Here is a 71735-nt window from a genome sequence, read left to right on the forward strand (position 1 = left end):
GTAAAGGAAAGAAACTTCAGGTTGGCAGCTAATTGAATGTAGAGGTAGCAAAACAAAGAGAGGAAAATTGGAAACCGATTCCGGGTTTAAAGTCCACACTGCCTCCAGGATCAAGGTCATATTTATAGAAACAGGGAAGTGAAAAGAAGGAAGTTCCTAGAAAAATGCAAAACCTTAATGAGTTAATTTTTAAGCCCGCAGAGTGGAGGATGTCAGCAAAGCTTATAGACAGAAACATGGACTGTATTGTTCTAGGATATAACCACGGTAGATTTGAGAGGGATTGTGTTTGTTGTATTTCGCTCCATCTTATCACATAAGGGCTTCAAGTCTTAGTGGCTTTTTACCACAGGAGACAAGTGTGTCTTACAGAGCACATCTCCTGTGACCTGGGTACTGTTCTGTGTCTCTCCTAGCCTGTTCCTGGCTGCAAGCATCTCAGATGCAGCATCATCCATGTGGAGGAGCAGCGTAAAAGAAGGCACAGAATCCATCATACAACCTCGTTCTTTTTTTTTTTTAATTTTGTAAGCCTTTGCACAGAAATGAAATCTCTAGAAGCACCTATTCACATCCCAAAAACTAGGGAAAGTCACACAGCCAAGATGATATCAGTGGATCAGGAATCCTGGTTAAAGAAGAGACAAAACAAGGTAACACACACACACACACACACACACACACACACACACACACACACACACACAGACAGACACACACACAGTATCCAGGACTGTCCCAGGATCCCTGGTGAACATGCAACATGAATGACACTATACATATCCCCCATACCTTTTTCTCCTCTCCAAAATCTCAAAGACCATTCTTCTGCGAGGTAAGTAACAACCTTAGGGTACTATATTTTGTTCTTTCTCTTCTAAATCAAGAATGTTCACTTTTCCCTGAAACGAATCCCTTTTTCCTTCTCTGTGGCACATCTGACTGCTCAGCATCATTACTCCTCCATTCTCCTCTGTTTTGTTTTGTTTGGTTGTTGTTGTTGTTGTTGTTGTTGTTGTTGTTGTTGTTGTTGTTGTTGTTTTTGAGACAAGAGCTGCTATGTAACCCAGGCCAGCCTTGAACTTGCAATCCCCTTGGCCAGCCTTCTGAGTTCTGGGGTCTATAACCCCAGAATGAGGCCCATGTCTGGCTGAAAGCTGTTTTAATGAGGATAGCGCCCTTCTCCCTAAGGCTGTCAGTCTCTAGCATGAGAGACCACTGAGTTCTATGTACATGAAGATGCTTAGTGTATTAATATCTATCAGACAGAAACATGTCCCCCACTGAGCAGCAGCAAAGAGCTCACATCATCCCTGCTTTTGAGGAAGTCTGTGTTGCTCTTGCTTGTCTTGTGAATCTTATTTGCATACACAGCATTCACAGTCAGTATATTGGGAAATTGATGCTTAGATGTTCTCGCCGCTTTAAAGATGGAGAGTTATAAAGATATTGCTTCTTTTGGCTAAATAAAGCATTGTGTCCTTTTTTTTTTTTTTTGAAAAAGAGTAAGAGTGAAAATTATTATTTGCATTTCCTTGGAAGTTCTTGGCACAGAATGAACTGAAGGTCACGATGCCAAGCAGCAGACTTTCCACTCAGAAGGCCTTCAGGAATGCTGATGGGTACTACTGAACGTACAGTTGTCAGCTCTGGTACAAACAGGGTGCAGACATCCGTATCGAGCGTCAGAGCTGTCTGAACTCACGGGGGATTATTAAGCACACGGTTTTGTTGAAAATGCGCTGTGTGTTTCTGGCCTAGGTCACTTGGCGATTACATGTGGTCTCTCTGAGCCTCTGAGTCCATAAAGATCCTCACATATTTGCTTTTGAGGCAGTGACATTCTGGACCGGCACTGCTGTTTTTCCAGTGTCACCAATGGAAATACTAGAAAAGCTCTGGGGCCATCTTCCGAGTGACTTACACTATGGTCAGTGCACACCGGACTTGCTCTTCACGCACACTCTCCCATCATCTTGCAGGTCGCTTCCCTGCACTCTTGGAGGGGACATCCTCCACTCTAACTCAGGCACGCTAGAGATGTTCTCCATAACAACTTTGTTTTAATTTTTAAACTGGGGGTTTTCCTTCACTTGGCAATGCTGCTAACAGTTATATGACCAGAAGGGAAATCTATCCTCATTCAATGATTACCGTAAAATCGTAATCGTCCCGGCGTCTCACCAGCTCCAAATTGCCCACATTCTGCTTTTATACTTCCTTAAGTAACATACCAAGATGTGCAAGCCTGTTGAGAGTTGAATGCTAATTACTGCTGAGTCATTAGATAGTTTCTTTCCTTTGTCCCAATGCCATTTAAAAGAGCCATGTGACTGCCGTGGCCTGGGCACCATGGAGATCCAACAACTGTTCTAGAATCAGTTCTTCTCAGTAGTCCAATATTAGTGCCCAAACCCAAACTCTCAGAGCTCCTTGGGAGGACATAGCAAAGGCAGGGGTTTCCTGCAAAAATAAAAGAGGCCAGCTAAGTAGCTAAAGATGTAATCCAACATAGTAAAAATAAAAGAGGCCAGCTAAGTAGCTAAAGATGTAATCCAACATAGTAAAAATAAAAGAGGCCAGCTAAGTAGATAAAGATGTAATTGAACATAGTAAAAAGGGGAAGCATGATGGGGTTGGATGCCCATTATAAGTCAAGGAGAACAGTGTTGCTATCCTACAGTACAATTCTCCACGTTTTCCAGAATTCAATATTGTTTTGGAAGTCTCAAAGTTACCCAGTTGTCATGCTTCCAAGCTGAGACAGAGGCAGGTGCCAGGCTGTGATGTCGATGCGGCTTTCCAGGCTCTATATTGCTGTTCTGGAAAGATCTTTTACTTACAGGTTAGTAGTGGAGCCTCGTATCTGCCAGGTGTCTCTGTTCTGCAGATGGAGAAGATCCTAAAATACGCAGTAGCACACTAGGCAATCACCAAGCAGAACCACATCTCGGGGCCTCAAACCCTCCCAACCAGACTACCTCTAGAGAGAACAAGGGAGGGGAGTCCTGGAAGCCCAGCACACAAGTGTCAGTGGCTAGGGTTCATCTTGTGACTTCAAACTATGAGCTGCTCTTTACAGCCTCCAGATTCCCTCCTGATGTTCTGTCATTCCAATGACTTCCCTGAATCTTACAGTGTGGATGCTGATGTCTAAACACTGGATCTGACATTAGAGAAGTGACCTTCAGAGCCATGAAGACCGAGGCCCTGTGACATAATTGAAGTCTAGATAACCACTTAGTTTTAATAAAGTGATAGGTGTGGTGCTTGACCTATAAAGAGGTATCACAGTCTACATCACAGACAGCATCTTTGAGTGGTTGCCTCATGCCATTCCAACCTACACTTCCCTAGTTCATCCTGATACAATGCTATCTAGTAAATGGTCAGTGTTTATCTAGTAAGAAGATGTTGAAATTGTTCTTTCGGGTATACAGTGAGGACACACCATCACCCTTTTGACGTGTGTGTGTGTGATCAATTTAATTATAAAAATAAGATAAAACTAAATGGACAGGCATCCTATAACTGGAGAGCATTCTGAAAAAGTGAGATATTCCATATTGTCTTCAACATAAAAAAACAAATGAGGACAAGTAGATTGTCACAGAGAAAAGCAAAGATATGTAACTCGGTACAACTGTTAAGTCTAGCATTAGGTCTTGGAATGTAGAGAACACATTAATGGGAAAAGCATAGCAGAATTCAACAATATCTGCAGTTGAGCGGCAAGATGTGGAACTAAACTTATCCTGTAGCTGCTTTTCCTTTGAGTCTTTCTGAACTGTAGTCCAACAGAACATAAACGGAAGGAGGGAGGCTTTGCCAGTTCTGCACTGGAGTGAACAGGTGGGTCTCAGCCAATCACAGTACCCATGCTTTAGCCAATTGAAAACCCCTATTCAAAGCAGGACCTGTTCCTGTACAGGTTCTCAGTGAAAACCAGCAAAGTGCTGCAGTGTGGAGTGGTGATCTGAGCGCTTCTGGATCTGAAGCTGCTGGTGCTGCAGTGTGGAGTGGTGGTCTGGAGCAGTTCTGGATCTGAAGCTGGCTTCCAAGCTGCTCTTTGCTCCGTTAAACTTGGTTGAGCTGACCATGCCAGAGGAGTTTAACAGTGCCGATGTTTTTGCCTCCATTTCAATCTCTGTTTTAGTGTCATTTAAGGCACACTATAAGGGAAGTTGGACAGACTGCACATAATAAAGTTTTGTATTATTTGTGCAACATTTCTGTAAGTCAAAATGATTTCAAAATGAAAATTTTTGATATTTTTTAACTCTATTTGGTAGGTAAAGTTGGGGCTCAAAATTAGACTGAAAAAAATCATAAAGCATTTTCAACAATTTCCCAAGTTAATTGATAGTTTGATTATGTTATCATCAGTGCTGAGAACTCTGCCTTTTCTAAATATGTACTACAAGAGAGCAGAAGTATTAAAAGTATAGTTAGGGCCATTCCATGGATGGTTAGAAATTCGGTTCTAATCCCAACCTAAAATTTACTTGATGATTTTTTAAAAACAAACCTTTAAATATGACTAACTTAAACAATAATTTATTTTTAGCTTTCTAAAGGTATGTTTTGTTGTTGTTATTTTATGTGTATGTATTTTTGCCTGCACGTATGTATACACACTGGATGTGTCCAGTGCCCATAGTGGTAGGAAAAGATGTCCCATTCTCTGAAAATGTGGTTATAGACAGCTGTGAGCTGCCACATTGGTTCTGGAAATCAAACCCTGGTTCCCTGGAGAGCAGGAAGTGCTCCTAAGTACTGACCCATCTCTCCAGCCCTAGACAGCCAATGCTAAAACAGAACATCTTAATACAATTTTATCCAAATATATACCAACTTGATATATACATGCTTAAATATGATTGTTGAGATATGGTAAAGCCTCTGTTTCCCACAATTCAACCATTATTTCTCAGTAAAAGGAAACCATTTACATGTGCAATAGAAGCCCAGAATTCACAACCTAGAGCTGTATCTGAACTCAGCTATACTAGGTGGCATTCACTGGTGCTGCCTAGCCTGATGTCACAGGCAGGGCAAAGTACATACCTGTGTAATTGGAATCAAAGCCACGGCAAAGGCTCGCAGTACAACATTGTGACCACCACCAGAAGCATCTTGAATTCACTAGATGCCTGATTTTTGTGAGGGTTTATTCTGGTTGTCAACTTGACAGGACCTGTCACCATGGAAAGGCACCCATGTCTGTGTATGTAAAAATTTTTCTAGATTTGGTTAACTGAGATCATAGTTTCAGATAAAAGGACTTACCAAGAACTGAGCTCCACGTGGCGTGCTGGCTAATGATCTGTGTTCTGCCTGGTTCCTGGGAACTTGAGTGAAGCAGAGTATAAAAGTAATGGGCTCACTTGTTTGGCTGAAGACATTTCAAAACAGGATTGTATTCAGGCTGTGGCATGAATACTGCTTACTCTTCTTATCTATGTCTACAGAGATAGTGCAAAGTATGGAGTCTATGATACAAAAACTGTGCAACTTAGTCAGGAAATGTGTGCCAGTCAACTTAACCTTACAGACAAGACAGGTTTAAAGGTAAGCTGTGAGTGTTAGTGAGATTGATGCCATTAATGAGAAACTATGGTCTCAGCACCCAAAGAACAAAGGTACCCTGGTAACAAGACCCAACTCATGGAAGACTCCCTTTCACAAAAGGAGAAAAACTAAATGGAAAAATTCCACTGCAAGTGTTCCCTGCTCACAAACAGGTACCTAGGACAGTATTTCCCAAGGACCAGCATACAAAGGCCAATGTATCCACTGGTCCCCAAAGTCTAAATGCATTGGGCTCCGCTCTCAGCTGGCGGCAGATCTTGGCAGTATTATCCACATGGTACTGCTTTTTCAGGCATGAATGATACTATTCTCTAGGAATCAGAGAGACTTGTGCTGTGGTTCCAGAGAGCCGCTGAAGCCAGACAGTGTGGGATCCTGGGTCCTTTCAAAGAGGCACTGATTGACAAATGCTTGAACCTATAAAGGTGAGGTTCAAGTTTCAGTGGAGTCTCCAAGATGTTGGAGATTCCAGAACGATGTGATATCCACCAAAGAAAGCTCTCAGCTGGGATAGAATTGACCCAAGAGTGGTGTGTTGTAGGCAGCAGAGATATGGAGTGGGATGGAGAACTACCTAGATGATTTCATTAGGATCCTTAGATGCCAGATATGGAACTGTGGGATTTTCTATTCTCTGCTGGGGTTTGTTCCTCCTATAATCCTGTCATGCCCAGCTATGTCCCAGGTTTCTGTTTTGTAATAAGACCTTAATCAATACCATTAAATATTGGAGTCATATAACTTGTTTGTTTTTTTTTTTTTTAATTTTATAGGAAATCACAATTCAGAGTATGCAGCAACTCTCAAATGAGACTTTGGAATTTAGACATTTAAAAAGTTTTTAAAAGGTTTACAAGTCAGAAAGCAATGTCATAGATTGGATTCTCTCTACTTTTACACAGATTCTGGAGACTGGACCAGGCTTCAGTGAAAAACACTTTTACCTACTGAGTTATCTCACCAGCTCAGACTTTGGACTTTTAAACAGGGCTGGGACTGTTAAAGACTACATGAAATTTTGAAATTGACTGAATGCCTTATATGTTATAAGAGGACCATGAACCTACGGGGGAAGGGCTGAAAGTTTGTGGTTTACAAGGGTTGCGTTAAAGCTAGAAAGTTGACAGGAAGTGGAATTTTGTTGGTTAGTCTTGATCATCAACTTGACAAGATTTAGTGCCAGCATGGAAATGAACCTATGGGGCTGTGAGGGGTTTTGTAGACTGGGTTAATAGAGGTGGGAAAAACTCCCCTAAGAGCATGGGCTGGAAAGCTATAAGTGGGAGAAAGAGACCTAAGTATCAGCATCCATGTCTCTCTGCTTGCCAGCTCCAGATGCAATACTGCCAGCCAGCATTAAGCTGCCACCACCACACCTTAATCACTGTGATGGACAGAATCCTCAAACTGTGAGCCAAGTTAGTCTGCCCTTAAGTTGTTCTTGTTTAGTATGTTGTTCTACCAACAAGAATGTAATTCAGTTTTGAATTAATATTTTTTTGTCATTGGGAATACAAAATCCTTTCATTGTTGCCTAGTCTGGGGTCCCCTGTATTCAGCTACAGAAATCCTTGTAGCATATGAGTAAGTGAAAAAAAAAATCAGGAACCGATGGGTGTGGAGTGTCATGATTCCTGTCCTATGCTGCCAAACAAGGATCAGAACCCTCATGGATTCACTGCAGAGATTCACATCATTTTTAAATGATGAATGACTATTTACCACTTGTGTTTGCATTCACAAGTAAATTTTCATGGCTTACTTAACATACCTTAACCCGTTACCACATTACTCTTGGCTTCTGACCATGATATGGAATGCTAGGTACCTGCTTCTTCCCTGACTCCATGCCCTAGTTAGCAGTAATTGGCAACTTGTATCAGCCTAGAGTCATGTGAGATGCAATTCTCAATTGAAGGATTGTCCATATCAAACTGGCCTACGGGCATGTCTATAGGAAATTGTCTTGATCATTAATCATTGGAGGAAGGCTCAGCCAACCATGGGTGTCACAATTCCTTGGGCAAGTGGTCCTGAGCCACGCAAGAAAGCAAGCTCTAGCTAAGCATGAGCCTGTGAGGAAGCCAGCAAGCAGTTATGGTTTCTGACCTCACATTCCTTCTTGAGTTTCTGCCCTGACTTTCCTTAATGATGGACTGCCACCTGGAATTACCAGCCAAAGAGACCCTTTCCTCACTTAAGTTGTTTCTGTTAGAGAGTTTTGCCATACCAACAGATAAAATATCCCACTTTATGGTCCAAAGTTAGCAGCACACCTAACAGTTTCTCAGTTCCTTCGGTGTGTGTGTGTGTGTGTGTGTGTGTGTGTGTGTGTGTGTGTGTGTGAATAGAGAATTGAAAATACCAAAGAAGCTTTTTTTGGTATTTTTGGTCATCCTTTATTAACTAATAATATACTAAAAGAAAAAAAAAAGAACAAATTGCTAAGGGCAGATGTTGAATCCCTGAAGCCTGCTTACCTATGCAGACAATGAAACAGAACTGTACCAGTGTTTCTATTATACTCAATTTCAATTGCCACATCAATGACAGGCAACCACTATCAAGTATGATAGGCAGCCACTATCAAGTGAATCATTCAACTGATAATTTTTATATCTAACTTCTTCTGTTCAACATGCCATTTATGCTGATAGATATGCCATGCAGCTGTATGGCATTTATTACCTTTGCCATACACTATGAAATTTATTACATTTTTTTAATCCATAATCTTGTTTATGCTTAGCATAGGCATTTTTAACTTTTTATTTTATTTTCATGCATAGTCCATAGCATGAATGTTTGGTCCCTCTGAAGGCCAGAAAAAGGAGATGGATCCCCTGAAACTGAAGTGACAAGCCATTGTGAGCCACTACGTGGGTGCTGGGAATCAAACCCATATCCTCTGGAAGAACAGCCAGTGCTCCTAACCACTGAGTCAGAGTCATGTTTCCAATTCTGTGGGAATAATTTGAACAATGCTTCTGTGAACAATCTATTGCACATCTCTTAAAGGTCACACATGTTCATGCACCTCATTCCCATTGCATGCAAATGTGAGTGTAGAATTGCTAGGTGGTGAGGTTTCTATGCATCCCATTTTCATACAGACTGTCGAATGGTTTTTGAGTATCAGTTTTGCATTCCTCACCTTCAGCATCAGCTCTTGTTAGGTCTCCATGCTTGTCAACAGTACGCATCATTAATGTTTCATCCCAGCCAGTCAGGAACTTATGGTGTGAGCTTGTTTCAGTTTTAATTTGTTTGATATTCGGGTTCTATATCAATCCAAGTCTGCTATACATTTATAACTTAATGTTCCTTCCCTTGGATCAATTCTGCCTTTTTTCCTCCTTGTAAGTTTATATCTTCTTTCAATTAAAAACCCAAATATCCTTTACAGGTAAAAGAGTGAGCCCATTCATAGATTTACTTGAGCAATCCCCAAGATGAAAGCCCATTGATATGCCATGGTAAAAACAAAGCTGAAACAAAGTATGCTAAACCAAGGAGATCTAATATGGAAGAGTCCAAAGCTCATGGTTCCATCTGTCTGGCTTTCTAGAATAGGAAATCCAACATTGAGGACAAATGTGAGTGAGTGGTTTCATGGGCAGGAGGACTATCCTAGTTTTAAAGAGACTACTTCGGGGTGATCAAAATATTCTGTATTGATTTCAGTAGTATTTGTCAGTATATACTTTGTCCCGATTCTGTGCGACTCACTTTAAGAAGGTGAAGTGTGTTAAATTACATCTTTATAAACCTACTTTTAAAGTTACTTTGCTGATCTTGTCTATAGAAATCTATAGGACATGGTCAAATTAAGGTATCTAATCTGCCACAGGGACCAGCCAAAATGTCAAAAGACTCCCAAGCACTCCAGCAGCGAGCCATATCTGCCTAGAAGGAAATAGTTGCCAATACCTTTAGAAGTAATTGTTTTGATGGAAGATATCACAAAAGCCTAGTTATGGCTACTTTGCCCACTTCATACTCCACAAATGACTTAGTTTCCGTTCCCTGAGGCTCCCTGCCAGTCACTCAACAAGCCAACCAGTACACTTAACAAGCTGGCCCATCACCATGTTGAAAATATACAACATGCCTTTTCTAAACGCTGGGCTGGGAAAAGAAAGATCCCTAGATGCTTTTCCCAACATTTTCCCTGGCAAATCCAATCTTCACTCGTTTTGTAATTTTAACTCCCAAGGGAAAACAGACAGCAGCCGTGTCTCAGAAAGAGCGTCTCCCGTAGAGCACCAGAGATGTGGTATTTTAATAGCTGCCTTCAGCCCCTCCCCTGGAAACATATTATGTGGTCATTAGTGATGGGCAAACCTCTGTGGGTTTCTAGGTTTGAATCTGTGCCAGAAGTTCCAAGTTCCTGCTTCTTTTGACCTCTCTCTCTCCCTCTCTCTCTCTCTCTCTCTCTCTCCCCTTCATTGCTTTTTGTTGTATTTAATTCCTTCTCACTTAACTATCTAGCCATATGCTTCAATCTCTTCTTCATATAAATAAGAAAAGGGAAGAGGTGATGGATAGGATATGTGAGTTCCCCGCTTCTATCTCTGTTGACAGCTCATGTGCCAAACAGGATTGTAATCAGGCCCCAATGAGGCACAGCCAAGAATAAGTGACTAGAAACTCACTGTGTGCCCACAGTCTAAAGATGCCCAGGGTACTTGTAGGTGAATAAGAAACTCTCCAAAAGATGCTGAGACCAGTGGGCCAGTAGGACAGCACAAACACAGACCCAGTAGGACCCTGAGCATGGAGAGGGGTCTAGGATCTGGAAAGCTGGAGAGAATGCTTGGAACAGTTGAGAAACCTATGTGTTTATTCCTCACTTCTCGACTTCTGGAGTATAAGACGATGCCATTTAACTCATTCTGTGCTATCTCAGGGATTCTCATCGAAGGATCCTGTCTTTACTGTCCTGTAGAAAATTAGAATACTAATATTTATCACATGGGCTGTTCAATCACTCATAGAGCTTAAGGACTGGATCTATAACTTTGGCATTCAGATTCACCAAACTATGACAACAGACTTGAAGTCAAAGCCTGTGTTTGTAAACTGGACCCATCAGACAGAGACTGCCTGATGGAGTCATGGGGACAATGTGGAACATGAAGTTTTAAGCCCTTCCCATCTTCCACAAGAGGAATCCCAGGATACAGCATGTCCCGTGACCTTGTAGAAGGCTGGGAATGTCCAGGTCAGAAGCAGCAGCTGGCCTAGGAGGGCTGCCAGAATTTCTGGGCCACTGATGCATTCAGAATAGGAGAAAAGGGAACATTGGAGGGGTGCATGGCCAGGGGCAGGGGTGGGGAGCTGAGAAAGTCTTGCACTGATTCTTTCTGATTGGTGTGTTTCATTTAATCTGAAAATTTCTGAGTCGCTTATGCTAAATGTATTTTCTCTTTAATGAATTCTTGGTTTGTCTAAGACTGTACTTTGTCTACCATAAATAATCTCATACAGTTACTACATAAAATTTATTTTTTTTACCAAAAGAACAGACATTTGCCTTTGGGCTTGTTTCCCTGATGTGTAATTAAATCAGGGAGACCATTTCTGCAGCAATTAAGTGCTTTCTATCACTTTCTCTGAGTCTTCAGTTTAAACATCCGATTCTTAAAGGAATCTCCTCCCCACCCCACCAGGTCATTGGGATGTTTTGTGTCCTGTCAATTTTCTTGGTTCTCTCAATTTTGGTTATCCTTAGGTCTACTTTCATCATGTTTGTCACTGTCTATAGAGGGTCACAACTGCAATAATAAAATCCAGGGACTGGAGAGATGGCTCAGCAGTTGAGAACACTGGCTGCACTTCCAGAGGACCCAGGCAGCTCACAACTGTCTGTAGCTCCTGTCCCAGGGGATCAGACACCCTCACACAAATATGCATGCTGTCAAAATCACCAATGTTCATAAAATAAGAATAAATTATTAATAAATAAATAAAATCCATTGAGTGCTAAAATTTATGAGTGATATTGTTTTAAGGATGTGGTGACTTTTATCTTAAAATAAAAGGACACCAGGGACCCACACACTGCATATAGATACATACAGGCAAAACATTCATATACTTAAAGTAAAATTAAATGTCTTAAAGCTCATCCAACAAACAAAAAGTGTTTTTATAAATTAGAAACTGACCCATGGTAGGATGTGCCCAGAATAGATGTGTATTAGAGTAGCTTGAAAAGCATGTGTATGTGTGTGTATATATATATAAATGCACATGTGTGTATATGTGTATGCATATGTGTGTATGTTCTTAGCTGTCTTATATAGTAAATATTCCTATTCATCAGCCTTTTCTACAATCAGATTATACAGCAAACCACCCCAAAATTTAGGAGTAAAGAACAAGAATTTATGTTTTGCAGTCCCTGGGCAGATGAGTTGGACACACTCCTGCAAGCTAAGACCTGAGTCTGGCTCTAAGATCTCAGCTTCTTTCAAACAGCTTCCATATGACATTCTGTGCTCAGCCCTGTGGAGTTGTTGCTACCTTCAGTTGACTTTCTGATTCTTATTGAAGTAAAAGCAAGTGTCAGGCATAGCCTTAGTTACAATTAGTCTCTGCCCTCAATGGCTAGAAAGAAACTTATTCTAGCTCTATTCTAACTGAAAATGGGTTAGACCATGGTTTAGTCTGTGTTTTCTAGAGGAACAGAACCAAACAAACAGATACATACCACAAAGACGATTTATTAGGTTGATTTAATGCATTGGGTAGTCCAACGGTGGCTATCAGCTGGGGAGACTGAGAAATCAACAGCCACTCCATTCACAAAGCTGGATGCCTTAGCAATCACAATCTGACTATAAGATTCCTAGGTAGCCACTGGTCTTCGTTCTATGTGAGAAGTCTGAAGAAGCTGAGTCCTGATGCCAGCAGTGGCAGCAGCAAAGTAGATGCATTCACCTGCAAAGAGTGAAGGCAGGTAGGCAAAGCATCACTGTGGCTCCTCCAGTCCACTTTCTATCTGGGCCACCATCAAAAGACACTGCCCAAAATGGAAGAGGGTCTTCCATATTCAGCTAGTTATTCTGGAAAAGTCCCACAACAGATTGGCCCACAGGTGTATCTTTTAGTCATTCCCAGATCCAAACAGGTTGACAACCAAGATTAACATCATGGACCACTTGGCTAAGTATCTCCAGTGGAATTGGGGCAGAGATGGTGTGTATCACTCCAAAACAGCAGATTCCAAAGCTCATACTTTTGCTACGATTTATCTCCATACTCATAGCTGAAGGATGGAGAAAGCCATAAGGTGGGAGGAGTCTGGGTCACTGCAGACCATGTGGATGGCTTCTTATAAACCATCAACAAACACTGAAAAGTTAACTTTTATGGCTGTTTTATATGGCAGTTACTAAAGGCTGACTATCCCATCATACCAGAGCAGGGCCAGACAGTATGGCAGTCACTAGGACTAGATGTTAATTAGGCAAAGTTGGAAAAGTCCTTTCAACCTCCCTCAGAGCATTCAGCTGAAGAGATTGGCCATGGTAGCTGCAGAAGGACTCCCTGCAGCACACTCAGCCCACAGCTGGTGATTGTCAAGGATTGGGCCTTCATGATATTTGAGCATCCTACATCCAAACTCTTTGTCTACGTTTCCTTCTCCATCCACCAGAGGCCTTTCTTTGAGCAGAGGAGTGTAGAGATTTTCCTTGGATGCCTGAGGCTCCTCTGATGCCCATTATCTGAGTATTTCTCTGATGGAGTGAGGCTTGCTTTCTTCCTGTTAGTGCCTCTGTTCCCCCTTTCACAAAACCTGAAGCATTATGGGAGCTCTTGACCTTCATTACAGACCAGCACAGGTATCAGCCACTCTTGCACACTTGTGCAAGTAGGTAGAATGCTCCCCACTGAGAAGCATGATCATTAACCATATCATTTTCAAACCAAGGCCTTATGGGGTGGGGACAATAATGGTGTAGACATCTCTACTAAAGAGCATCTTCCTGCATCTGTAGACTAGTCCAAGGCCAAAGTTGGGTGAGAAGGAAGAAATCTTTCTCTTGCACCCAATAGCTTTCACTCCTCTGCTCAGTCTCTTGTTCTTGTTTTTACTCCCTCCCTCTTCCTCTCCCCTCCATTCTTTTTTCTCCCCTCATTTCCCCTCCTTTTCCCTCCATTCCCCTCCCCTCCTTCTTCCCCTCCTCTCCTCTCTCCTCTTCTTTCAATGTAAGTCCACTTATCCAGTTGCTTCTGCCCTCTAGCTAGCACAGCATCTTTGGTAGTATAATGAATGACTCCATGCTCATGCACTCTCTGGAGGCCACAGCAAAACTGCTTCTGCTCCTCCAGTTAGAGCAGGCTCCTGCCTCTCCTTGGGTTTATGCCTCTTGCCTCTCATTAGCAGAGGTTCAATCCCAGCCTGCACATGGCCTCTATGCTGCCCACCTAGTATTTTCTCTTTTGTTCTCTCAAACACACCTTTATACTGCTGGGCCGTCTCTTTTCAGAGACCATGAATCTAGTTTGGTAGACCCAGGCATGAGAGGGAGAGCTGACCCTCTCTTGGAGTGACACAGATGTCACCACAAGCAAGAGTCTCCTTGACACTCACAGAGGGACAGGAGATACTCTGCTGTTGGAAAGGACAATTTAGTTTGATTCTTCCCTCCTGGTGACTGGCAGCCACTTGGCATCGAAAGCTGGAAGGATGGGGGTGGCAGGGCATGAAAGAGTGCGGAGGAGAGCACACAGCAGAAAGCTTATTAACCTTTCCAAGAGGCTTGTGATTCAAGCTTGCGGAGCTTAACATTTTTTTTTCTCTTCCAATTATTTTAATGATGCTGCAGAAAGTCTGAAGTTCTGTGCTGAGGCTCTGTTGCTGCCACCGTCCTAACTGATCACATGGTCACATTCCAACCCAGGCTGGGTCACCCCTGTAAGAAAAATCAGCTTGGGAAAACCACTCCTACTGCTCAAATGCCTCTTCCCCTTCCCCCCTCCCTCTTCACCTCTCCCTTGCCTCTCTGTCTCCCTCTCCTCTCCTTCTCCTCTTCCTCCCTCTGAAAAAAAGGCTCCTTTTTAAAGAGTTCTGCAGCTTAAGTCTTAGATGGGAAATTTGCTTCAGAGTTTATTAGTTATTTTTTTTTCATCCCCATTCACCAGTTCTCTCAAAAAAAAGTTCTGCTTACTCCAAATGGCAATTATTTGACTCTAATTCAAACCATTCTGTGTCATTTCCATCTGGTCACATCTTAATAATCTTAACCTCAATAATAGGGGAACATATCAAACATGTTTGTTGCTAAAGAAACGAGTCATTTATGTCAGCTCATCAATCATCATGTTTTTTTTCATCCTTAGTTTTAATGTATTCATCGTTTCATTTTCGAGCAGAAAAATGAAACTATGCACAAATTTTAAAGTCAACTACTATTGTTCGTTCTTAGAACCCAGACGCAAACATAGCCATATTCAGATAGAGACATGTTAGGCAGGTGCAGGGGTGGTTAGCTGATGTTTTAGCAGGAAGAGACAGGGCTGGAGAGGAAAAAGAGGCAGAGATCTTAGAAGTTATGCTGCACCCCCAGTGCATTTCCCTAGAGTCATTGCTAGATTTTCAGTAACACAAACATCAAGACACAGTACATCAGTGATATTGAAAAAGATAGCCAGTCCCTCTTTTCATGTGTGTGTGTGTGTGTGTGTGTGTGTGTGTGTGTGTGAGAGAGAGAGAGAGAGAGAGAGAGAGAGAGAGAGAAACACATCCATGTTCTCCCTTAGACAGAGTCTTGTTAGGTAGCCAAGATTGGTGCCAGCTTTGCCTTTACAGTGTAGATTGATCTTGATCTCAAAATTCTCCTATTTCAGCTTCCCCAGACCTTTGATTACAGGCATGTGCCACCATGCTTTACACGTCTCAAGTATGTAGGATCATGGATTTTTCCAAATTGAACATACCTGAGCAACAAACACCAACCTAATCTTCCAAGAAGATATCCAAACACCCCAGAAGTACCCGCAAGGTCCTCTTCCAGTAACTACTCAAACTCTAGTGTGACCTAAATTCTATATAGACTAACATGTTTTACACCTATCCTGTCTAGTTTGAATTCCATGAATTTAATTAGAGAACGCACTCTTGCACTAGGCTTCCTTACCTTGGTATTCGGTTTGGGATCTCCCTCTTCTGTACTGAGGGCTATTCTGTTTCTGCTTTCCACAGTGCATTCAGAGGTGTGCATACTTGTTCTCCTGATCGCATTCTGGAAACGTCCACAGCTGATCTCCACCCTTCAGGCAGTGTCCGAGAGACCCAGAGGACCCTTGTCCTAGCCATGCTCTTCTCCGTGCTTACTTAAGCTCTTCAGTGAACTTTCCTGTTCTACACACACATCCCACACCTCCTTGTTTGCATTTCCATGCAATCCCCACTCCTCCCTTAGCCTCACCAGAGCCAAGCCTGTCATCGAGTCTTCCATGTCGGAAGAAGACTTTCTTCTGTACTGCTGTTCCCCCAGTATTTTCCCCACCCTCCTTCATGTTCTGAGTTCTGTGTAACCCATGCATGTTGCTATCTCACTTGTACCTGGAAAGCCACCAGGTAGAGATTTATTCTATTGCAGCCATGTTGTTCTTCCATTTCAACCAGAGGCAGAGTTTCCCAGGATAGCACACAACTCTTCGGGTTCCTTTTGTACACACAAACATACGAATCCCACTTCAGAGGAGAGTGCACCAGGGTCCCATTGCTCTGTGCGTTGTAGTTTTTGTCAAGTCCCTCTGATGTTTTGTAGTTTTAGTGTAGATACTTAATACTGATTAAAACCACTCAAGAAATTAAATAGGATAGGATGTTGAGTGATGTGGCTACAATAAAGAACCAAGGTCTTAAGGTTAGGGTAGGACTGTTTTTCAGTTTCAGACCTGTGTTAATTATTTTGCTCATCACTCTGACCAAACACTTGAGGGCAATAGGCAAGTTAAGGAAAGAGGGGATTACTCTATCATAGGGAAGGTATAATACTGGATGACTCAAGGTGGTAGAAGTGTATTGGCTGCCATTTGGTCACCTCTTAGGAGACAAAACAAAAACAAAAACAAAACAAAAAGAAGAAGAAGAAGAAGAAGAAGAAGAAGAAGAAGAAGAAGAAGAAGAAGAAGAAGAAGAAGAAGAAGAAGAAGAAAAAGAAGAAGAAGAAGAAGAAGAAGAAGAAGAAGAAGAAGAAGAAGAAGAAGAAGAAGAAGAAGAAGAAGAAGAAGAAGAAGAAGTGGTGATAGGGTCTCTATGTAAAACTCCAGCCCCACTCCTCCCCAGTTTCCCAATTGCTTGATATAGGCTCGAGCTTACAAAGGTTTCATAACATCCACTAAAACAGTGGACCAGGCATTCAAAACCATGAGCCTGCTGGGAACAGTGTAGAATGAGGCATAATGGCACCTACAAGTTGGGTTCTTATGAGTGGTAAAAGTTTCTCTGTGGTTTTGAGTCTCCATTTTTACATTCATAAGAAGAGGGAAGGAGAGCTGGAGAGATGGCTCTGTGTTTAAGAGCACTTGACTGCTTTTCCAGAGGTCCCCAGTTCAATTCCCAGCAACCATGTGGTGGCTCACAACCATCTGTAAATGGAATCTGATACCTTCTTCTGGTGTGCATGAAGACATAGCACACAAATACATAAAATACATGAATAAGTAACACTTTATTTTTTAAAAGGAGGAAAGGGACACTATAGTGAGGATCCAACAGGATACCACAGAGAAAGGAAGGGGAGATGCATGAAACAAAGGACCGATGTCTTCCCATTGACCTGAGTGTGGAGGGTCACTGGGAGGGGGCAGTGAGAGGGATGTAAAATGAAAAAAACAAAACAAAACAAAACAAAACCAAAAAACATATTTTAAAAAAAAGGTCAACTTCTTTCTCCGTGGTGTTTTTTTTTTTTTTTTTTTTTTCAGATATCTTAGTGTCTCCGACTTGAAATTTAAAATGCTTTGTAGATCTTTATTTTGGTCTAGCCATGAATGACCTATCTTTCCTTGTCTGTTTCTCTGGAGTCTAGCAGTATCCTACACGGGGTTGTAACACTTGAAGTAATTTTTTTTTACACAAACAAACTTTAAAAAATATAATTGAGGAGAATGTGTCCTCTACATTTGAATTAGAGCTCTTCGTAGTAAAAACTTTGACCCAAGGCTGGTCAGTAGCTTTTTGTATGATTTCCATCATTCTCTCTGCTCATCATACCAAGTCCAGAAAGACACCTAAGGAAGCTGAGGCAGGCGACTCTCTGCCGCCATGGATGCGATTATGGCCCAGACAACTCTGCTTCAAGAAGGGTACTGGGAAAGGTGAACAAAGAGGCAATTTGTAGCAGGGCTTTCGAGTTCTTTCCTGGAAGATTTGGGCATGATTTTCAGAGGCTAACGGAAGCTGGCGAACCACACGCTGATTCTGACCCTTAAAATGACGCATGGTTGGAAAGGACGACTTGGATTTTGTTCTTCTTGAGTATCGCTGTATGATGCCAGCCTAGATTGGCTCGTCCAAAAGCAATTTGGCAAGTCACTGGTTTGTTTCCTCTTATAGCCCGGAACTTGAGGCAGGGTTACCAAACAATTCCAGCTGGCTTGGCTTCTAATATTAGTATCTCAGAATGGTTCCTTGGCCTTCAGGCTGGACTTAGTGGTCAAGAGTCTATTAGACTTCCTTTTCTCTTTGCTTTAATTCCCTGCCAATTGCAATGGAAGCACGTTGTAGTACAGCTCAAAGTATTATAGACATTTTTATACTATAGCTCAACCATAAAATAGAAAATTTAAATGTTAGTTTGATAAGAAGATAACATTTACAATATGATTCCCACTTAGACTCGTTGTCCTAGGTGTGATGGGTGTATAGGAAGAAGAGCTGTGGAAAACGCAGTTTGTGGCTTTCTGAGGCTTTACCGTTTAACCATGCGCCAAGAAATGGAGAGATTATTCCCTCCTCTTCAGCGGTGGGGAGACAAAGGCTCGGAGATTGCCATTAATAACTTGTTCAAGTCCACACCATGGGCACTGAGACCCAGATATTTAGTTTCCTTTAACTTTTTACCCACTTTTCTCCACTTCAATTCTCTTTGATTTAGAATCTCATAACAATTATCTTTTTCCCTCTCACATAGACTTCATGCATGTGACCCTGTCACAAATCATTTGGTGCCAGGTTTGCCCCTGTCAAGCCCTTTCTGTATAGCTCATGACAGCTTTCTGAATCTCAGGTGCTTACAGCCATGATTCACTCATTTGAACGGCTCGTCTTATTTAAACAAAATCTACATCTGCTTGGGCCAATGCGCTGTCTGATTGTGCACTGGTTTTCTCAATTCCATGCCTGGTGGTGCAGATTTCATAGCTTGGCCTGAGCCGTGGTGGGAGTGTTCTCCCAGCAGAAATTGCCAAAAGCTATAGATCAGAAGTTCCATGGCCGCTTGCCTCTTGCTGCACTCACAGACAACTGTGAGAACTTGGGGGCACAGTCCTGTGTTACCTTGTTGTGATGATTCTGCCCTGTGGGGCTCACAGAAGAAGCAAACTCTTCCTCCCTCTTAGCCCCTCAAAGATTTCAGAACAAAAAGTTTTCAACATGCTACCTTTCTAGCATAGCTGCAGAGAGACCTGAGTCAAAGTCTTAAGTTGGTACCTTGTAAATAGTGTAACTTCAGATAAACTATTTAATCTCTCTAAGCTTTAACTTCCATAATCAAAGTATGGATGATAAAAAGAAACTCCTTACTTTAAGTTGATGTGAGATTCACCAAAGACAGATGGAACATATAAATCCTGGTCTGTGGAGAGCAGTTAATTAAATTCAACGAGTACTGATTTTTATCGTAGTGCCAGGAGCTAAGTAGCCTAAGCAAAGGACTTGACTAAAGGGAGTTTAATGCTCAGACCATGTGCAACAAAGGGACACTAGCTAGACAGTTAGGAGAACTGATGAAAGATACTGAGATGCCAGCAGGATCTATGGTCAATCAGGAACTATGACCACCCAAGTTATGACCTGCCCAAGAATGGAAGGAAGTAGCAGTGCCCAGAGTGATAACTTCTCACTGTCTGAACCTGTCAGATTCCAAGAGATCGTTGATTATTTCTCCAATATCAGCATTTACACAGAATTTTGTAATCATTGACAAAGTTGGTAAGGAGAGTGCCATTCCTCCTTGAAAAGTTATTCCCAGAAAGTATTTCCTATAAAAATGCAATTGGACAGGTCATAGGAATCCCAATGGTTTGATCAAGGAGTTCTTGAGCTGGGTCAGTTGCCACATCTTTGAAGTCTGCATCAACATGGCCATTCACAGAATAAAGGTGATGATGGTCCTCAAGTTATTGTGGTTACATTGTGGATTGTCAGTGTCAAACTTCAGTGTCATTCACACTCTTCTATTATAAATAACTTTAACACAGACATAAAATGCAATGCTTGTAACATCCATGCATGTGATAGGTGCATGAATGGCTCAGATGTGAAACTTTTTTTTTTCAGAATGTGTGGATGTTACATAGTCATCTGTTTCCCAATACCACTGTTGGTACAATACATATTTATTTTTCATCTTATTCTCTATTAACGAAATACATTTTGCATGGGTTAAAAAGAACAGCGGATTCTGTTGACACAATTATCTCTTCCAGGAGGGACAACCCACTGCTTTGGGGCATAAGTATCACACTGATGAAGTGTTTGGGCTAGTCCTGATGCTGTTGGTATTCTGATGTTAATTCTGCTTCTTCAAGATGGATTGTGCCCTAAATGCAGTCTAACTGTAGTCAGATAATCTCATGTGAACTTTCTTACCATTTTAACCGATCAATAAGCTTGTGATTGGGTTGTGGAAGGGAAAGGTGGGACAGGAGGTCTTTGAGAGGAGGGCACGGGGAGAGAGGAGAATGAGAAGGGAAGAGAGATGATGGAAAACGAGAAGAAGGAAGCTATAATGGAGCAGAACCACGTGGCCAAGAGAAACTGCAAGTAGCAAAGGGTCTCATAGCTGGGGAATAAGTTAGCATAGTGTTAGATCTGCCCAACCTAGGCATATAGCTTATAATTATAATATCTGGATTGCGTGGTTTTTATGCAGGCTTATTGGGGTTGGAAATTCCAGCAACAATGAAGATCCAATGTTATCTCTGTCTCTGTCTGTTTCTGTCTCTGCCTCTGTCTCTCTCTCTTACTCTCTCTTTCTCTTTCTCTCTCTCTCTCTGAAAAGTCCTGAGGTTTTTATGATAACTTGTCCAAATTTGCAATAAGATTGCCTACTGGCCATCAGTTCCAGATGGTGAACTTGATGAGACCCTGCATTCAAGGACCCTGGCAGAACATTAAATTAAGTGAGAAGATGTATATTTTGGCAATGATAAGAGTACAGAACCTGCACTAGAATGTTCTAGAAGCTACAAAGAAGTTGGCTTTGGGGAGACAGTCCTAGCTCCTAATCACCTTAAACCTGTGCTTCACAGTCACTTCATTCTCAAGCATCAACAATACACACTGTCAAACTACTCATACATGCCCCTCCTGCTTGCTTACACCTTCATGTCCCCAGTCTGTGTGCCAATAGCCTAGCTCATTGCTTGTGCATTTAGCCATTGCTATATGAAAGTATCTTCATAATGATATTGCTATTTCACTAACCTGAAACTTATGGATTCAAAGTCAAAGTTAGGGAAGAACATTTTGAAAGCCTGTATCACACGTGATCTGCATCACACAATCTCTGTGTTCCAGAGGCCTCCTTACTACTGTGGAAGCCAGTCTGTAAGTATTCACATAGTTTTCAATGAGAGCAACACAATGTTTTCTAAATGCTAGGGAATGTTTTTGGTATTAGCAGCTCCTCGTTCCCTGGAGAAAACCCATCTGTTTTATTTGTTTGTCACTGTGTGGCTAAAGGCTCCTCCACCCATATGAAGAACTGAGGGCCAAAATATCCTGCTCCAGCTTATGGCGATTCAAAGCACCTCTGGGGCTACTGTTCCTGGAAGGGACTTTTCATGGCCTGTGATACCTAAGCCCTTTAAAGAAATAAAGTTAACTCTGAAATTAGGACCCATGCACACTAATGAGCAACTCCTTCAGGCCAGCCCTGGGGCTAGATCTCTCTGCTCAGTACACCTATAGCTTATAGCCCAAACCTCTCTCTACTTCCCCTCCCTCTTTCTCTACAGCGTTTAATGGGGAATTATGTGTCTGCAGTGGTCTTCGGGTTGGACACAGATCTGGTATCTGAGACGGGCTTCATCCTGTTTGCTGCATCTGTGTCTTTCAGCTTCTGATGTTAGTGTTTTTAAACCAAAGAATGATAAGTTTGAACTTTTGGCTCTTGGCCCCTCTGTTACTAAGAGGATACTGTCCTTGACTTTGCATGGAGCCAATTTCCTGCCCTCCGCAAGAGTATCTACCTCATGGAAAGATACACAAGTTCCTCCCTTGACAGCAAGCTCTATTGCCAGATGTTGTGCCCGGGAAACTGTCTCGTGTTAAGGCATACATTACCCTGACAGCTAGAGTTCAGCCTACTTGGTTCATGTGCTAAGGATATCCCAGAGTCAGGGGCTTAGAATTATTACTTTATGCCTTTTCTTCTGCTTGGAAGAAAAAAAAAAGAAAATTAAAAAAACCTGCTTTTATAATAAACAGAAAGCAGCATTACGTTATTGACCTGAAAATAAAAAGGCAAATGCTTATTAAGGCGTGTTGGTCACTGTGTGTTAGAGGACAGGAATTCCTGATGATGCAATGCGCTTTATCCAGAAACTGAGGACAGAAAACCTTTTCATATGCGCTAAGTCTGCAGCTGCAATAAAGCCACCTCGCAAACAAATCCTCTCTGACTGCTGGGTCCCATCTTCCCCTCCCCGCTGAGCAGCAGGACCCTGCGGGCAGCATGGCAAGACTTGACAGACCCAGATTCTAGATCCAGCATCCAAAGTGATTTTGTAAAAGCAAATAAATTGGGTGACAGGAGCTGATGGCTGGGAGGTGCTTGGTGGTCCTGAGCTCCAGTACAAAGCCTATCAGAGAAGAACTGTTAGTAGAAAGACGAGTAGTGTTTTTGTTAAATCCTAGAGTGAGAGCCACTTCTTCAACTGATCAGTGAGTTTTGGTTCCATGTACTTAGCAGACAGGAAAATGTATGCCTTAACACAAGGCAGAGTTTCCAAGGTACAATGTATAAAAAACAATATGGTTAAGAATCCTAGAATGTAGATGTAAAAGACCGTGGCTTCACCTAAGCAGTTGACTTGGCTCTTGTATGAAAATATTTAAATGAGCAAGTGGATGTACCCCTTCTTTATCAAAAGCAGGTTACCTGGTGGGAAAAATCAAAGCAGATGTGCCTGTCATAACACTCCTTCCTAATTCAGGTAAATGACACATTTTCAGTATGAGTGTGACATCAGTCGAAATAGGCTGTTCGTTTCTATTATGGGTCACGAATAAGAAAGTACTGCTCGGGGTGGGCAGTTATCTGTGAGGGTCCAGTTAGGAAAACAAGACATTCTAATACTTCAAACAGAGAGCATTGGTGAAAGAGACCTGAGTCGGGAGTGGGAGGTAAGGAGTCACAGAGGAGACAATGAGGCAACCCAAAGATTGGGAATAGCAAGAATCAGTTAACACCTCGAAGGTTAACAGAAAATGCTTTTTACCAGGGCCAGAGTTTGTATGTGAACTCTGGAAGGAGCCACCATTTGGAGGTATTCTCAAGAGAAAGTGAATCATGGGGAAGGTGCCATGGCCAGCGAGCTGGAGAACAGAGCTGAGACTGATAGCTCCGACCGACTGGCTCCCATCTCCAGTATTTCCTCAGAACCTCCCTCTGGGTGAAGCTGCCAGGCCAAGGTGAGCAGGTTCCAGGTCAGGACATCAGAAGTCCATTCAGTATCTCAGAGACTATGTACTTCTGTATTTACATTAGCTCACTGAGCTAGCTTTTCAGTAGACCTTGACGGGGAAGTTCTAGCACCATTTTTAAAAACAAAGTTTTATTTTAAAATCGACTAAAAGGCAGTAATAGCCAATAGGGCTGTTGTGTGTTAGCCACTCGCCCACCTGTCAGCTAGCTAGTTTGGTCTCTCTTCCAATCAATGTCTCTCCATTCTTCTCCCACATGTTCTCTGCTGACCCCTCTCTCATCTTCTTTTTCTGGATTTTTAGCATCAGGATGATCCAGTAAACAGGAATGATGACTTCATGCGTTTTTATAACCTAATCCCTCAGAGGGTGAGGCAAGAAGGGGAGTGGGGGGGGGTGTGAGTACACGCTGGTAACTATTTTAGACTTGTAAATTTTATAAGTTCAAATATGTGAGTGTTAGGACATGAGTAGGGATGCAAGCACAGCCAACGTCTAGGATGTAGGAAGGGGAAATAGTAGCAAAAGAAGTATTTTGGAAACGTCCCTGCTCTTCCCTTCAGTCTGAGCCACTCAAGTTCATCAGAGCTTTACGAACCCTTTCGATGACTGCCAAGGGGACTCTGCTCTTCACAATGCAAAACCGGAAGTGGTTTGATCCGCACCATCTTCAGTGGGCTCTACTCCTGAGCCTGTGGGACAGACCCGTCTGCAAGGGTAAGAGTGATTTAATTAGCCAGCTGGTGCCCAGTGCTTTCTTAGTCGGGGTATTTAACAAGAATTATCATATTGACTCCTTAGGCAGCTGTGAAAGGGAGCTGACGCAAGAACACACTGATCGAGCTCATAGGCATCACTTCTCTCAGCTGAACAGGTGAGGACACAGAAGTTGAAGTTACAGTCCTGAGGGTGAGCTATGAAGCATCGGACCAGGCAGGCTAGTCCTGGTGCCTGCATTATTGAGTAGGAAGCTGTTCTGCATCTCCAATATGGCAGCCGAGAGGCAGGGAGAGCTGTGGCGTGGCACGCAGAACTCCACAAGCAAGCGTCCCAGCGAACAAGGCAGGACCTGCCTGGCCTTTGATGATGTGGCCTTAGAAGTCACCGAGTGTAACTTCTGCTTTAATCTCTCAGTCACAGCAGTGACAGGACTACTCACATGTGGGAGGGGTGGTAAAGTGTCAAAGAATTTGTATTCAGGCTTTGATTCCCTCACCGTGAACAAAATACTAGCACCAATAACTACAATATATGATACTCAGTAGGGTGGGTTGGTTTTTATTTGCTGAAATGACCTTATGACTTCCTGTACTTGGTCTTCATTTATATACGGTAGGAAATAGTCTTAGGCAGTGCTCTGCTACAACTGGTATTTTGACACCTTCCTTAAATCTGACAGCCTTCTAAATGGCATCTAACAAGACTTGCCTGGACTCAAGTTAACCAACAGAGGACATGATCTGTTACCTGTATTCAAAACACATTGCTAAGCTTATTTTCTTTAAATTCCCCTGAATTTTTCTCCTTTGTGAATATTACCCAATTGCCAAGTTTATACCTTAAACTTCCAGATACTTTTGAGCAATAGAGCAATACTCAGTAAAGAATTTATAAAGTATTTTTGGTAAGGTGTGTGTGTGTGTGTGAATTGTCTTCAGAGAGAAATATTAGTTCTCTATGTTAATTTCACCGAAAGCCATTGCTGAAATCCTTTAAATACACATTCAGTTTAGGATCCTGATAACTGACAAAAAAGTTCAATTGAAAAATATTGGAAAACAACTTCACTTCCCCAAACTTCTGGTTTTTAATAAAATCTGAATTTGTGACCAGTCTTACTTTCATAAAAACAGCTTTAGTGACTACCATAATTAGACAATCCAATGATATTTCTTTATGATACATCGCAAGGGAATAATTTGATTAGTACCTAAAGAAAAGCTTCCTTCCGTGTTGTGGCCTGCAATAACAACACAGGAGAGATTGGCTGATTCATCCACTCCACCTTCACAGCGGAGTTAATCTTAACTATGTGGCTAAACGCCAGGCTGGCCCTTTCCTTTCACACCATAACACACCCAAGCAAAAGACAGCCCTGCAATGTGACAGTTCACCTTTCCCTGCTCCGTTGTTCTTCCTTCGATTGTACAGCCAGCTATGAAAGGAGACATCCATAAGTCCATCTTTATTGCTTTAGGATAGGTCAATAGCAAATCCAATCCAATCAGTTTGGCAAGAACGTGCACAAACCTGGTCCTTGGGTTGGCTGTGCATAGCATGTCTGGACAGAGATGACAACGTTGATCTCAGCAGAAAGCTGGGTTTGCCCTCTTCAAAGGGAGCATGTGGTTTACGAAGAGCATGACCTGACTTTGATGTAGCTTAGATAGGAGACCTAGACATGGGCACTAGGATTTGAATCCCATTTCTATGACTTGGACCTGAGGGGTTTGGGGAGACGCTCCTCAATCACTCTGAACTTTTTATTAATCCTCTATAAATGCCTATTTTCCAATGTTGTTTTAAAAACATCAAATGACTTAGTTTACTATCTTCAGAGTAACTGATACAATCTAAGTGCTCAGAAAACATCACTACCATTGATTCTATAGTAGGCCTCTGTGATTCTTCATATCTCTTTAATATAAATCGGCTTTCTACCATCCCTGTAAAAAGTAAAATAGACCCTACCTCCAAGACAGTAGTTTGATAGCCTTGGGAATCCACTTGTCAATGGACATTGCCAGTTCATACAGATATCCTTATACAGTTTTAAGAAGACCCTGAAATACTGCCTAGCAGACAAAGGCAAGGCATGCGTAGTTTGAAGGGAAGTGAAGGAGTGAAATAAAATACTAAGCTTTTTTTTTTAAGGGATAAGAAGGAAAAACTATACATACTACTAGACAGGGGAAAAGGGAAGGCACACTTCTCAAAGGGACAAAGCCAGATTGGAGGGAAGCTGCAGACCCTGGCATCCCTTCTCCATCTCCCAGAGGCCCTCCTCACTTCTAACAGTGCCTCTAACAGAGAGAAGGCTGGAGCAGGTGTGAGACAGGGCAGTGAACACGTGAAGAACTATCCAGACTACAGAAGACAAGCATAGACTTCTTGTACATACTATAAGAAAATAGTGCCTGGGTGAAAAATGTTTGAACTAGCAAATCTATTCAATATTTTATGTTATATATGCTAGGAAAAACTAAATTAGTGATGACAAGCACAGATATGGCCTGTAACATTGTAACTTTGAAGGTCATAATGATGTTCTAGGGGATGGAGATATAAAAAAATAAATTGATCTAGACTTCCTGACCTATTGCTGAATGGTAGAGCAACATCTTCCTGTTGGGAGGGGATGGTGGTAGGAATGTAAAAGTTTTAAGACATATATGCCTAAGGTCAGACAAACCAATGACGAAAAAGCCAAAGCTGTAAGTTGTTATGATTAAATTAGTTAGTATTTATTAAAGAGTTTATGGCATTGTATGACATATTAAGTATATTGTATAAATGTTAGTTGATTTATTTTATAAAAGTTCGTGAAATATAATGAAATCTATTCCAGCAGGAGAAGTCAAGAAGACCGAGGCACTGCATTTACACACACACACACACGTGGAAGAGTGACTGGGCTCACACACAGAAGGCTGAGGGCTGAGGTGAGTGATTAGGCTTACACACAGAGAAGGCCAAAGGACGATGTGCATACACAGAAAGCTGCGGTATGTATACAGGGCTCACACACCAAGCACTATGATTAACATGATGTGGGGATACAATGATAAGAGGTTCATTTTTCATGTTTTTTAATCATTTTATTTGTTTACATTTCAAATGATATCCCCTTCCCATTTTCCCTTCCACAACTCCCCCATACCATCTCCCTCCCCTTTGCCTCTACGAGAGTGCTCCTCCACCCACTTACCCACTCACTCCCACCTGACCACTCTAGCATTCCCCTATACTAGGGCATCAAGCCTCCTCAGGACCAAGGGCCTTCCCTCCCATTGATGCCAGATAAGATCATCCTCTGCTACATATGTAGCTGGATCCATGAATGCCTCTATGTCTACTCTTTGGTTGGTGATTTAGTTCCTGGGAGCTCTGGTTGGACTGGTTAGTTGACATTGTTCTTCCTATGGGGTTGCAATCCCCTTCAGCTCCTTCAGTCCTTCCCTTAGCTCTTCCATTGGGGTCCCTGGACTCGGGATGATGGTTGGCTGTGAGTATCTACATCTGTGTAGTCTGGTGCTGGCAGAACCTCTGAGGGGACAGCCATACCAGGCTCCTGACTGCAAGTACTTCTTGGCATCAGCAATAGTGTCAGGGTTTGGTGTCTGCAGATGGGATGGATTCATAAGTGGGGCGGTCTCTAGATGGCCTTTCCTTCAGTCACTGCTCCATTTTTGTCCCTGCCTTGAGGTTCATTTTAAAATTTCTTTTCTGAGGGAATGTTTCCAGGATCCCACACTGCCCTTGAACTTGCTAGGTATCTGAGGATACCTTGAATTTCTGAAGCTTCTGCCTCCATCTCCCTTAATATTCAAGCTTCTTAGTATTAGGGGCACCTCCTTTAGTACTAGGAATGACTTTTCATGCTGAGTATATGACTCAGTAGGTAAAGTGCTTGCCACTGAAACATGAGACCCTGAGTTCAAATCCCTACACCTCTCAGGAGACAAATGTGGTAGTGGAATCTGTAATCTCTAGGCCAACAGGACTGTTCTTAGAAGCCTTTGAGCCAGCTAGTCTGGAACAAAGCAGTGAGCAAGAGACATGTCTCCAACAAAGTGGAAAGCAAGAGCTGATGTCTAAGATTGTCCTATGACTTCCAAACGTGAGCCATGGAATTCGAGAAACTACAATCACATACAAGAACATGAACACACTTAGACAAAAAGTACAGAATCGCAAAACCAAAGATAAATATACACGATTACATAAATATTTGAATTCTATATACTGTCACATCACCTTGAGTAGATTCTGGCTCTATTTGCTAATTTCATCGTTTTAATACAAATGAGCACAGCAATCAGAGGTGCATTGCAGCTTCTGATTAGGTAGAGTTGGAGGTGAGAGCATTGTGTTCACACACAGTCTGAAGCATTAGAGAGGTAATTTAGAATCAATCCTGACAGTGCTCCTTAAATTACTCAGGGATTTTACAGCTAGCCTGCTTTTCTCGAGTTAGTTAAGGAGAAGCCAAACAATAATAACCTCAGACACATTTGTGCTGTGGAGCACTATCCAAGCAAGAAACATAACTGTCAAATAAAGAGGCAGGAGGATGACCATGGAGAGGTCATCTGTTTTCACTCAGTTCCTCTTGTGGCTTAATTCAAGGTGGACATGAGAGAAACAAAATGGTGGCATTGGTATTTTCAGTTTTTGATGAGAGCATGAAGGATGGAGACAGCTCATCTGAAAGCTAGCCCCTATCTAAAAGTGTCGCATGTGTTTATTGCTGAAGACACAGGAAAGAAAGCTTGTACATCACTGTCATTCCCATGGGGAAATCCACTCCTAATCTGAGTGAGGAGATCACAGTGAAAGCTCTCCACAGAGCTTTCTTCTGTGTGGGTCTGTCTGCCACTTCAGGGACGATACATGGCCCCATATAGTCATTACGGGAACCCCAGCACACTTAATGACTTCAAAATAGACTGAATCCTGTCCCCTGACATTTTCTTGTGATTGTATGTGATCTATACATAACACAATTATAAAATCATTTTTAGTTTCACCCTTAAATGATTATAGACTCCATCATCATTCCACTCATCAGCATATCAAAAATATCCAAGGATCATGAGTCTATATGTTTTCTGGGGATTTAATACTTTATTTGTCAAAAAAGAAAAAGAAAGAAAGAAAGAAAGAAAAAAGACATGGAAGCATCCAACTGGTTGAATCAATGCCAAGTCAGCAAAAATTCAATCACTGGAAACTCAATCAAATCTATTGCTAAGATTAATTTTCAAAATGTTTAATCATATTTGTTTTCCTTATTGGTCTTCTGACTGTTGCCATTCCCCGGTCATACCAAATATTGTCCAGCTGTTAGCATTTTATACATGTCTATGGGTCTTTTGTTAGTGAATTATTTAAGCACAAATGGCTCCCTAAGGTGGAACCTGCCTGGTGAAAGGCCTTGGCTTCCCTTTGAAGACACATTTACTGCTGTGAATGTCTTTGAAGGAACAACCATAAGAACTTCGTCATTGACCCTTGTGGAAATTGAGTTTGGATTTGGGGACACAATGCAGTCTTCCTAAGAATTTTGTCTGTACGTTTATTAGCAGGGTGTGCTCCTGCATTTTGTGTACCAGGTTGCTCCAACTTGCTCTTCATCCCTGTGTTAAGGTCCATCCAATTTTATCTTTTCAGTTTCTTCTAGCCTTTCCCTCTTACACTGCTGCTGAGTGCAAACTCCCCATCTCGTGCTTAAGTAATTACAACCTTTTAATTTGTCTTCGCTTGTAATCTGGCCCTACTCCAAGCCATCATGCCCACTTCTACCTTCAAGATTTTTTCTCACGAGCAAAAGCTGATCCTATGGGGGAAAGACCAAATTCCTTTGCCCAGCAAAATGCTGGCACTTCTCTCCCCTCTTCCCCTCTTCTGTCCAGTCACACTTAATTGCAGATGATTTCTTTAATGCTTCTTGATGTTTCATGCCTTTCTGCCTTTACCCCTGCTGTTCTTCCTGCCTGGAATTCCCTTCCCTACCCCTGTGTGTCTGCCAAACACCTGCTCAATTTTCATGATCTAATTCGAGGGTTGCATCCTCCCAGGAAAGCTTCCCTGACCTTCAGGTGAAGGTGGTAACTCTATTCTTGGCACAGTTTCTGGGCCATGTATAAACTTCTTTTTGGTTGATTTGTCAAATTGACATGTTTGACTTTGTCACTTTGAAACTTAGCAGCGCCTGGAAAGAGAGAGTCGGGCGAATGGATACATGACCCAAACAGAGCAAGTAGCATTCAAATATCCATGATTTTCAATTTTCAATGTGCAATTCAACCTTAAATTGAAAGCAATTTGATAAACACTATCTTGTTTGATATAGTGTTGAACAGCCAGTGTTTCTGATTCGGTGGCAAGAATTTAAATGTAAGTACATTAGAGGTAGTGACACAAAGAAAGTTGGAAGAAAGAGAGGAAGGGAGGGAGAGTGGGTTGCAAAGGATGCAGATGTGTCCTTAAGCCAGGGAGAGCTTTGGAGGTCAGCTACTGTGGAATTGCTATTTTAATGCTCCCTGGTCATTTGTTGAGGGCTTGGCCAGCAGCATACACGTGAGAAGAGCAAATTATGCGAAATGGGAAAAGCTTAGCAGACAAGGAAACACTGGAAAGGTCGGGGTGGTGGGGGCTGCGGTGGGTAGACACATCTGCTACATCTGGTTTTCTGCACAATTGCAGAGCAAGCACCATAAAGTGAAATATTGTATTTCTCACTAGCTCTGGTGACAAATGTCTGAAATTCTACCACTCAGGGCCAACACAGAAGAACTGCACATTTGGGGCCAACCTGGGCTACATAGCAAGGCAATGCTCTCCCCCTCAAAAGAAAGATACTTCTCAAAAAGTTCATAGGTAGTATATACCCCACTCTGTTTTCTCTGGGAACAAAGACTACAGTAATTAGAGAAGAAGATCATTTAAATGTCTCACTCAGCAATTTTTTTTAATTCCCCAAGGTACTTTTCCACCAAGACTTAGTGGTCAAAGTAATTTTCTTAGGCTGCTACTGTTGAGTCGAAGAGGTTTTTAAACTGAAATTTAAAGCTTTGCAAAATTCTCTCACTAAATTAATGAGTAACCAAGATGAGTAGAATTCTTGGTCTGTCCAATCTATGATGATCCTGCGGACAGAAACAAATACCTGGCAGTTGAGGGGTAACTTGCCAGGCATGGGAGACATTTTTGGGTCCACTGGATTGTAGAAGTTGCACAGATGTGCAAACCATTTTCAGTGATGAAAGGTGTCGCTGACAGAGCTTGCAGCTGTACTATTTCCCATGAGGCTGACTTTGGGGAAGAGCAAATAATCACTTAGAAATTCTCCAACAAAACCGACTCATGGCCCTTTGGTTGATAGGCAAAGATTTCCTGATACTGAAAAAACTTATTTCCCCAATTTTTAAGTCATTAGAAATGTATCAGTTCATACGTGCTGAGTCGTAAGAATAGTAGCATTTACTATTTGGAGATTCATGTTCTCTTCTGATAACTTGGCTTTGCTTTATTTCTTGGCTTCTTACACCTCTTCCCTTTAGGCAAATTCAGCTTGTTTATTTATTAAAAGTAAATATAATAGAGCCAATCACTCATAAAGAACCTTTATAACCATTGTGCAAATCAACAAAGTTTCACTTATAAACTGGCTGTTGGGAACTAGAAGATAGTGGTAACTGTGTATCACAAACATAGGAATCCACTTTTCCATCCCAGTAGCCATGTCAAAAGCTGGCAGAGTCGAAACAGTAATTCCAGCAGTGGGGAGGCAGAGCCAGACAGATGCTGACAGCTCACTGGCCAGCTGGCTGAGCTAATTCAGCAAGCCCAGATTCTAGTAAGAGACCTGGTCTGGGAAAACAAGGAAAATGGTTCCTGAGAAACCAACCAAGACTTCCTCAGGCATCTCCACCTAAGCATGTACACACACACACACACACACACACACACACACACACACACACACACACACCAAAGCAAAATCAATCAACAAATAAAGCAACATCCCCCTAAAGTAAAATAAGCTGAATATGTTTTTGTAATGTGTTCAGAAGTCATTCAATGGCTTGAACATACTCTGTCAATTCAGTACATAATTATTTTGACTGATTTCTTTAAAGGTTGCTCACCTTAGACAGCTTATAGTCAAAGAAGGGACCTATTTAGATGTTCTTGATTCTGTTTTGAATAAATATCTATGAAAGGGTAAACTATAGAATTGTTATAGGTGGTAAATAAAAATAAACTAAAAGAAAAATTAAGACTTTCCTGCAGTTTGACTCCTCAGACAGTCAGCATTGAATAATACTTTTTAAAAGTTCATAAAGGTCAGACACTTACAAGTGAATGGTAGGACTCTCAAGCACACTTGATTTGACTGACCAATAGTGCAAATTAAGTGGCAAAGACAGTGACTCCTCAGGGTTTCACAGCAAGAGAGCAAGGGATCAGCTGAGATCTAGGAATATTAGGAGATGGAGTAAGCAGATGCCTGGGTTGCTGGCACCACCCTTGTTTTCACGCCCTGTTCTATCCTATTAGCTTATGCTATCTTATTCTCAAAAACGTGGATCCATTTAAGGAACTGTGTCTCTATTTATGTCTCCCTATTGACAAAAGGAAATGGAAACAGAGGGAGCCCAGAACCTGTATAGAAGTAGAACTGACCACAGGGCAATAAGAATATGGCAATAAAGATGAACGAACATGAATCAAAAGTCAGATGCTTACCACTGGAAACAACTCACTCTTATTGTCTCCAAGGAGAACCCTTGGGAAATCACCGGGGTGAAGGTCTTGTGTACTGGAGGGTCTCTCAAGACTAGTTCAGACTGAGTCAAAATCTTATTTCCTAAATTTAAAATGTATTTATTTGTTTTTAATTTATTTACTTATTCACTTTGAATCCCAACATCAGTCCCTCTTCTCCTCCCAGTCCCATTCTCTTACAGCTCCTCCCCCTCCAATTCTCCTCTGGGAAGGGGGAGCACTATCCTGGGTATCCTATCCACTCCCCTTGCCCACACAAACACATCAGTCACTGCAGGATCGTCACTGCATCTTCTCTCACTGAGCCCTACAAGGCAACCCAGTTAAGGGAACAGGATCCACATGCAATCTTGTTTCCTAAAATAAAGATGCATTTGCTTATTTGACTTATTAGCTCTCAGTTCAAAGGCCTAGAAAATATATAATATTTAATGCGGATCAGAACTAAGAATTTTCCAGGTATAGGGTATCTCCTTAAAAAAAAATCTTTGTCTTCATAGGATCTAGGGCACTGCTTTAATTCTATTTAATAATGGGCTTTCTGGATACTCTGACATCTCTGTTGGAAGTGATAGACTTTGTCAGAATCACTGTTAAGGTTCAATGAAAAAGCAAGCCACAGCAACACTCTCTAGATGAGACCTTCATTGCCGAGAGTCACACACCTGTATAGCTCTGTTCACTAAGGAATAGAAAGACTGGGAAGGTGACATGATATGCCAGGCAGAAAGTTATTTTAAACTTGAATTGTTAAAGTGAAGAATACCATTAGTTTCTACATTCAAGCAAATTTATTGTCAATAATGGATTTCTACTACAGGGCTGATTTAATGTAATTAATTTATTTATTTATCTACTTATTTATTTATTTGGTTTTTTGAGACAGGGTTTCTCAGTATAGCCCTGGCTGTCCTGGAACTCACTCTGTAGACCAGGCTGGCCTCAAACTCAGAAATCTGCCTACCTCTGCCTCCTGAGTGCTGAGATTAAAGGCGTGTGTCACCACGCCAGGCTAAGGGCTGATTTTAAAGAAGCCATTGAGTGTAAAGATTAGTCTTCAATAACACTGAAGAAATGCAGATAGGGTCTTTGCCAGATCTCTTTAAAGGATTATGTGGAGAAGAATTTGATCAAATTTATAGTTAAGTTGAAAACTGGCACTCTTGAAGCACTGCATTTTTCTAGTTATCAGTTAAATTCCCATCCTAGTTTTCCAGGTCCCCCAATCTCCTCCAGCAGGTTCTTCATTCTCTGCTTCCTGTTCCTGTGTTCAGTATCCTCAGCTCACTTCCCTCACTCCATGTGACCTCCTACTTCCTTCTGATCTATGATCTAGAATCATCACCAAAGAGCTGGGCCCTGGATGCCCTGGCCCTCTCTGTTCTGGACATCATTTGGGACAGTATGTTAGCCTTTCCAAAGACCTGCATCATACGCGTTCTAAGACAAACAGCCATCGACACTGTTTTCCTTCTCTGAATACATTCTTAGGAACACCTTCATCTCTTCTCAACAATCCATTCTTCTTCAGACCGTTAGGGTCTGTCTGAGGAATCTGAAGTTCTATTGCCTGATCCCTAACCTGAGCTTTTTGCTAGGGGCTAGTGACCTGTGAGTCTGTTTAGACTAGAGTCTCCTGTGAGCTTACATTCATCGGGCGCCATTTTTTTTCCATCTGGAGTCCAACACCTGGAAAGCATTGCAGATTCTTCTCTCTCACAAATCTCTACTGCCCATCTACATGCCACATCCTGCCCTGCCAACCTACATGACAGCTTTCATGTGGGCACACACCCCCGAAACACACACACATACACACACACACACACACACACACACACACACACACACACACACACACGGTGGGGGGGGGGAGGGGACGCGCGCACGCATGTGCACACAGGCACACACCCATAAAAACATCTGTGCATACAATTTCCAAAGATACTCATTGGTCCTTTACCTATAGTTTCTCTACTTCTCCTGACTATTACCAAACATTAGATTTATGTTCCTAATAGGCATCTCTATCTCTGGTACTCCTCTGGTCAAATAATTACTCTTGATTCATACTCCTCAGACTATCATCCAAGAGCTATAGGTCCTAATGTTGCTTCTCTTGCAGAGATATCATGTCTGATAGTCTTGTGTTTTTTATTTTTTCTCTAGATACAGCTTTTATCTTGCTCCTTACCTGAATCGTTTAACTCTACAGATTAGAGCCGGGATTCTGAGTGTTTGGTATGTAGACTTTGCATAATCCCCTACCCGTGAGAGTAAGCTGTATCTGCGAATGTGGCAGAGTATTATTCTTATTGTTGGGTGGCATTATGTGGCAATAATGAAGAAACTCCCACCCATGTAGTCAATTGAAGATGAGTTAATCAAAAATGTAGATTATCTTGAACAGGCCTAACATCATCAGGTGAAACTTTCAAAGGTAATTCTAACTTTTAAAAAAAGATAGTCTTCTGCTGGCTCTTTGGAAAGAAGTGATCAAGGATAAGTTCTGTAACTGGAAGAAAGTGAATCCTGCCAACAACCACAGGTACTTGGAACAAGAGCTTGGGTGTCAAATGACACTGCAGCCAGCCCTGGGCAACACTGATTGCAGCCTTGTGAGATCTTGAGAGAACCAATTAACCTGTGCTTGGCTGCCTGACCTACAGAAACTGTGAAATAATAAGTGGGCCTTAAGCCAGTAAGATTACAATCTTTCGTTACACAGCAGTAGGTGCCTAATATAGTTGCCCTTGTGGTTAAGTTATATCAATAGGAGATAGTCACAAAGGCTGAGAAGAAAAGGAGAGATGAATTGACTTATTTACTCTGCTTACAGCACTCCACGTCTGCCCAGGACAGACAGTCCCTCAGCTGTAATTGCCCCTCCTGTGATCCGGCAGAGACAAGGGACGTTACTGTCCTCTTCCATTTCCCTTCACACTGAACACAACTATATACACTATTCCATTGTTAAACTTGTTTCAACTTCTCCTCTAGTATGAACCATTGCTGTTTCCCACTGGGATACTTTCTAATGTTGGTTGACTTGTATTCCAACTCCACTTCCAAACTGGAACTGTCTTGTGCATCGGTCCATGCTCACTCACCTGATGTGTTGACTCCAGCTTGCTACCACTGTATGGAATTGAGAGACTATTAACATCACGATTACAAAAACACAGATTTTAGCTGCTTGCTAGATGTGAGACCTTGGGGAAAGTGTTCACTCTCTAAGCAACGTTCTCATCTATAAAATATAGCTAATAACCCCCCAAGAAATTTTTTTGTAAAAAATTGAATTAAATAACACATGGGAAACTATATCTAAAATTTAACAATTAATGGTTCTGATGAAAATTTTTTTTGCTGCTGGTGTTATGTAGTCACCTGCTGAACCTCACTCCCTAGCTCCCAGCCATTGTATTCACCTGACTAGTCCCCTGAAACACTGCTGTCACTGGTACTTATGGCTGTGATGAAGTACCTGACAAGAATCAACTTAAGGCTCTCACACTAGAAGGCAGTATGTCTTAGTGAAGTTGTGCTGGTAGAGGACCAAAATGGGTAGGACCACATCTCAGCAGAGCAGGGAACACAGATCAGTTGGGAATCTGGATGTAAAAGCTTAAGACCCACTGCCCTAGTGACCTACTTGCTCCATCAAGGCTCTACCTCTTATGTTCTTATAATACCACCTCCTGGAATAACACCACCAGATAGGGAGCCCTCAGGGGAGAGTTCACATCCAATCTGCAACCCTGTCCTTGCTATAAGCTTACTAATTTCACATTGCTTCCCATTAGTCCCTCAGCAACTCTTTGCTCTCCTGAAGTGTCCTTGTCATATGTCTTATGCTTTATATTTCTTTACCTCTGAACATATCATACTTCTTCCACAGGCTCCTAAATAAAGGATGTGCAGAGCTTATGTGTCTTTATGCACCGGATCCAAGTAACATAGTGTTGTGAAGTTCATAGATCCTCAGTAAAGATTTATAGACTGGGTAGTATTAGTCAGTTTGCTTTTATTGTTGTTGTTGTTTGCTTTTGCTTTTAGTTCTGAAACAATGAAACAAATACCTAAAACAGTTTGAGAAGAAGAAATATTTCTTTTGCCTCATGTTTTCAGGAGTTTCAGTCTACGGTGTATGGCTCCATTTATTTTCTTTGGACCTGCAGTGAGGAAGAACATGGAGGAGAGACACATGGGAGAGAAGGCCTCTTGCTTTATGGTGGTCAGGAAGCAAGAGAGCAACAGGAAGGAACCCAGGACAGGGAAACAGGATGAAAACCAGGAAGAGACAATAGGATAAAAACCAGGAAGTGACAGGCTGGACCCCAGGAAGAGACAGGCAGAAACTTTGAAAGCCTGTCTCCAGTGACTACTTCCATCAACCTGTCCCCATTCCCTAACACTTATGTCACTGCCCATAAAGCTTTCCAAATTGAAATTTGTCAATAGATAAATACACTGGTCCCTATGATCCAGTCACATCTCCAAAAGTATACCTATAACACTTAGATGGGAGGGGTTTTTCAATACAGAGGCTTTGGGTGAAAACTCTGACTCCATAGCTACCTTGTAAAAACATTAATACTGAGGTTGACTCCTTTTTAAAAAACATTACTTCTTTTATCTTAAGAGATTGTAACTACCCCCTTTCCCTCTTCCAACCTAATACAATAGCAAAACATTTTAATATCATTGGTCACATATGCAAGTATATTGCTATATGGTAATTAAACAAGATTTGATGGCTGTCTAAAACAATGTGACTTGGCCAACCTGGCCTAGTTTGGCCTACAAATCACTCCACCCATCATTCTTACTGTGGCTAATCCAACACTGACTAGGTGAGCCCTAGGTAGAGCAAATGCTACTCTCGGCTGTAGCTTCTGGTCCCTAGGAAAGAATCAGGAGTGAGGAGAGCCAGGGTTGGGTGTCGCATCAGCAGCAAATGATGCACAGGCTAAGAGGTTTCTCAGGGGAGTTGCCACAGGTTACAATGGAATGACAATTACAAGGTAGATGGATCATGTCACGCCTGCTGTGACCTTTACAATACATGGGGATCATTATTTTCATGTGAATTTGCATAATGGTCCACCTAGTAGGAACAATGCTGAATGCTAATAGCTGCAGGATGCAATAAAATTAAACATTATCTGGGCTGAACTGCTCAAGGAAAAGTTGCCAAAGTATGACTCTTTAAGTACTTAATTTCATCCCAGGTCATGTCCACACACAAATGAGGATTTCCGATATCTCCTGAAAACCTGGCAAAAAACGGACTAGAATAGAATAGCAGCAGCCTCCTTTATGTAGAGTCCTAACCAGTAGACTGTGTTCTGATACATTGTGTCTGGACCTTCTTACAAAGATCAGACTTGTAATTCTCACCTTAGCTTGCCCCAGGACTGCCTGGCCACTGGAAACCCCTTACATATTTGTTAACAGAGACGCTAAATAGGATAAATTCAGAGCTACTCCAGAGCTACTCTCGCCTTCTGAACTGGCAGATACTGAGAAAAACTTTGTTAATGGTAAGATCGAGCAAGTCCGCAAGCACTGTACATTTTCAGAGAAGACAGATAGTACCCCCTCAAAGTATTAAGTAACCACACATTATTTGTTGTGGGTGGGAGGAGGCCACCAGCATAGAGTGTAAAAAGCAATAAGTCTCTGTATTTGTTTCTTCTCTACAATTTCAATTGCATGAAAAATGGACTGAACATGACCATCTACACTGTATTCCAAAGAACAGAGAATTCATTTAAACTGGATTCACTTCTAGGTCCCATGCGTTTACACTCATTTCCACCACAAGAGGGCAGCCATCTCTAAAAAAACAACAGTCGAGTGCTCTTCAGAGAAATTGGGCCAAACTTGAGGAAAGTTCCTGGGAAAGGCTTTTTAGCAGCACCTCTCTGGGCTACAAAAAAGAAGCCAGCAGGCACCACCAAGGTGGAGTAACTGTCCAGAGGCATCCATTTTACCTCAGAGACTTGATTACTAAGGATATCCTAAACGGCCAAACTCTCTCTTCTGGTGTTCCAGAGGCCCAAAGCTGCAAGGCATTGTTGATGTCATCACCAAAGGTTTCATTTTCATCTTTTCTTGGGGTTGGTCCAACAGCTGTCAGCTTTCTCTTCCTCATTAAAGGCAACTTTCTCATTTAAATCTCATATAGGTTCGGAGTTTCTTGCTTTGCTCCTTCCGCCTCCGCGATGACAGAAGCAATGGTTAACTTCTCAATTAAACTTGATAGGGAAGGAAATGGCTTCAGAGGCGATCAGCCCTTTTGACTTACACACTTACACGTCTGAGTGGAGTGTTTTATTGCCGCCTTGTTTGGTGTCTCATGATTCAGAGTGACAACTTCTGCAACACGTTTTAAAAAGGAATACAGTAGCTGATCGCAAATTGCTGGATCTATCCCTTCCTCTCCTTTAATTTCCCTTGTAGACAGCCTTCCTTCAAAAATACCTTATTTGACCTCTACAGCTCTAGAAACAGCCAGGGCCTAATTTCCCTCTGTGGGTTGCTAATCCGATTTAGGTGAACGAACCTAGAGTTATTTTAGCTCCCCGACTGAAAAGCTAGCACACGTGGGTAAAAAAATCATTAAAGCCCCTGCTTCTGGTCTTTCTCGGTCTTTGCTTTGCAAACTGGAAAGATCTGGTTCACAACGTAACGTTATTCACTCTGGTCTTCTACAGGAATGCTCAGCCCATAGTTTTGGGGGTCCTGTGGGTAGCCAGTGGTGGTACTATGAAGGCTCCTGAATGTAGGGAGAAATGGAAAGATTTCAAAAAAGAATCCTGGCTCAGCAGCTTTGGGGACATTTCCAGCTGAGGAAGAAAACTGGCTTGGCCACAGCCAGAGCCTTACTGCTGGAGACCCAGTGGAGAGAGAGGACCAGGCAGAAAATTCAAAGGTCTCAAACCGGAATTGTCTTGTTACCTGACTCTGGAGTAGGTGGGTGTGGAAGGGAAGATAAATATCACAAGTATCGAAGTGATCGCTTCTATAAAGAGAATTTCTATTAACTCTCATTGTCCCCTCACATGGACACACACACACACACACACACACACACACACACATCACTAGAAGGGATGTCCACTTTACAAGTGTGTATCTATGTTCAGAAACCTGTACCCGTATTTTTATAATTTACATAAATAAATACATATAAAATATATGCATCTTTTTATTAGATTCATTTATTTGAATATAAATGTATGAATATTTATAAAATGTAATAATGCACTCAGATGTGTATCGGCTATTTCTCGACATTTTCTTCTCACCATTCAAAACAGAAGCGTTTGCTCACATTTTTGCCAAAATGTCTAATAACTTGTAAGTTCTGTTCTTCTTTTTAATGTGCTCTTACCTAAAAACTTCAAACTCAAGTTGAATATTGGCCCAATGAGGGAACTCAGAGGCCAGTGGACTCTGGATTTGCCCTAGTCTCCCGCAGCTGTGGGCGCGGATCCAGGTCCCGGGGGTCGGCTTCACACTCATCCGGGACGCGACCCCTTAGCGGCCGCGCGCTCGCCCCGCCCCGCTCCACCGCGGCCGCCCCGTAGGGCGCGCCGTCCACACCCCTGCGCGCCGCTCCCGCCCGCCCGGGGATCCCCGGCGCGCTGCGCCTCCGAGGGGGAGGTGTTCGGCCACGGCCGGGAGGGAGCCGGCAGGCGGCGTCTCCTTTAAAAGCCGCGAGCGCCGCGCCACGGCGCCTCCGTCGTCGCCGCCGGAGTCCTCGCCCTGCCGCGCAGAGCCCTGCTCGCACTGCGCCCGCCGCCGCTGCGCTTCCCACAGCCCGCCCGGGATTGGCAGCCCCGGACGTAGCCTCCCCAGGCGACACCAGGCACCGGACGCCCTCCCGGCGAAAGACGCGAGGGTCACCCGCGGCTTCGAGGGACTGGCACGACACGGGTTGGAACTCCAGACTGTGCGCGCCTGGCGCTGTGGCCTCGGCTGTCCGGGAGAAGCTAGAGTCGCGGACCGACGCTAAGAACCGGGAGTCCGGAGCACAGTCTTACCCTCAATGCGGGGCCACTCTGACCCAGGAGTGAGCGCCCAAGGCGAGCGGGCGGAAGAGTGAGTGGACCCCAGGCTGCCACAAAAGACACTTGGCCCGAGGGCTCGGAGCGCGAGGTCACCCGGTTTGGCAACCCGAGACGCGCGGCTGGACTGTCTCGAGAATGAGCCCCAGGACGCCGGGGCGCCGCAGCCGTGCGGGCTCTGCTGGCGAGCGCTGATGGGGGTGCGCCAGAGTCAGGCTGAGGGATGCAGAGTGGCGGCCCGCCCGCCACCCAGATCTTCGCTGCGCCCTTGCCCGGACACGGCATCGCCCACGATGGCTGCCCCGAGCCATGGGTCGCGGCCCAGCTAACGCAGAACGTCCGTCCCTCGCCCGGCGAGTCCCGGAGCCAGCCCCGCGCCCCGCCAGCGCTGGTCCCTGAGGCCGACGACAGCAGCAGCCTTGCCTCAGCCTTCCCTTCCCGTCCCGGCCCCGCACTCCTCCCCCTGCTCGAGGCTGTGTGTCAGCACTTGGCTGGAGACTTCTTGAACTTGCCGGGAGAGTGACTTGGGCTCCCCACTTCGCGCCGGTGTCCTCGCCCGGCGGATCCAGTCTTGCCGCCTCCAGCCCGATCACCTCTCTTCCTCAGCCCGCTGGGCCCACCCCAAGACACAGTTCCCTACAGGGAGAACACCCGGAGAAGGAGGAGGAGGCGAAGAAAAGCAACAGAAGCCCAGTTGCTGCTCCAGGTCCCTCGGACAGAGCTTTTTCCATGTGGAGACTCTCTCAATGGACGTGCCCCCTAGTGCTTCTTAGACGGACTGCGGTCTCCTAAAGGTAGAGGACACGGGCCGGGGACCCGGGGTTGGCTGGCGGGTGACACCGCTTCCCGCCCAACGGCGCAGGGCGCCTGGGAGGACTGGTGGAGTGGAGTGGACGTAAACATACCCTCACCCGGTGCACGTGCAGCGGATCCCTAGAGGGGTTAGGCATTCCAAACCCCAGATCCCTCTGCCTTGCCCACTGGCCTGCGACCTTCCTCCAGCCGGTTCCTCCTCCCCAAGTTTTCGATACATTATAAGGGCTGTTTTGGGCTTTCAAAAAAAAAAATGCAGAAATCCATTTAAAGAGTATGGCCAGTAGATTTTACTAGTTCATTGCTGACCAGTAAGTACTCCAAGCCTTAGAGATCCTTGGCTATCCTTAAGAAGTAGGTCCCATTTAGGAAGATACTAAAAGTTGGGGTTCTCCATGTGTGTTTACTGACTATGCGAATGTGTCATAGCTTACACGTGCATTCATAAACACTATCTATTTAGTTAATTGCAGGAAGGTGCATGGATTTCTTGACTGCACAGGAGTCTGGGGAAGGGGGACAGGGTTGCCTGTGGGTCAACCTTAAATAGTTAGGGGCGTAGGCCACAACTTGCAAGTGGCGTCATTAGCAGTAATCTTGAGTTTAGCGCTTACTGAATCTACAAGTTTGATATGCTCAACTACCAGGAAATTGTATACAGCGCCTCTAAGGAAGTCACTTGTGCATTTGTGTCTGTTAATATGCACATGAGCGCTGCACTGTATAAGTTTGTCAGGGATGCAGTGTCCGACCAACCTATGGCTTCCCAGCTTCCTGACACCCGCATTCCCAGCTAGTGTCACAAGAAAAGGGTACAGACGGTCAATGCTCTTTTTAATTGGGAGTTAAGACCAAGCCCCAAGTAAGAAGTCCGGCTGGGACTTGGGGGTCCTCCATCCTCTTGATCATCCAGGCTGTAGCCCGCGAATATGACATGCCAGGAGGGCATCCTGGAGAAGGCCAGCGAGCTCTATGGGAGCCGAGGCCGCGGGGGCGGGCGGAGGACTGGGCGGGGAACGTGGGTGACTCACGTCGGCCCTGTCCGCAGGTCGACCATGGTGGCCGGGACCCGCTGTCTTCTAGTGTTGCTGCTTCCCCAGGTCCTCCTGGGCGGCGCGGCCGGCCTCATTCCAGAGCTGGGCCGCAAGAAGTTCGCCGCGGCATCCAGCCGACCCTTGTCCCGGCCTTCGGAAGACGTCCTCAGCGAATTTGAGTTGAGGCTGCTCAGCATGTTTGGCCTGAAGCAGAGACCCACCCCCAGCAAGGACGTCGTGGTGCCCCCCTATATGCTAGATCTGTACCGCAGGCACTCAGGCCAGCCAGGAGCGCCCGCCCCAGACCACCGGCTGGAGAGGGCAGCCAGCCGCGCCAACACCGTGCGCAGCTTCCATCACGAAGGTGAGCGGGCGGCGGGTGGCGGGGCGGGGACGGCGGGCGGGCGGAGACTAGGCGGGCAGCCCGGGCCTCCACTAGCACAGTAGAAGGCCTTTCGGCTTCTGTACGGTCCCCTCTGTGGCCCCAGCCAGGGATTCCCCGCTGGTGAGTCCTCACCCTTTCCTGGCAAGTAGCCAAAAGACAGGCTCCTCCCCCTAGAACTGGAGGGAAATCGAGTGATGGGGAAGAGGGTGAGAGACTGACTAGCCCCTAGTCAGCACAGCATGCGAGATTTCCACAGAAGGTAGAGAGTTGGAGCTCCTTAAATCTGCTTGGAAGCTCAGATCTGTGACTTGTGTTCACGCTGTAGTTTTAAGCTAGGCAGAGCCAAGGGCAGAATGTTCGGAGATAGTATTAGCAAATCAAATCCAGGGCCTCAAAGCATTCAAATTTACTGTTCATCTGGGCCTAGTTTGAAAGATTTCTGAATCCCTATCTAATCCCCGTGGGAGATCAATTCCACAATTCGTCATATTGTTTCCACAATGACCTTCGATTCTTTGCTTAAATCTTAAATCTCCAAGTGGAGACAGCGCAAGCCTTCAGATAAAAGCCTTTTCTCCCACTGCCTGCTACCTTCCTAGGCAAGGCAATGGGGTTTTTAAACAAATATATGAATATGATTTCCCAAGATAGAATAATGTTGTTTATTTCAGCTGAAATTTCCTGGATTAGAAAGGCTGTAGAGGCCTATTGAAGTCTCTTGCACCGATGTTCTGAAAGCAGTTAGTAAAAAATCATGACCTAGCTCAATTCTGTGTGTGCCACTTTCAATGTGCTTTTGACTTAATGTATTCTCCATAGAACATCAGTTCCTTCAAGTTCTAGAAGAATTCAGAGTTGTCTGTCAGTGAGCTGCAATTTATAGAACAGTGGGGAGCTGGGAGAGAATTTCCCTTTTTAAAGTTTTGCTTTGCCTTGCTGAGGGGATAAATTTTAAGTAGAAATCTAGGCTCTGAAATGATAGCCCAACCCCATCTCCAGTAAGGGATGACTGACTCAAACCTTGAGAAGTCTGGGTGATAATAGGAAAAAGTCCCACAAGCAGGTCACAGAGCGCGAGATGGATCTGTCTTGAGGCAGCCAATGGTTATGAAGGGCACTGGAAATCCATCTCTTTCAAACTGGTGTCTAGGGCTTTCTGGGAGCAAAGCTTAGACCACATTCTGCTCCTCAAGGTTTGCCTACTGAAAGCAGGGAGATTCTGGGGTGTTCACCCCCACCTTCCACCCCCAGGTGATTCTGGGCTTAGCTAATCTCTCCTGGTTAATATTCATTGGAAAGTTTTTATAGATCAAAACAAACAAACCTACTATCCAGCACAGGTGTTTTTCCCACTGCCTCTGGAGATATAGCAAGAAAACCATATATTCATGTATTTCCTTATTAGTCTTTTCTAACGTGAAAATTATTCCTGACCTATAAAAAATGAAGGAGGTATTTTATCTTAACTAAGCTAAAAGAATCGCTTAAGTCAATTGAAACTCAAAAATCCAATTGAATGAAAGGTTCGTCAATAAAAATCTACATTTTTCTTACTCTTCCTTTGGAAATAGCTTGATAAAAACACAGACAAAACAAAGTCTGTGTGTCTTATTTGAAAACTTAGTGAGCTTCAGTTCATAAGCAAAAAATGTAGTTTAAAAGTGATTTTTCTGTTGTAAAACTGTATAGAAGTTATTGACTTGTTTAAAATAAACTTGCACTAACTTTATACCTTGGTGCAATTAGATGTAATGTTTACTGTAAATTTCAGGAAAACCATTTTTTTTTTTTGGTCATGATCAGGTACACATGGCATTTGGGAAGACTTTTCACATTGTTGAGTAACCTAGAGTTTGTTTGTTTGTTTGTTTGTTTTTAAGCATTCTTGTGCCACTAGAAAAACCTTAATAAGCCATGTGTTACTTGGTAGACTTCTTCCTAAGTTCTAGAAAGTGGCTTAATGCCACGATGAGACAAAACATACCATAGTAGTCTTTCAACCAGTGGCAGAGTCTTCCAGACAAAATCTCCTGTTGAACATTAAGACCATGGATTTTTATCCAGGAGAGCCCAGGCTTTGCTGAATCACCACCCTCCAACCCCACTCCAAGGTCACCGAAGGCCTCCCCAACTGGCTGCCATTGAGAAACTGTTTGAAATTGATTGACTCCATTGGCCCTACAGAGACTTCTCCTTTAGTGGCAGATCATATACTGAAGGATCCAAGCTTGCTCTTCTGACTATGAAGAGCACAGTCTTTCTTTTTCTTTATGGAATAAACAAACTATGTGGCCCTGTGACTAAAGTTTTCAAAGAGGGAGAGATCCTGTTAGCAGAAGTGCAACTGCCCAGAAACTAGCCACAGGCTAGGATATTCCAAAGTACAACTCTAAAGTATGGTCCATCCTAAATTCTAGCATGGGGTTGAATACCGGCATCCAGGAATACTTCTCTCTACCTCTGGCTATTGCAGTGAGATTACGAAGACCCTGGGGGGAAAAACAGTTGCTTAGTTTACAGATGTTCCTTGCCACAGATGTTCTCAGTATCTCTTGTTTGTCAGAGGATCCTTTCAATCCCTCTTGACATTTCCAATCTGCTTTTGTCCTCTCTACATGTGCCTTGTGGCATTTCGCTTGGTCTTTAGAGAATCCCTTTCTGGAGCTGCAGGTTCCCTTGTAGGATCTGTGTTCAGGAGAACAGGGACCTTGGCAGGTTAGTGACAACTACCAAACCCTGCTTTCCTTCCCTGCCACTTCCTTTGTTGCCTTAAAAATTAAACCTTAACTCTCTGTGTCTAAACCTTTTCTTCTTCCTCTTTGTCATTTACTTTATTTATTTGTCATGTACTTTATCCTGTAGAAAATCACAGTGTGGCCCAAAGCCCCTTGAATCTTGTTGCAGCGGTGAGATGCAGCTGCTGATCTGGAATAGCCTTAGGCTTGTTGTTGTTTTGATGGAGGAATGCTTTCTGTCCAAAAAGTGTTGCAAAATCCTCCAAGCTTAATGATAACTTTTGAAATGAAACTCACCCTACTTTAGGGCAAACAAGTAGCCACAGAGAGCAGGATCTAAACAAGGTCTGGTGTCCCATTTGGCTGTGTCCCTTCAATTTTCTGTTCATTTAGCTCTGTCTGCATCTAAAGGGTGCTGGGCAATAAGTTTTGATCTTCAGGGCAAAACTCAATCTTCAGTTACCATGGTATCAGGTACCAATTCCTAGTGATTTGTGCTATGGCTTAGGATTTGATTTCTCTCCTACATTAGGTAATATCTTTCAATGGCTAGAACTTGGGCATTGCAGTACACTCAAGTTAACAGTTCTGTGACCTAAGGAAGTCACATAACCTCTCTGAATTCTCTACTGTTTCATTCACAAAATGGAGAAAATCATGGCTCTTTCTTAATGTGCTTCTTGTAAGAGAATTCATAGAAAGGTGATGACACCAGATTTGGCAGAAGGAAGGAAAGGAAGGAAGGAAGAAAGAAAGAAAGAAAGAAAGAAAGAAAGAAAGAAAGAAAGAAAGAAAGGAAGGAAGGGAGAGAGAGAGAAGGGAAGGGAAAGGGAAAGGGAAAGGAAAGAAAAGAAAGGAAGGAAGAAAAGGAAGGAAGGAAGGAAAGAAGGAAGGAAGGAAAAGAAAGAGAAGAAAGCATTCAGCATATGAACTAATGTTTCCTGGTGACTTTTTATATCATATCCTTGTTCTAGGAAGTGGCCCTAGCCATATCTTTTGGGTTATTTTGAGGTAGAGGAATAATCAACATAGTGTAGAACATTAAATCTGGGTTTTGTTTCTAGAAGAGGCTAGAATGGCATGGCTGTCCCACTTGCTCCTCTTTCAGGCAGTATGGCAGCCACCATTCTCTCTGTAAGATCTAGGAGGCTGACACTCAGGTTGGAGACAGGTCAGAATCCTGAAATCACTTAGCAAGTTCAGCTGATTCAACAAGGGATATTTACAGAGAATTAACAGCTATTCCAGCTTCCAAAAAGTGTACATTACCTACTCTGTATTTTCAGAACCCCAGGTTTGCTGTGATAATTTGTAGAAGTCTTTTCCTGTAATTTTCTTTATTTAAAAGATATTTTCAATTTTCCACCCTCAAGAAGAGGTTGAAACTTGTCCCTTGAAGTAGAAGAGGTGTTGTGTGTCCTGACCCTGAGGAAGTTGGCCTTGTTGAGGTCTTCTGTAAATTCTTGAATTCTCTGTATAATTTCAATGAATAGTCATGTTTGATACCTTGGTATAAAGGATGGGATAAGATCTTTCAAGGCTTAGGCTGATGGAAACGCTGCTGAAAGACTAGAGATTGCTCTTTCCTTTGGCATCTGTCTTGGGTAGTAATATTGTTCTCTGTGAAGGCCCACTTATTCTGTCTTGAAAATTCTTCTTACCTCCAGAGTGATAGGCCACAGGGAGTACTGTTTCTATGTTTGCAGTTGAAAGATGACAATTTCATATGGTCCAAACTTGGCTTTATTTCTTGGTGAGATATTATTCTGTTACTTCAATGACCTGTCTCCATTATTTATCTTGAGGCTCACCTCTTCCCTTTTGTTGACTGTTGTAGCAATTTGTGGAAGGCCCTGGGTAGTCAGCCTTTATACTCTGTCTGTACAGGAAATAAAGTGCATGTCACCATGCCAAAGTCAGGAGATGCCGGTGTGATTAGGGTCCACGGGATTTTGCTACTGTTTTTATTTTCTATCGATGAATTGCCTTAGGCAGAAACATTAAGGGACACCAGAATGGTGATGAAAGGCTTTTTATAACAGAAGCTAAATACAGTCCTTCATACTTTCTAGGAATGCCCCTGTCCTAAAGTACCATTAACCGATAGTGGAGTTCAGAACATAAATGGCTCCCCAAAGGTATCACCAAGAACTTTTTGGCAAACAGATGCAAGAGGATTATGAAAGAATCGCAGCTTGGTCTGGTAATCTTCCTGTTCAAAGAGAAGAGCTTTAGAAGACCCCCCTTGAGTCCCTGGCTGGCTTAACATAGCATGAACCCTCATGTGTTGGCCAACATTAAGGCTTTTTCTATAAAAGTCTCCTCCTTCATCAGTATACGCTCGAGTATGAAAAGCATCCTTTTAAACCTTGACTCTGTGTGGTCCAGAAACAGCAGCATCCCTTGCTTAAGAGCTTAATGGAGATGCAGGAGTGCAGGCCTCTTCCCAGACCGGCTGATGTGCAGGTCAAAGTCTAAGCACTGCTGGATCAACACAGAAGTTATTCCGAATGAGGATGAGATGGATACGAGAGAACAGGAAGTAGGAAGGGATTTCTTTATCGTGAATTGCTACAGCAGCCTAATGTCACCCCATACCCTTCTGAAGAACTATGTCCCTGTGGATGCCTTTGTCTCTAGAGTTCTGAGCAAAATGGTAGGGTGTGCTTTGCAAAATGTCATCATTGATGTTGAATTTCAAAGTCTTTAATTAAGGGGCTGAAATCTGTATATTGAGATTTGTAAATCATCTAAATTGTAGAGTAATGTTTGCACAGGCTGCTTAAGGGATTGACATTAAAGCTCGTTTTCTTAGTTAAGAAATACAGTCATTTCCTCAACTCCTCAGTCATTAGCTCTCTACTAACTACAGTGCTGACTTTTTTCCCCTTAAAGTCTGTGAATTCCAAAGAAGTGTTTCACTATTTCCTCCATTATTATAGCTACCTAGAAGCTATGTTCATATATTGGATTAAAAACGTAGCAATTACAAAGTTAATGTGGCCATATAGAAAAGGGAAAAGAAACTCCGCTTTCACTTTAATATATATATGTGTGTGTGTATATACATATATATACATGTTGTGTGTGTATATATATATATATATATATATATATATATATATATATATATATATATATATGTTGTGTTAAGCAGTAAACTCAGGGCCATGGACAGAGGGGCAGACATTGTATCTCTAGGCCTGACATTTTTAATTTCTGGTTGCAGGTTTTTATGTAGTTTAACTTAAACCATGCACTGAAGTTTTAAATGCTCGTAAGGAATTAAGTTACCATTGGCTCTCTTACCAAATGCGTTTCTTTTTTCTCTCCACCCTGATCAAACTAGAAGCCGTGGAGGAACTTCCAGAGATGAGTGGGAAAACGGCCCGGCGCTTCTTCTTCAATTTAAGTTCTGTCCCCAGTGACGAGTTTCTCACATCTGCAGAACTCCAGATCTTCCGGGAACAGATACAGGAAGCTTTGGGAAACAGTAGTTTCCAGCACCGAATTAATATTTATGAAATTATAAAGCCTGCAGCAGCCAACTTGAAATTTCCTGTGACCAGACTATTGGACACCAGGTTAGTGAATCAGAACACAAGTCAGTGGGAGAGCTTCGACGTCACCCCAGCTGTGATGCGGTGGACCACACAGGGACACACCAACCATGGGTTTGTGGTGGAAGTGGCCCATTTAGAGGAGAACCCAGGTGTCTCCAAGAGACATGTGAGGATTAGCAGGTCTTTGCACCAAGATGAACACAGCTGGTCACAGATAAGGCCATTGCTAGTGACTTTTGGACATGATGGAAAAGGACATCCGCTCCACAAACGAGAAAAGCGTCAAGCCAAACACAAACAGCGGAAGCGCCTCAAGTCCAGCTGCAAGAGACACCCTTTGTATGTGGACTTCAGTGATGTGGGGTGGAATGACTGGATCGTGGCACCTCCGGGCTATCATGCCTTTTACTGCCATGGGGAGTGTCCTTTTCCCCTTGCTGACCACCTGAACTCCACTAACCATGCCATAGTGCAGACTCTGGTGAACTCTGTGAATTCCAAAATCCCTAAGGCATGCTGTGTCCCCACAGAGCTCAGCGCAATCTCCATGTTGTACCTAGATGAAAATGAAAAGGTTGTGCTAAAAAATTATCAGGACATGGTTGTGGAGGGCTGCGGGTGTCGTTAGCACAGCAAGAATAAATAAATAAATATATATATTTTAGAAACAGAAAAAACCCTACTCCCCCTGCCTCCCCCCCAAAAAAACCAGCTGACACTTTAATATTTCCCAATGAAGACTTTATTTATGGAATGGAATGGAAAAAAACACAGCTATTTTGAAAATATATTTATATCTACGAAAAGAAGTTGGGAAAACAAATATTTTAATCAGAGAATTATTCCTTAAAGATTTAAAATGTATTTAGTTGTACATTTTATATGGGTTCAACTCCAGCACATGAAGTATAATGGTCAGAGTTATTTTGTATTTATTTACTATTATAACCACTTTTTAGGGAAAAAAGATAGTTAATTTGTATTTATATGTAATCAGAAGAAATATCGGGTTTGTATATAATTTTCAAAAAGAATTGTAGTTGTTTTTCAGTTGTGTGTATTTAAGATGCAAAGTCTACATGGAAGGTTGCTGAGCAAAGTGCTTGCACACTTGCTGTCTGTTTCTTGCAGCACTACTGTTAAAGTTCACAAGTTCAAGTCCAAAAAAAAAAAAAAAGGATAATCTACTTTGCTGACTTTCAAGATTATATTCTTCAATTCTCAGGAATGTTGCAGAGTGGTTGTCCAATCCGTGAGAACTTTCATTCTTATTAGGGGGAATATTTGGATAAGAACCAGACATTACTGATCTGATAGAAAAGCTCTCGCCACCCTCCCTGCAGCAAGAACAAAGCAGGACCAGTGGGAATAATTAGGAAAACTGTGACTATGTCAGGAAGTGATGATGGCATCTTGTTCTTTCTTAAGCCTATAATCCCTTCCAGGGGGCTGATCTGGCCAAAGTACTAAATAAAATATAATATTTCTTCTTTATTAACATTGTAGTCATATATGTGTACAATTGATTATCTTGTGGGCCCTCATAAAGAAGCAGAAATTGGCTTGTATTTTGTGTTTACCCTATCAGCAATCTCTCTATTCTCCAAAGCACCCAATTTTCTACATTTGCCTGACACGCAGCAAAATTGAGCATATGTTTCCTGCCTGCACCCTGTTCTCTGACCTGTCAGCTTGCTTTTCTTTCCAGGGATATGTGTTTGAACATATTTCTCCAAATGTTAAACCCATTTCAGATAATAAATATCAAAATTCTGGCATTTCATCCTATAAAACCTAACCCGTGAGAGCAAATGGTTTGTTTGTGTTTGCAGTGTCTACCTGTGTTTGCATTTTCATTTCTTGGGTGAATGATGACAAGGTTGGGGTGGGGACATGACTTAAATGGTTGGAGAATTCTAAGCAAACCCCAGTTGGACCAAAGGACTTACCAATGAGTTAGTAGTTTTCATAAGGGGGCGGGGGGAGTGAGAGAAAGCCAATGCCTAAATCAAAGCAAAGTTTGCAGAACCCAAGGTAAAGTTCCAGAGATGATATATCATACAACAGAGGCCACAGTGCCTAAAAAAATTAAAGAATGTCTGATCAGCGTCTCAGCACATCTACCAATTGGCCAGATGCTCAAACAGAGTGAAGTCAGATGAGGTTCTGGAAAGTGAGTCCTCTATGATGGCAGAGCTTTGGTGCTCAGGTTGGAAGCAAAACCTAGGGAGGGAGGGCTTTGTGGCTGTTTGCAGATTGGGGAATCCAGTGCTAGTTCCTGGCAGGGTTTCAGGTCAGTTTCCGGAGTGTGTGTCCTGTAGCCCTCCGTCATGGTTGAAGCCCAGGTCTCACCTCCTCTCCTGACCCGTGCCTTAGAACTGACTTGGAAAGCGGTGTGCTTACAGCAAGACAGACTGTTATAATTAAATTCTTCCCAAGGACCTCCGTGCAATGACCCCAAGCACACTTACCTTCGGAAACCTTAAGGTTCTGAAGATCTTGTTTTAAATGACTACCCTGGTTAGCTTTTGATGTGTTCCTTATCCCTTTAGTTGTTGCACAGGTAGAAACGATTAGACCCAACTATGGGTAGCCTTGTCCTCCTGGTCCTTCAGTCATTCTCTAATGTCTCTTGCTTGCCATGGGCACTGTAACAAACTGCAATCTTAACATCTTATAAAATGAATGAACCACATATTTACATCTCCAAGTCCTCCAGATGGGAGTGCGATCATTCCATAAGGATCCCACCTTCTGGCAGGTCTATCCAGTACATATTTTCTGCTTCATTGGTCTTGATTTTCTTGGCTAAAATTACTTGTAGCACAGCAGGCCCCATGTGACATATAGGTATATACATACATGTATGTGCATATAGTGTGTACATGTTCTAATTTATACATAGCTATGTGAAGATTATGTTACATATGTAGATGGTCGCACTTCTGATTTCCATTTAGGTTCAGAGAGAGACGTCACAGTAAATGGAGCTATGTCATTGGTATATACCCCGAGTGGTTCAGGTGTTCTCTCTATTTTTTTAAGATGGAGAACACTCATCTGTACTATCGAAAATGAGCCAAATCACTTAGCAAATTTCTAGTCACTTGCCTTGCTGTTAAGATACTGATTCACTGGGTGCTGACATGCTGAGCCCCTCCCTACTTTTTGATTGAAAGGACAAAGGAAGAGAGCTTTGCAGTAAAGAATGGTTATATTGTGGGGGCGAGGGGGGCGGCGTTATAGATCGGCATATATGTGAGGAGGTCACAACAGCCTGCACTATTCCTTTTCTGTTTTATGTCTTGCAGGGGAAGGGACAGGTAGGGTGGGGTTGAGGGGGCAGGGCACACACATCTACTTGGATAAATTGCATCTCCTCTTTCCTTCACCCCGCCACCATATCTTAAAGCCTTATGACATCCTCTAGGGCAGAATTTTCTCACCAGCTCCCCGCCCTACCAACTTCAAAGTGAACTTCTAACTAACTTGAGGGGCCAAAGTTCTAAATAAAACTTGTTAGAGTTTAGCGGGCACCTCAGTCATCAGGAATGCCTCCAGGAAAGCAAAAAAGCTTGATGTGTGTACAGCCCACGTGGTGGAGTCCTGCCACCCTATGATTCCTGTCCCAGTGGTCTGGGTGGGGCCTGAGATCCTGAATTTCTAATGAGCTCCCAGGTGACACCCTGACTCACTGTGCCAGAGGACTGCAGTTTGAGTAGCAAGGTTGTGTGGACTGTTCTTTCGATCATGGCTACAGAAGCTGGCTCAAGTACAGCCCCTTCGTGTGTAAAAGCCATGTGTAAATGAGAAGAAACAGAAGGCAAAGCTGCGTTGCATGGCATCTGAATCAGTGCCCTGCAGTTTTGTTTTTTGTTTTTTTTTTTTCAAAGACATTCTTTTTCCCAACAAGATGAGTGGCAATCTTATGTTCTAGCCACTCTTAGACATGAAAACACTGGGTTGCTTATCTTGTAAAATCTGCTCTGCTTGCTTGCTTGGGCACGCTGCAGTCAGTTTAGTCAAATGCGTGTCAGTACATCTATATGTATGAGGGAGCAGGTGCAAGTCCTTAGAAATGTACTTTAAAAAACTTGAACACTTAAGTCAGTGTGCTGAGCTGCTCCTGTGTGATGTTAGTGCCAAGCACCTGAGTTAAAGGGATCTCTTTGAAGGCAGAGGGTAGATGTCGTATGGTTGAAGCATTTGTTTATACTAAAATGATGCTTGACTTTTTTCTAAGTTATAAGACAGTACACTGTATAAGTTCATTGAACCTAGAGGGTGGCATAGGACTCCAAATCTGGTATGGGAGGTTTGTTCTAATGGAAGTTCGAATCTTTTTTGCAGTTGGCTTGGAATAAAGTGCTTATGTGAATGGGCTTAAGCTAGGGAAAAAAATGGGTTTCCCTCTGCAAAGAGGGTCAGCACAGAAATAACTTCCTGGCTTTGCTTGGCATGAATGCCACTTGTTAGCAGAATGCCCTGTGGGGATCAAGGGTAGCTTGGGCAGCACCTTACTCGGCTCTCAGAAACTCTTAGAAGCAACACAGACTTTAATATTTGTTGAAGAAATGTCAGGATGAATATATTCTTAATCTCAACCAATCTTGTTGTGTAAGACACACACACACACACACATGCACACACACACACACACACACACACGCACACACACGCACACGCACACACACACACACATGCACACACACACACACGCACACACACACACACACACACACATCCCTGTGGGTGAACAGACATGTGCACATACACACATACAAGCACACATATTTGCATACACACGTACATGCTAACAAGCACACATGTTCACATGCACGCATGCACACACATGCATGCACATCTCTGAAGGAATTTTCGTTTGCTCATGTCTAGAGTCTGAATGCTGAGGCAAGAGCATCAACCGTCCCCCACCCCACCCCCTTGGCCAATCCCTATGGATTTATCATTTTGTTTAGGTCTCTAAACTCTGAATGGAGACCCTCTGAGGTGCTACACCATACGCTGACTTTAACAGCACTTAAAAGCTTGTGTTTGCCTGTGTGCTGGGCCCCTCGCCAAGGCATTGCTGGGAGTCCATTACTGTTGCAGTCCATTCTGATGAGGAGGTCTCTCAGCAAAGCCCCGATCTGCTCACAGCTCTCCTCATAAGGAGCAGGAACTCATCTGGACCGAATTTACCCTAGAACCGCTTGGCCACAACACTATGAGAGAATAATTATTGAACTATTTTACTGTACAACTATTTCCAAATTGTTGATTTTTTATTGATTTCAGGAGGCAAGCTAATTGCCCCATGGCAACTTGATGTTAACATTTAATGAAGATCAGGAAGCAGAGTTTATGAAAAGCGTTTGTATAGCGACTGCAAAGCTTCAAGAACTGTTTTACACTTCCTGACGGGGCTGGGCCTCGCTTAATGGTTTGTTTTTATTGCTTAAGAGTGTAAACCGTGCCTTAGCCCAGTGTGTGGAAACTATACCCTCATCCCGCATTGCACATTTTCTTGTTGCTTTTTCCTCGCTTCCCATGTCATTGTACCATCTACAATCAAGACTTTCTCTTCTTTGTATGCAAGCAAGTTTCTATCTTAGACGTTGATGACACTACATGCACACACACACACACACACACACACACACACACACACGCACATGCATGCACATAGCCTGATGAACTGAATGTGCTGCTTCACTGTGTTTGGGTGGAGTTTCTGTTCAGCACTTGGTTGCTAGACAACCAAGCAGACAAAATTTAGCGATTCAAAAGGCATTTTTAAAGACGACAAATTTTGAGTGGCTGAACTCTTTTATCTCTGACTTTATGGGGAAGGTGCAGGTTTCTTTCAAAGATCTTGTCTCTTCCTGTTTTTTGCTGAGTAGATAGCTTACTGGTAGAAATTGTGTGTGTGTGTGTGTGTGTGTGTGTGTGTGTGTGTGTGTGTGTACAGCGATCATGTGTTTGCACATGTGTATTCAGGTGCACGTGCACATGTGTGCACAGCCGTGTGGAGGTCAGAGGTTAACATCCAGTGTTTCTCTCAATAGCTCTGGGCCTTGGTTTTTCAGAAAAGGCGTCTCACTGAACCTGGTTCTCATCAGTTTAGCTAGGCTGTCTGCCAGCGAGCCCCAGGGATCCTCCTGTCTCCGCCCCTTGTGTACCCCCAGCACTGGGGTCCAGACACATTACCCACCATACCCAGCTATGTTTTAATGTGGGTGCTAAAGCGCTTCATTCACTTGCTTCTTCTTGTGCAGAAAGCGATTTAGTTACTGAGCCATCTCCCTCACCCTGAAGAGTGTTTTGAAGTCTGGCTCCTTCAGGATTGTCTGAAAGCTTTCTTAACTGCTGTTCCCATTTGCTGGAACTTGCTTCCCACCTGGAAGCTAACTTGGTTTCCAAGGGCATGTTTTAAATCACTAGTAAAGTTGAGCTCCGGCTCCAAGCTCCTCCAATTGTTTCAATGTCAGGGAGTGATTCCTGTTGGAGGCAATGTTTAGAAGCACCAAGCCTGGGTGTGGAGGGCCCTGTCTCGAAGAAGCGACCCCAAGTTTTTGCCTGATAGATGGTATTGAAAATGTTTTCTAAAACCTTCGTGAAAGCCTAATTTGAAATCAAAGTCATTTTCTGATTTCTGTAACGTGCTCCAGGAGCGAGTTGTAAAATCGGGATCTTTATAGATCGGCCAAGTTGGGCTTGTGTTCACACGTTCGCTCACATGCGCACACAGTTGGCAGCTGACAGGCTCCATGCTGAGATCTTTCTTCCTCCTCTACCCTCTGACATGTCTCTGCTGCTCTGGCTCCTCTCTTTGTGGGGTTCCCTGGGCTGGAATGTAGTCAAATCCATGGAAAACTTTAACCACTTTTCTGATTCTTCATTTACAGGCAGGATTTCCTGGCACTGGGATCAAGGGGGGAGGGGAGGGGCGCGGGGGTGAAGGACTGAGGCTGGTTCATCACAAACATCTTGCAAATGAGACACGTTTGAAGCCCATCTGGCCTGGACAGAGAGATTTGACAAACTAGTCTCTGATAGAGAAACCTCACCATCCGACTTTCTCCAACGAGCTTGCAGTTCTCTAAAGCATATCAGTATGAATAAGAATCACTTTTTAAGCATGGAGGCTCCAGGATGAGCTGGGCAGCAAATCACAGTGCTTCTGAGAGGAGCAATAAATGAAAATAAAAATACCAGTCTTAGATGAACACTCCCAACATCCAGCATTCCCTATGTTCGTCAGATCCCATGTAGCTGGACAGTAGGAAATGGGAAGAACTATAGAAACTAAATAACTTTTGTGGTTTAAATATAAATATATATGCACATATACTTCAAATATATTATACATGTATTTACGTATCCATGAATTATTGCCGATTTCTGGACTGGAACCATTCTAAGTGGTATCACGTTGTAGAACTGCCTTGGCGATGCTGGTGACAACCTGTTCTTCTTGTGTAGAGAAGGTCTCAGACATTTGTTTCAAGAGTTTCCTCTTTGCTAAGGTTCAGATAAAGAATAGTTCTCTATCTAAAGAAAACTGTGACGGGACACGATAAAATTTAAGATGCAAACATGTCTGGCATGACTGAATTACAGTAATACAAAGAGTCCAAAAAAATAAATTAATTCTTAGAAGAACAATCTATGTACATAAGAAAACCCATGCACCAGATTGGGCTGTGTTTGTCATAAATTAGAGCACAGACACCAAGCATGTCAGTTGACTGGTTCTCCAGCCTTGTTGGTCTCAGGAACTCATCCACCGACTTGACTCTGTGTCCTGTTGGTATGTCCTGTAGCTTATCTTTCCCATAAAATGCTTTAGGCCTTGTCACAGCTGCTCCTACTTTTGATATTTTGTGAGTCTTAATTAGTCTTAATTACAATCTTCATGATGAATAAAAAGAGGAGGGAAAGAAAAAAAAAGAAAGATCTAAAAGTTAAGATCAGGAGATTCCTTGTGCGAGAAACAGCTGCTCCAAAGGAAAATGTATTCTTGACAAATACATAAGCTTCAGATACTACACCTTGCAGAAATATGTCATTAGTTGGCTGTCCCATTGGACCGTGAGGGAGCTCCCATACTCCCTTTTTTTCTCTTAGGAGTAGTACCGTTCATGCTCCACAGTCACTTTAAGTACATGTAGTAAGACTGAAGCCGAGATGATGGAAGGAAACTCTTTAGGCCTTTGTATCAGCCAGTGTTTGATATGCTTGCAAGTTCAGGAGGTGCTTTTTAAGAATGTGCCCTGATGACGGAGCATAAAAGGTATTGCTAGATGACCTTACAACACATGTGGGTGCATTCTAACAGCTTGGCAGATGGCATGCAAGGCATTCCCATAGTCAGAGCCATGGAGGGTCATACATCGCAAGTGTAACATTGTTACTAATCCCGGAAAATGAATGGGGGCACTCTTCAGGGCAGGGCAGGGCCTGGAGCTCAGCCGTTATTATGTAATGTTCCTAGAAAATTCACAAGGTGGTATTTTAATTCCAGTGGTAACAAAATTATAACCTTTCTCCATGGCATCTATGGGCCAATGCTGTGCTCTGGGAATCTGCACAGCAGATAGGCAAGGCTTCCTGTGCAGGAAATCCGTTTAGCTGGCATAGAAATTATTCTCTGAAATTATGTCTCCATCTCTTACCAGATACCTAATAAAAGCTGTATTGTGAATTGTTTGTATTCTTTGTTTTTGCATCTTACATTCTCTCTCTCCTCTCTCCTTCCCTCCCTCCATCCCTTCCTTTCTCTACCTATCCCTCTCTTTCTCACTGTTTCTCCCCCCACCCCCATGCCACTGTAGTACCTAGAGATAAGGAAATGAAGAAGGTCACCTCCTGGGATGCAAGGAGACAGATCTTCCATATCATTATAGATTAAGGGCGCATTGGAGATACTCGAAACTGTGCTGAAAGTCTCCTCTGAAATGCTAGTTTGAACAGAGATCCTATCCTGCTCTTTCTTTTCCCACGTTGATGGGGGTGAGTTTGTGGGGAGAAATAATTCTCCTGAAAATGTTCATGGCGAGGGAGAAACTACTGTCCCACCATCTATGCTGCAGGAGCTCAACAGTGCTGAGGAGAGATGTTGCTTTTATGGGAAACACTGGCAGCCATTTAACTCCATGGACTAAGTGTGTTCATAAACCAAAGTGAGTCTGTGCACAGCAGAGTGCTTCCTCTACACAGACCACAGTGTGTGTGTGTGTGTGTGTGTGTGTGTGTGTGTGTGTGTGTGCACAGCAGATGGGGTGTGTGTGTAAACCACATTATGCACAGACCAGAATGTGTGCACATAAGAATGAGTTTGCAGAGCAAGTAATGAGACTTACAGAGAAGGGTTAAGGTGTATAGCACTATAAGTGTGCACAGGAAAGATGAGTGTCCACAGTCAAAGCCCAGGGCAGACTTTCAATGGGTTCACATTCCAATTGGTCCTGACCAGAGTAAGTTTGCACAGAAAATGAGTGTGCACAGATCAGAGTATTCACAGAGTAGAGTGTACCCAAAATGAAGCATTTCAACTTCATAGCCAGAGGCAGTGATTCACTCCGTTTTAATTTTGATGGCAGCATTTTTCTTCTGACTCACTGATAATTTAATGTGAAATTAAAAGGTTGAAACTGTTCTTTACTTTTCAGGAATTTACCCACTCTCCCGGTGGAAGACATTTTTCCTTTGAAAGGGAAGATGCACTAACACTTCATTAAATTGCAAACCACAGAGGCATGCCAGTGATCTGCTTCTCCCCACTCCTGCCCGCACTCCTGCAGCAGCTGACATTCCCCAACTCCCTAAAGTTGCCATTTAGCCTGCTTGCTTTATCTTAAAGGTTTCTCTTATCTTGCTCTGAGCAGTAAACACTGTCATTTACCTCCTCTGGTCTCTGTTGTAACATTGCTAAGCAGCTTAGTTCTTCTCACGGTTTGCATTATGAGTCTGATCTTACCTCTGATTTTACAGAGGGCACCCTTGAAATTCTGAATAATCCGGAGGAAAGATGTGTTGCCACAAGGATAAAACAGACACTCCTGCGTTTTCACACACACACACACACACACACACACATGCACACAGACACATATACACATGCATACACGCACACACACACACAGACACACACTTTTTTTCACTAACATGACAATATTAAGTGGAGTTGCCAATGATCAATATTTGTTCCATAGGTATTAATTGCTGTTATTTTATGATAGGTGATTCTTATGGGAAAGACGAAGTGAATTAATGAGATACAAGATTCATCTAACATCTCCCATTTCATAATTTTGATAGCCATAGAGCAAGTGCAGGGAACTGATATTTATAAACTTTATTGAAAAGTCATGGGCTTTTAAAAATCAGGTTAGCAAGTGTACTTTTAAAAATCTCTAATTAATGACTGGAGGAGTTTTCAGAAGCAGTCATTATTTTCCCATGAGGATTTCAGTTCTGTCTTTAGTACTATGCTAAGGAAGGCACAGACCATCCTAGGTTTGTAAACACAGTACCATCTTCCCCCTTTCAGCTTTGTCCTCCAGGAGAAGACATTGTGGAGAAGAAACGAACACTAGAGGTAATTCCCTGGACCCAATATTCACACACATGCACAAATCAGTTGTGGGATGTGGCTCTAACCATTTTATGTATGGTTTTGTGCGAGATATAAGTAGAAACACACTGTCCAGGAAAGCTGCCCCTGTCTGTTGAGGCAATGAAAACCCTATTTGAATTGCCTATTTGAAATGGCACTGTGTTGTAATTTTGAATATGTCCTTGATTTCATGGTTAGTAAAAATAAGAAAGAAAGAAAAAAAAGAAAAGAAAAATATCATATAAGTAATTGTTTGTTTCTTGGACATTATGTACATATTAAAGTTGAATAAAAATTGTTTCAAATTTTATTTCATTATTTTATGTAGTAGAAAAATGTTAAATGTTTGTGGTGTTAGAATTTACATTTTAACTGGATAATGCTAGTTTAAAACAATATATTAGAGTAGTTTCACAACACTCAAATTTACTTCCAGGTTGATGAATTTCTCAGGACAAAGGGGAAGTTTGACTGGAGAATAAACCCTTGTGTAGAGTTATGAACAGTCACGGTGAGGGAGCTGACAACAGACAGAGGATTTGTGCCAGGGTTTGGAGTCTGGTATCTTTGGCCTTGCAGATATCTAAGTGTGCTTCTTAGATGGTGATTTGATCTGTCAGAACCCCTACCTCTTTCCTTTAAATCAGACATTATCCCTGCCCTTCCTAATCCCTAGGACTTTTAAAATGACTGAGAACCCAAGGGATTGTATACTGCCCCACTATACGATAAAAATGTAGGTTATTTGTAAATACAAAGATTGTTAAATATATTGCTGTGAAAGAAACCATGACCAAAGCAACTTGAGGAGGAAAGGGTCTGTTTCAGCTTCAGTCCAGAGTCCATCTAGAGTTTGGAGGGCAGGGCAGGAACTCAAGGCAGGAACCTAGAAGCAGGAACAGAAGCTGTTCCAGAACCAGACCATGAAGGATTGCTGCTTTCTGGCTTGTATCTCACAGCTTGATCAGCCTGTTTTCTTAGATAATTCAGGACCACCAGTCCACGAGGGAAGTACCACCCACAGAGGGCTAAGCCCTCCCATACCAATTGTTAATTAAGAAAATGCTCCACAGACTGGCCTCTGGGCAATCTGATGGAGGCAGTTCCTCAGTTGAGATTGCCTCTTCCCTGCTATATCTAAGTTTTCATCAAGCTGACAAAAGTCAACCAGCACAAAGCTGAGCACTAAATAGATAACTGGACTCTGCATCAGGCAGCTATTACTGTCAAATGGATTACTGCAAATAGTGGTTTCAAATAGCAAATGTTTATCATTTTGCATAGTTTCTGTGGGATGAGAATTCAGGAATGACTTAGGCAGGTAATAATTGCCTCAGTCTTTTAGGATACTGCAGCCAAGCTGAAGAGTTGTCTACAAGAGAGGAACCCTCTTCTCAGATGCTCATTCACATCTGTCCTCCCTGGATCTGTCCATATGACTACTTGGGTGTCGTCACAGTAGGACAAAACAAGAAAGAAGTCAAACTGAATGGTCTATGTCATCTACTTCATTGTTTCTACTTTGCTTCTTTCATTAAGATCAAGTCACAAAACCTTGCCCAGACTCAAGGGAAAGGAGAGGATAGGTAGTAGGTTCCATTCAAAAAACAAAACCTTCAGGTGTGTGTGTGTGTGTGTGTGTGTGTGTGTGTGTGTGTGTGTACACATGTATTTTACAAAACTATGCACACATATCTTCTTTAAAACAAAACAAACAAAACACCAAACTTATTCTGTAAGAGATGGAGCTCAAAATCTCAGTGTCCTTACAAAGAAAAGTTTTGATCCTGCTTGAGTTTGAAAACTGAAATCTCTACTTACACTCTATAATTGTTACAACTAACAGTTGTGGTCCTTTTTTTTTTAACAATTATTAACCATAATTCTTTATGAGGTATAGTACAGATAATCCTCAAGGAATTCTAACTCCATTTTTATTTCCCCCAAGGACAGGGACTAGCAAAAGCCAAGGATACAGAAATGGGCAAGATGATGGTACTGTAGAAGCCAGCAGGGCCAGAGACAAGTTGAGAATGGCTGTTGTCTGAGAGCCTTGCCATCACAGCCAATTATCCTTGCCTCCCCCTCCCCCTCCTCCCCCTCCCCCTCCTCCTCCCCCTCCCCCTCCTCCTCCTCCTCCCCCTCCTCTTCCTCCTCCTCCTCCTCCTCCCCCTCCTCTTCCTCCTCCTCCTCCTCCTCCTCCTCCCCCTCCCCCTCCCCTCCCCCTCCTCTTCCTCCTCCTCCTCCTCCTCCTCCTCCTCCTCCTCCTCCTCCTCCTCTTCTTCTTCTTCTTCTTCTTCTTCTTCTTCTTCTTCTTCTTCCTCTCTCTCTCTCTCTCTCTCTCTCTCTCTCTCTCTCTCTCTCTCTCCTTTTCTTTACGTCCCCCTGGGTGTTTTAAAAAAGAGATAGTTCTCTTAGATTGAAAGGTGTATGCTGAGTGAATGCTATTTCTCTGCTCTTTTCCTGGAATATCAGGTAGGTGATGTTGTAGTTACTTGAAGTCCCTGGCCTTTCTTATCCATAGTCCTTTGGTCTCAGGGAAACCTTTCTGGCTAAAGAACACTGACTCAGGGAGTCTTTATGACATTCAAACGTAGCCCCTTGGTTCTGCCTTTTCTTGCAGGTAAATGCACACAAAGTTGTTTGTAGACAGCTGCCTGGTTGAATGTCTGTGTCTCACCCAGTGGCCCTTTGTCAAGTTTGGCATTTTCTACACAAGAAGCATGTGTTCTAATGAGTACCACTCAGCCCACACCATTTCAGGTAACAGGAGGTGAGTATGGATGAGTATTTTTTGGGGTATCTCAGGAGCACATTCCTTTTAATAATAACTATAAATGTTAATGGCTTCAACTCTACAATAAAAATACATAGACTAGTTTAGCTGATTAGAAATCAAAATGAAGGAGTCTCTTGACAGCTTTTGAGATCGTTTCTACATACTGATTTACCTCATCTAGCCTTGTTGTGGGTGGAAGGTGCCTAGTAGTATTGCAACTTGATATACTATGTTTGGTGGATATTCACAAAAGGGAAGACTGCCCTTTTCTGAAAAGAAAGCACGAGGAGATGGGTAGGGGCTGAGAGGAGGTAGTAGTTAGAAGGAACTGGAATGAGAGGAGGGAGAAGAAACTAGTTAGAATGTAAAAAAAGAAAAAGAAACAAACAAAAATCCTATCTATCTGTTGTTCACAAGAAAGCCATCTTACCTTTAAAGATAGGTACACGTTAAAGTGAAAAAAATGATAAAAAGTATTATAAGAAAATGGTATCAGGAAACAGCACGTATTGCTATCACATTTAATAAAATAGACTTAAAACTAAAACTAATTAAAGGAGACAAAGGTATTTTATTCTAACCAAGGAATCAACTAACAAAGAAAAGATTCCACTACTTAATATATATGCACCAAACTCTGGTGCACCCAATTTCATTAAATGAATACTAATGGAATTAAAAACACAGATGAACATAAACTTTATTACAGTAAACTTTTTCAACAACCCACTTTCTTTAATAGACAAATCATCATAGACTAAAGATTTAGACACCTCAGAATTAAGTGACAGCTTATATGGAATGGAGATATCTACAGAATGCTCTACCCAAATGCCAAAGAATGCACATTTTACTCATCAGTACACGCAAGCCTCACTAAAACAGACCACATTGGAGAACTACAAAACAAACGTTAACAAATAATGAAAGTGGAAATAATTCCATGTACCCTACCTGACCATTGTACAATAAAACTTAAAGTTGAAAGCAAACAAAGTCTAGAAAGTATATAAACTCATGGAGATTGAACCACTGATTACTGAATGATGAAGGATTCAAAAAGAAATCAAAATATTTCTTGAACTGATGAAAAATAAAAACGCAACACAACATTAAAAGAATTTCTACGAGGGACATTTATAGCACAACGTAGTTATGGTAAAACATCAGAAAGAATACAAATGACTTTATGATGCAACTCAATAATTTGTACAAGCAACAACAAAAACAACAAAAAAAACCAAACCAGTAGAAGGAAGAAGTGATAAATATCAAAACAGAAATTAATAAAATAGCAACAAAGAGAGCAATAAAAGAATCAATGAAACTAAGAGGTTCTTTTGTGTGGCTTTTTTTTCCCTGAACATAAACAATATTAACACAGCCCTGGCCCAACTGAGCAAAAGAAGAACAAGGTGACCCGAATGAACAAAAGTGGAGATGAACATTGTAGGAATAAGACATTACAACAGACACAACAGAAATACAGAATATTATAAAGGAATCCTGTGAAAACCTATAATATCAAAAGCTGAAAAAATCTACAAGAAATGAATACATTTATTTTTTAATTAATTTATTATTATTATATTCTTCATTGTTTAACAGTTTTTAAATTCAAGTGTATTTTGGTCACATTCTTCCTGTCCCTTGAGTCCCTCCAAATCCTCTCCCTGTCCTTCCTACCCACCCAGCTTTGAGTTCCTTCTGAAAAAAAAAAAAAAAGAAAAGAAAAGAAAAGAAACAACAACAAAAAACTTCAAAACACAGAAAATGAAAAATAAAGAAAAGAAAAGGAAATAAATACAGGAGTGACTTGACATATATAAGTCAATAAATAAAATAAAGCATATAAATGTACTTAAAGACAAAAATCACAGTCATCTCAACAGGTTTACATAAAAGACTTTGGTCAAAATTCAATATACTTTCATGAGAAAAGCCCTAGAATCAATAAGGCTGGAAGAAATACACCTCAACATAGTAAAGGCTGTAGATGACAAACCTACAGCCAACATCATCCTAACTGGGGAACTTGAAGACATCCCATTAAAATCAGAACTAAGACAGGGTCGTCCGTTATCCCTGCTCCTTCGCTATATGGTTCTGGAAGCACTTGCTAGAGCTGTGGTTCTCAGCCCGTGGCCATGATCCCTTTGAGGGGTCACGTATCAGATATTTACATTACAATATATAACAGTAGCAAAATGACAGTTATCAAGTATCAACAAAATAATTTTGTTATCCGGAGTCACCATTATTCAGCATTAGGAAAGTTGAAAACCACTATGCAAGAGAAATAGGACAAGAGAAGAAAATTATAAAGAGATACTAGAAAGGAAAAGAAGTGAAATTACCCCTAATTGCAGGTGACATGATGTCATAGGTAAGATTTTCCAAAAATTCCACCGGAAATTTTCTAGAAACAATCAACAATTTCAGCAGAGTAGCAGGGTATAAAATAAACATAAAAATAAGTAGTCTTTCTATACAATAACAACAAACATCCAAGAAAGACCCTCTTTTGTTTCTGATATTAACGGGATGTGTTCATGGACACATTTCCATATACAATAGCATCATCAACAACAAAATATCTTGGATTAATCCTAACCAATCATGTAAAAGACCTCTACAATAATTAACCTTCAAATCTGTGAAGAAATTAAGAAAAATGCTAGATAATGGAAATAGAGCTGATCCTCATGAATTGGTAGAACTTATGCTGTAAAAATGATCATCCTATCACAAACTGATTGTAGCGTAAGTGCAATCCCAAACAAAATATCAAAACATTCTTCACAGCAAGAAAAAAACCTGTCATAAAATTAATAGGAAACCAGAAAATACTTTTGAAGACTAAAGCAATCCTGAACAAAAAGAATGATACTGGGTGAAATTGCTATTGCAGACTTCAATGTACTTTATAGAGTTATAGTGATAAGAACAATATGGTGCTAGCACAGAAACAGACACGTGGACCAAAGGAGTAAAAATAAGACCCACTCATGAGTGTTTGTAACTACAGCAGTCTTTACTTTGACAGACTATTTGACAAAAGGCTAAAAGCATCAACACCTGGTGCTGAAAGCCTGGATGTCAAAATTGCTAGAGCATAGGTGATATCCTAGAAGATTTATAGAGAAAAGACATTTTTGAGTAAGACTTCATGTGTCCAGGACTTAGGGCCAACAGTTAGCATGTGGGACTTCACAAAACTAAAAAGCTTCTGCACAGCTCTGAAAACCTTGGCCTGCTAAACATCTAACCAAAGACTAATAACCAGAACATACAAAGAACTCAAAAAACAATCAAGGGAACACGTGACACGACTTTAAAAAATGGGATAAGGATCACAACTTAGTTCTTAACAGGAGAAATACAAATGGCTGAGAAATACCTCAAAACCTCTTCATCCTCCTTAGCAATTAGAGAAATGTAAATGAGAACTCCCAGGCAGAATGTCTAAGATCAACAAAGCAACTGACAACACATGTTAGAAAGAAGGGAACCCTCATTCACTGTGTGTTGCCAACATACACCATCTAAGAATATTTATAAAAGAGAGTTATAGTGTATAGTTGGATTTATACATTTATGCATAAATACATATATGTATTAATGTATACATATATACATGTGTGTGTCTAACAATATTAACCAATGAAAAAAGCTACTAATTAGAGTGTGGGGACATGGGATCAGGTTGTATTTATACATTATGCATTTATATGCACACATATATTTAATAAAAGTAGTCGATGTAAAAACGCTATTAATGAGAGTGTGGGGACATGGAAGCAGTTGAAGAGAAGGGACTTAGTTGGAACTTGAGTGATGAAGGAAAGGGAGAAATAATGTAATTTAATTAAAAACATATAAAAATCAAATAGACAATAAGAATAAATCTATGATTCATCTTGAATTTATTTCTGTATATTATGTAGTGTTTAGATGAAGGGTTGTATGTTTGTGTGTCTGTAGGTGTGTGTGACCACTTCTTTATTATCTTGAATGGACATATGAAGCCAGAATGAGTTACAAAAGAACAGTCACCTGTGTCCCTCACACTCCAATGTCTTTATACTGCTTGCCTCTCTATCCTCACCTTTCAGTAATTCTATTACTCACTTTCTAACATATCTACTATCTATCTATCTATCTATCTATCTATCTATCTATCTACGTCTATCTATCTCTATCATTGATCTATCATCTATTTCTATCATCTGCCATCTATTTATCACCTCTCTATCTATATTTATCATCTATCAATTATCTATCATCTATCTAACATATCTATCAATTACCTAACATCTATTTAACATGTATCTATCTATATGTCATCTATCAACTACCTATCTATCATTATCTATCTATCTATGATTATCTATCTATCTATCTATCTATCTATCTATCTATCTATCTATCTATCTATTTGCCCAAGGATTTTACTTGTACTTGAGAAGGTCCAATATAGCAACTGCCTCCTCTTGGAAACATAAGCTCTAGCTGATGGGTTTTATTCAGTCTCTAAATGCCCTGACAAATCCTCACATCAAAGGTAATTCATTATTTCAGTTTTCTAGAGGGAAAATTTGAGACACTTAGGGGCAATTTACTTGATCAAAGTTTCTTAGAAATGTAGCCTTGGCTTCCAGTAAAACCTTGGAAATTTTAGCAGTTACTTTCCTTTCCATTTCCCTGTCCTCTACATTTCTTAAAAAAAATAAATAAATAAACCTGCGTGATGGGGGAGGGGAGGAGTAATTACAGACAGAGGAGGCTGCAATAACTACTTTTTGACTTGGAAGGAGTGAGGACAGATACTAAACAGAGAGATCTGAACAACAAAATGCTAATTTATACAAATTGATTATATGATTTTCTTAATTATAGAACATCTTATAAATGAATGCATTGCTCATTCACACTGAGTGCTAAAACGAAGTGGGGAGGTGATCGCTCCTTTGACAAGGACTTTCACAGAAATGGGTGAGGTCACAAGTCACCTTCAGCCTGTCCTTCCCAGCAGAAAACCTTTACTTCAATGCACTTTCTCATTGGCTTTTATTTTGAAAAAGAAGGGAAGCCCTGTTCCTAGGGATCAAGATTCTTAGAGGCTTTTGTGAATCAAACCTAGGGATGGGGGCAAGCACAGAGAATTAGACTCTGAAAGGCTCTGTTTCTCTGTTTTAATTTTAATGTTTAGCATTATTCTTCAGAGCCACTTGTCTGCATCCAGATATGATGCTCTGAGGCAAAGACCTCGCAGGAAAGAGTGCACTGGCCTCTTAATTGGCTCCTTCTGTGCCATTTTTCTTCCATCCACTTTGAGAATTCAAGCCTGGTATATGCTGGGCTTGAGTTCTTTTAAAGAATACAGAGGATGGCCGAAGGTATTTGGCTTAGCAGGATGAAGAAGAGCTCTTTATTCGGGATGAGTCAGAGTTCCAGCCATCCAGGACTCACCTGGGAATTTGAAGTTCCACCCCAGCTACCAATTGGCCAGGACTTTACTCCAGAGCCTCTGTCTTTGAGGCCGTACTGGCTAGTTTTATGTCAACCTGACACAGCTGGAGTTATCACAGAGAAAGGAGTTTCAGTTGAGGAAATGCCTCCATGAGATCCAGCTGTGGGGCATTTTCTCAGTTAGTGATCAAGGGGGAAAGGCCCCTCGTGGGTGGGACCATCTCTGGGCTGGGAGTCTTGGGTTCTCTAAGAGAGCAGGCTGAGCAAGCCAGGGGAAGCAAGTCAGTAAAGAACATCCCTCCATGGCCTCTGCATCAGCTCCTGCTTCCTGCCCTGCTTGAGTTCCAGTCCTGACTTCCTTGGTGATGAACAGCAGTATGGAAGTGTAAGCCGAATAAACCCTTTCCTCCCAAACTTGCTTCTTGGTCATAATGTTTGTGCAGGAATAGAAACCCTGACTAAGACAGAGGCTGACCTTGGTTTCCCCACAATGTCAGTTCAGGAATAACATAACTGAGGCCCCGTTTGCATTTCAGAGGTGGGGGATGTTGCTCCTCCCAGAAGCAAAGCTGGCTGCACAGCTGCTCACAGGACTTGTGTCAAGCCGAAGTTCTCTGGGACATGCATGGACCAAAGACTATGAGAGCCTTGCTTGGCTGTATCTCTTCTGTCTCTGGCATCTTATAAGTAAGAAGAGAAAGCTTTGTTTTCAGTTTTCTTTTCCTTTTTTCCCCAACTAATCTTCTGCCATGAAAAAGACAGTTATACATAAACTACCTGGCCCGAAAGGAATCTTCAGCCCTAGGAGCTTGGCAGGGAGGCATTCAGAAAGCACTTGTAAATCTACAATCTAGTCTTGTGGCCCTGCCAGGGAACTAATTACCACCTCCAAGAAATAGGTAGAAATTATGAATTCATTTTCTCCTGGTGAGAGAGAGTGCTGAGGAAGTAAGGAGCCAGGAATATCCTTCTCTCGGGGACTGAAGGGTCATCTTACCAGCAGAAGGTTCTGGTCCCCAGCATGCAAGACGAAGGAAAAGGGGTCAGTAAACACTTATCTTATCAACAGCTGCTAATGGGTAACCACTATTCTCACAAACTCCAAGAGAGCTACTTCACTGGGGTTTCAGGGTGGGCAAATGCCAGGAGTTACAAGTTTCTCTCCCTCTCCCTCTCCCTCTCCCTCTCCCTCTCCCTCTCCCTCTCCCTCTCCCTCTCCCTCTCCCTCTCCCTCTCCCTCTCCCTCTCCCTCTCCCTCTCCCTCTCCCTCTCCCTCTCCCTCTCCCTCTCCCTCTCCCTCTCCCTCTCCCTCTCCCTCTCTCTCTCCCTCTCTCTCTCTCTCTCTCTCTCTCTCTCTCTCTCTCTCTCTCTCTCCTGTGTGTGTGTGTGTGTTTTATATATTGTAATTTTATCTCTAGATGCTTCTTTCTAGATGACTAGATGGGCTTCAGGAAGAAGTCTATCCAAATTTCTTCCCTTTCTCTGTAGAACTGCAAGGTATTGCGAACTGCAGCATACGGTAATAAAAAAAAAAAAAAGAGAAAAATATTCCAGGAAGGAACTTAGAATTGAAAGCCCTTACAATTGTGTTTCATTCATTAATTAATTTGTGTATTTATTCTTGAGACATGCTCTGACTATGTAGTCATGGCTGGCCTGAAACTCACTATGTAGACCGGGTTGTCATGGAACTCACAGATATCCTTCTGCCTCTGCATCCTATATTCTGGAATTAAAGGGTTGCAGCACCATGCCCAGCCCTTGGCATTGTAAAGACCATGCTTTTCTGTTTTCTAACAAACTAGAGGGTGTTTCATCTGCAAAAGAGTATCTCATTTCAGTAGTCACTTCTGTAGCTGTTACATTTTGGGTCTTCTTTATACCATTTTGTGTTTTTTTTTTATTAGTGTGCCATATAACTTCTTGTTCCATTAGGAGATGCAACAAAAATTAGCATAGCTCACATGCATACATCTAAATTCACATACTCTGTAACGCTTGCCTGTGATAGCACTAATTGCAAACATTTGTGTACCAGAGAGGACAATCCATATACCTGAAGACAGATGCCTCAGTAAGGTTGCTCCACTGATCTCTTATGCCTGTGTGCTCCTCATTAGCTCTCAGAATCTACTGAGTGTTGTAAGTGATACTGGGAAGGCTCATGATTGACAACAGAGAGGCATGATGTTAGAAAGACACGCTATCTGACTATGCAGCAATTTTCCAATTCCTTACATTCTCCAAGTATTTACAGTATGTCTATTTACTGGGAGGCAGTGGAGACCCTGGGAATTCAGTAGTAAATAAAAACAATGGATGGTAAGATGGCTCCAGGGGGAAGAACACTTGTTATACAAGCATGCATACCTGAGCATGGGCAATTAAAGGATTGGGTGGCCACTCACAGGCCTGCAAATCCTGCATTGTGGTGGGTGGGAGACAGGAACCTGCATCTCTGGGGTTTGCTGGCCACGAGTCTAACTTTAGACTCATTGAGAGACTCTGCTTCAGGGAAATAGATGAAGAGTGGCAGAGCAGGACAGTAGATGTCCTTCTCTCACCTATGCACAGGCACCCACACCCACCGATACACTTTTCACAAATCTTACAAGGCTTCCATGTCTACTGTCTACTCCGAGTTCTATTTCTCTGTACTCAAAGAACAAAGCATCTACATTCCAATGGGGTGCTTGGTATGTAGAATCAGAGTCCAGCCCTGATTTCTAGATCCTGCCTGTAGTATTTTACAAACAGTTCCAGAGGATCACATGCTACTGTTAAAGTTTCAAACCCTGGACAAATGGCTGAGGTGCCTCTTTAACATATCAAAGTGGACCTGGCCACCAGGTTCTCCTGACATCCCTCAGTCCTTACCTGTTACAGGGTATGACTGGCATACTCTGTCCTCTACCCTAAACTTTCTAGCCCAGTGGCTGGGCTACCCTTCCCCTAGAGACTGTATTCTATGTAATCCAGGCATTTTGGTTGCCCACCTCTTTTTGTACCTTTGGCCTCCTGGCTGCTGGCACTCGTTCTCTTCTCTCCTCTCCCTTCCTCTACCCTTTCTCATGTGGGTCAGGGTCAAGACCACTCTGGACTCTCCCAGATGTGGCTGCCTCTGTCTATTCCCTCTCACATATCGATAATAAACTTTCTCTTCCACCACACCCAGGGCAGTTATAGCCTTTCCTTTTTATTTCTTTTTTTTTCTTTCAGTTATAGAAGTATGAGTTTGTCGTAGATCATTTTCAGGA

At 42.4% G+C, this 71735-nt stretch overlaps 1 protein-coding gene and 1 non-coding gene across 2 annotated transcripts, besides 9 other annotated features; both read left to right on the plus strand.

The window, feature by feature from the left end:
- Positions 38767–41643: a promoter, noted in NCBI's record as "-2712 to +165; EcoR1/BamHI fragment". NCBI's record gives its function as "drives expression in chondrocytes and perichondrium" and the evidence as "EXISTENCE:transgenic organism evidence [ECO:0001131][PMID:12759356]".
- Positions 39656–39666: a transcriptional cis regulatory region, noted in NCBI's record as "-1824/-1814 Tcf/Lef site". NCBI's record gives its function as "mediates induction by beta catenin/Tcf4" and the evidence as "EXISTENCE:deletion mutation evidence [ECO:0005510][PMID:23032104]".
- Positions 40550–40589: a protein binding site, noted in NCBI's record as "-193 to -161". NCBI's record gives its function as "mediates response to retinoic acid; forms complex with retinoic acid receptor beta" and the evidence as "EXISTENCE:protein binding evidence [ECO:0000024][PMID:17317039]".
- Positions 40638–40649: a protein binding site, noted in NCBI's record as "NRE-1". NCBI's record gives the evidence for it as "EXISTENCE:protein binding evidence [ECO:0000024][PMID:12759356]".
- Positions 40640–40838: a promoter, noted in NCBI's record as "-841 ro -643 distal promoter; BamHI/SmaI fragment". NCBI's record gives the evidence for it as "EXISTENCE:reporter gene assay evidence [ECO:0000049][PMID:11485314]".
- Bmp2 (bone morphogenetic protein 2) lies at positions 40678–51415 on the plus strand. The gene is made up of 3 exons (NM_007553.3): positions 40678–41870; positions 42938–43287; positions 49393–51415. The coding sequence occupies exons 2-3, from the start codon at positions 42945–42947 to the stop codon at positions 50232–50234; spliced, it is 1185 nt and encodes a 394-aa protein (NP_031579.2). The 5' UTR covers positions 40678–41870; positions 42938–42944; the 3' UTR covers positions 50235–51415.
- Positions 41056–41084: a protein binding site, noted in NCBI's record as "ERE". NCBI's record gives its function as "mediates response to estrogen" and the evidence as "EXISTENCE:protein binding evidence [ECO:0000024][PMID:12511606]".
- Positions 41153–41185: a protein binding site, noted in NCBI's record as "ERRE1". NCBI's record gives the evidence for it as "EXISTENCE:protein binding evidence [ECO:0000024][PMID:26404484]".
- Positions 41328–41643: a promoter, noted in NCBI's record as "-150 to +165 proximal promoter; BglII/BamHI fragment". NCBI's record gives the evidence for it as "EXISTENCE:reporter gene assay evidence [ECO:0000049][PMID:11485314]".
- Positions 41476–41489: a protein binding site, noted in NCBI's record as "CRE2". NCBI's record gives the evidence for it as "EXISTENCE:protein binding evidence [ECO:0000024][PMID:21695256]".
- Positions 51416–53226: 1811 nt separating the features above from the next.
- Mir3090 (microRNA 3090) lies at positions 53227–53313 on the plus strand. The gene has a single exon (NR_037273.1). It is a non-coding gene; the product is annotated as a microRNA 3090 (primary transcript).
- Positions 53314–71735: the final 18422 nt, after the last annotated feature.

The sequence above is a fragment of the Mus musculus genome, chromosome 2 (assembly GCF_000001635.26).
Source record: "Mus musculus strain C57BL/6J chromosome 2, GRCm38.p6 C57BL/6J".
Taxonomy (NCBI): domain Eukaryota; kingdom Metazoa; phylum Chordata; class Mammalia; order Rodentia; family Muridae; genus Mus; species Mus musculus.

What these genes read in the sequence shown, in the direction of transcription:
- Bmp2 (NM_007553.3), top strand. Translation starts at nt 42,945, where the DNA reads ATGGTGGCCGGGACCCGCTGTCTTCTAGTGTTGCTGCTTCCCCAGGTC. An exon ending in GCGCAGCTTCCATCACGAAG is followed by an intron (nt 43,288 to 49,392) that starts GTGAGCGGGCGG and finishes TGATCAAACTAG; the next exon opens with AAGCCGTGGAGGAACTTCCA.